Source organism: Neophocaena asiaeorientalis, unplaced genomic scaffold (assembly GCF_003031525.2).
Source record: "Neophocaena asiaeorientalis asiaeorientalis breed wild unplaced genomic scaffold, Neophocaena_asiaeorientalis_V1.1 scaffold479, whole genome shotgun sequence".
Taxonomy (NCBI): domain Eukaryota; kingdom Metazoa; phylum Chordata; class Mammalia; order Artiodactyla; family Phocoenidae; genus Neophocaena; species Neophocaena asiaeorientalis.
The window spans coordinates 758,350-830,438 of NW_020173774.1; positions in this window are offsets into that span (position 1 = coordinate 758,350).

Genomic DNA, 72,089 nt, shown 5'->3' on the forward strand with positions numbered 1-72,089 from the left:
TTGGTAGTTTGACAGGTATTGCATTGAATCTGTAGATTTCTTTGGGTAGTATAGTCATTTGCACAATGTTGATTCTTCTAATCCAAGAACATGGTATAACACTCCATCTGTTTGCATCATCTTCAATTTCTTTCATCAGTGTCTTATGGTTTTCTGAGTACAGGTCTTTTACCTCCTTAGGTAGGTTTATTCCTAGGTATTTTTTTATTCTATATGTTGCAATGGTAAACGGGAGTGTTTCCTTAATTTCTCTTTCAGATTTTTCATCATTAGTGTACAGGAATACAAGAGCTTTCTGTGCGTTAATTTTATATCCTGCTACTTTACCAAATTCATTGATTAGCTCTATTAGTTTTCTGTAGCATCTTTAGGTTTCTCTATGTATAGTATCATGTCATATGTAAACAGTGACAGTTTTACTTCTTTTCTGATTTGGATTCCTTTTATTTCTTCTCTCATTGCTGTGGCTAAAACTTCCAAAACTATGTTGAGTAATAGTGGTGAGAGTGAACAACCTTGTCTTGTTCCTGATCTTAGAGGAAATGGTTTCAGTTTTTCACCACTGAGGATGAAGCTGGCTGTAGGTTTGTCATATACAGCCTTTATTATGTTGAGGTAAGTTCCCACTATGCCGACATTCTGGTGGGTTTTTTTCATAAATGTGTGTTGAATATTGTCGAAAGTTTTTTCTGCATCTATTGAGATGATCATATAGTTTTTATCCTTCAGTTTGTTAATATGGTGTATCACACTGATTGATTTGCTTATATTGAAGAATCCTTTCATTTCTATGATAAACCCCATTTGATCATGGTCTATAATCCTTTTATTGTGCTGTTGGATTCTGTTTGCTAGTCTTTTGTTGAGGATTTTTGCATCTATGTTCATCAGTCATATTGGCCTGTAGTTTTCTTTTTCTGTGACATCTTTGTCTGGTTTTGGTATCAGGGTGATGGTGGCCTCGTAGAATGAGATTGTGAGTGTTCCTTCCTCTGTTATATTTTGGAAAAGTTTGAGAAGGGTAGGTGTTAGCTCTTCTCTAAATATTTGATAGAATTCGCCTGTGAAGCCATCTGGTCCTGAGCTTTTGTTTGTTGGAAAATTTTTAATCACAGTCTCAATTTCAGTGCTTGTGATTGGTCTGTTTGTATTTTCTATTTCTTCCTGTTTCAGTCTCGGAAAGTTGTGCTTTTCTACGAATGTGTCTATTTCTTCCAGGGTGTCCATTTTATTGGCAAATAGTTGCTTGTAGTAATCTCTCATGATCCTTTGTATTTCTGCAGTGTCAGTTATTACTTCTCCTTTTTCATTCCTAATTCTGTTGCTTTGAGTCTTCTCCCTTTTTTTCTTGATGAGTCTGGATAATGGTTTATCAATTTTTTTTATTTTCTCACAGAACCAGCTTATAGTTTTATTGATCTTTGCTATTGTTTCCTTCATTTCCTTTTCATTTATTTCTGATCTGATTTTTATGCTTTTTTCCTTATGCTAGCTTTGGGGGGTATTTTTCTTCTTCTTTCTCTAATTGTTTTAGGTGTAAGGTTAGGTTGTTTACTTGAGATTTTTCTTGTTTTCTGAGGTAGGATTGTAATGCTATAAACTTCCCTCTTTGAACTGCTTTTGCTGCAGTCCATAGGTTTTGGGTTGTTGTGTTTTCATTGTCATTTGTTTCTATGTATTTTTTTATTTCCTCATTGATTTCTACACTGATCTCTTGGTTATTTAGTAGTACATTGTTTAGCCTCCATCTGTTTGTATTTTTTACAGTTTTTTTCCTGTAATGGACATCTAGTCTCATAGCACTGTGGTTGGGAAAGATACTTGAACGATTTCAATTTTCTTAAATTTACCAAGGCTTGATTTGTGACCTGAGATATGATCTATCCTGGAGAATGTTCCATGAGCACTTGAGAAGAATGTGTATTCTGTTGTTTTTGGATGGAATGTCCTATAAATATCAATTAAGTCCATCTTGTTTAATGTGTTATTTAAAGCTTGTGTTTCCTTGTTTATTTCACTTTGCATGATCTGCCCATTGGTGAAAGTGGGGTGCTAAGTCGCCTACTATTATTTTGTTATTGTCGATTTCCCCTTTTATGGTTGTCAGCATTTGCCTTATGTACTGAGGTGCTCCATGTTGGATGCATAAATATTCACAATTGTTATATCTTCTTATTGGATTGATCCCTTGATCATTACGTAGTGTCCTTTTTTGTCTCTTGTAATAGTCTTTATTATAAAGTCTATTTTATCTGATATGAATATTGCTATGCCAGCTTTCTTTTGATTTCCCTTTGCATGGAATATCCTTTTCCATCCCCTCACTTTCAGTCTGTGTGTGTCACTAGGTCTGAAGTTGGTCTTTTGTATACAGCATATTTATGGGTCTTGTTTTTGTATCCATTCAGCCAGTCTATGTGTTTTGGTTGGAGCATTCAATCCGTTTGCATTTAAGGTAATTATTGATATGTATGTTCCTATTACCATTTTCTTAACTGTTTTAGGTTTGTTATTGTAGGTCTGTTCCTAGAGAATTTCCTTTAACATTTGTTGTAAAACTGGTTTGGTGGTGCTGAGTTCTCTTAGCTTTTGCTTGTCTATAAAGGTTTTAATTTCTCCATTGAATCTGAATAAGGTCCTTGCTGGGTAGAGTAATCTCGGTCGTAGGTTTTCCCTTTCATCACTTTAAATATGTCCTGACACTCTCTTCTGGCTTGCGGAGGTTCTGCTGAAAGATCAGCTGATAACTTTATGGGGATTCCCTTGTATGTTGTTTGTTGCTTTTCCCTTGCTGCTTTCAATATTTTTTCTTTGTATTTAAATTTTTATAGTTTGATTAATATTTGTCTTGGTGTGTTTCTCCTTGGATTTACTCTGTATGGGACTCTCTGTGCTTTCTGGACTTGATAAACTATTTCCTTTCCCATATTAGGGAAGTTTTCAACTAAAATCTCTTCAAATGTCTTCTCAATTCCTTTCTTTTTCTCTTCTTCTGGGACCCCTATAATTCGAATATTGATGCATTTAATGTTGTCCCAGAGTTCTCTGAGATTGTCCTCAATTCTTTTCATTCTTTTTTCTTTATTCTGCTCTGAAGTAGTTATTTCCACTATTTTGTCTTCCAGGTCACTTATCCATTCTTCTGCCTCATTTATTCTGCTATTGATTCCTTCCAGATAATTTTAAATTTCATTTATTGTGTTGTTTATCATTGTTTGTTTGCTCTTTAGTTCTTCTAGATCCTTGTTAAACATTTCTTGTATTTTCTCCATTCTATTTCCAAGATTTTAGATCATCTTTACTATCATTACTCTGAATTGTTTTTCAGGTAGACTGCCTATTTCCTCGTCCTTTGTTTGGTCTGGTGGGTTTTTACCTTGCTCCTTAATCTGCTGTGTATATCTCTGTCTTCTCATTTTGCTTAACTTACTGTGTTTGGGGTCTCTTTTCACAGGCTGCAGTTTGTAGTTCCCATTGTTTTTGGTGTCTGTCCCCAATGGGTAAGGTTGGTTCAGTGGGTTGTGTAGTCTTCCTGGTGGAGGGGACTGGTGCCTGTGTTCTAGTGGATGAGGCTGGATCTTGTCTTTCTAGTGGGCAGGACCATGTCCGGTGGTGTGTTTTGGTGTGTCTGTGAAGTTATTATGATTTTAGGCAGACTCTCTGCTAATGGGTGGGGTTGTATTCCTGTCTTGCTATTTGTTTGTCATGGGGTGTCCAGTACTGGAGCTTGCTGATCATTGAGTGGAGCTGGGTTTTAACACTGAGACAGAGATCTCTGGGAGAGCCCTCACTGATTGATATTACTTGTGGCCCAGAGTTCTCTGGTGGTCCCATATCCTGAACTCAGCTCTCCCACCTCAGAGGCTTAGATCTGACACCTGACAGGAGTACCAAGACCCTGTCAGCCACACAGCTTACATGTAAATGTGTTAAATTCCCCAATCCAAAGGCACAGGTGGCTGGCCTTCTGAACTCTGCTTAGTCCTCCAGCCAGGTGTTGTCCTCTGGGCCTTGTTGATATGGAGAGAAAGCTTTGGATCCAGGTCCAGCTGCATTCCCTAGCATCTAGAAGAAGCAGCTCACACCCCCATCCTCCCCTATTACTGCCACAACTCATCATGATCCTTGAGCACCCAGGGCTCCACCTCTCATGGTCCATTAGTTTGTTTTTTATGTCTGTGAGTCTATATCTGTTTTGCAAATAAGTTCATTTGTATAATTTTTTTAGATTCCACATATAAGTCATATCATATGATATTTGTCTTTGTCTGGCTTACTTTACTTTGTATGATAACTTCCAGGTCCATCCATGTTGTTGCAAATGGCATTATTTCATTCTTTTTAATGGCTGAGTAATATTCTATTGTGTGTGTGTGTTTGTGTGTGTATATATATATATATATACACACACAAACACACACACCACATCATCTTAAAATTCATACTCTTTATCACTAAGTTTTATTGGTACAAAATCCAGATTTTGGCTGGCCCCCGTTTCCCAGAATGTCTGGAGTTCAGCATGCTTGTCTGGGGTTTTGGGTGGCCAGGGCAGCACCCACGGCCAGAAGTGCACAAAGGAGTCTTCCCTGTTTTTGATCCCCTGCTTTCAACCTTTGGGACAAATCATATAAACATTTTAGCAGACTTGGTCCCTCATCAGCCAGCGTCGTGCCAGGTCTATGAGCCTTTCATTCATCATTCTCAATGAGGAATTAACTCTTTGGAATTGATTTATAGAAATAGGCAGGGGCCTCTCCAGCAGAATCTGTGCTACTCTGTCTTGATTTCTTGCCCCTTCCTGTCCCCAGAGAGCTCCTGCTGACACTGAAGATTGTCTTGACTCCTAGGAACTCACCAACTCATTGTAGATTTAAGCACGTGCCCTCTTGACTTTCAGGATTATGGTTTTTTCTTCTTCTTCTTAATCTTTTTTTTTTTTTTTGCGGTACATGGGCCTCTCACTGTTGTGGCCTCTCCCGTTGTGGAGCACAGGCTCCGGACGCGCAGGCTCAGCGGCCATGGCTCACAGGCCCAGCCGCTCCGCGGCATGTGGGATCTTCCTGGACTGGGGCACAAACCCGTGTCCCCTGCATCAGCAGGCGGACTCTCAACCAGTGTGCCACCAGGGAAGCCCCATCTTCTTCTTAATCTTTAAGGAGGCGTATATCCAAGGGGTAGGCAAAGTTTCACAAAGAGGAGATGGAGGTGGCAGAGAGAATGAACCCAGCATATGCTAAGAGCTCTATTCCACAATTTGAATGACAGTGAAGACACGTCTTGTCAAGTTACCACTTCAGTCAAACAGGCTAACCCTCACCAACGTTGATAACAGGATGATTTCACTTCAAAAAAAAAATAAGTGAGAGAAGGTGGGAAGAAACCTTGGGCTATTAACTGGGTTCCCATTTCACTGAGCTGATACAGGTTCCCATGTCTTCTCATGAACTCTTCCAAATCCTCTGCGGTTTGCAGCTGTGGGATAGAAAGGTCCAGGATGTACATGTATCCAAGCCACTCTTCTGGCTGAAATGAGACCGCTCTGGGGAGCTGCCTTGGGTGATTGGGCCACCCAAGCACTACTGTCGGAAGAGCTTTCTGTGCCCCCGGATTGGTAGGTGTAACTCAGGCAGAGTGGCAGCTGTCATGCCCTTTCAAGATGTCTGTGCTTCTACTGGAGTGGAGAAACAAAAATCAGGGGCTGAGTCAAGGTCAGACTAGGGAAAGTAAGCACATCAGCAAATTAAACAGGGGTACCCAGAACCCTGTTCTATCTGGAAATATGTCACTGGGTCCTGGGTGGAGTAACTCTTGCTCATAATGAAGTTTCTATTTTTATCATAATGATCATTACTGACTTCACCAGCCCTATCTGCCTGGTTTTTACATTTGGTCTCCTAGAAACTCTTATTTCTGGATGCTCTTAAATCTGTGTCTTACCAGTCTGGATTCTGACCCCAAATCTATTCCTGACATTAGGCTTTTGACTTGGTAACTTTGATTTCTGGTTTCTTACCTGTATGTATATTATAATAACCCTGCTCCAATCTACAGATCAGCTCTTCTAGATCCAGTGTATTTCTGGTAATTCTTGCCTTGCTAGTACTTGGGGCCGAAAATGATCATTGTAAGTCACTTGGGGAAGTGGCAGCTGTGCGATACCAACCCGCACTGAAGATGTATCATCTCTGTGAATCCAAATTCACCAGTAACTACTCCTTATGTTACAGTCATAGACATTTAGGTTTGGGAGAGACTCCAAGGGTATCTAATCTGATGTCTCCCTATTTGTTGTGCAAATTTCCTTATTATATTAATTGTTTCAAAATAATAAGAGCTACCATTAATGGACTCTGATAAACACATTATATATATTATCTCACTTAGTCCTGACATCAATTCTGTGAGGAAAAAAACTGTCATCCTCATTGTATAGTTCAGGAAACAAAGCCCATGCTCTGAACCAGTATCCCACATTGACACCCCTTCCTATTGGTCCTGAAGATTCTGCTTAGATGCCTCCAGTAGAGAGGAACTCACAACTTCTTGGGGCATCTAGCTCTCTCTTTGACAGCTCTGACCTTGAGAAAGTACCCCCTTATGTTGACCTAAAAACCCTCTTCCTATCATTTTCAACCATGCCCTAGTTTTACACCTTAGTAAGACAGAACAAGTCTAAATGCCTCCACCACATGACAGCTCTCCAAACACCACATCCCGCATGTTTCTCTTGAAATGTGCAAAATATTTCCAGATTCAACTTTTTCTCATATGACTTTTTGATGCTGTCCATTTGTTCCAATTTGCCTTCAGCTGTGGTACCCAGGATAGGGCCCTAATAATTGTATTGTAGATACTAATGATAGATTCTATTGTATTTTCTGGGTTACCACTATTTTTTTCTCTCCTGTGCTAAATTTACAGGCTCAGCAAAACATATAGAAGACAAAGTCCTTGCCCTTAAGCTAAAATGTTATTGTTTTCTTGGATGAGAGATAATAAGGAAGTATATTTAGTAAACTGTTTATTGTGTGCATCTGACTATAGACAGATGAAACATCCAGTAAGAGGGACAGGAGAAGGCAGGAGCCATCGGGGGAGTCTTTCTGGAACATCTGTGGCTTCACCTGGGTGTCAGTGGGAGCTAAATGAACAGCAGAACAGAGGGGATTCCAGGTGGTAAATGGCATGGAGAAATTGCAGGTTGTGTGTTGGAGGAAAGAGGAAGAATGGCTCTGCAGAGAGAATCTGGGAAATGAGGATAGGGAAGATCGAAAGTTTAGATGGAAATGAGGATGAAGATGGAGAAATCTTGACTATTAAGCTCCAGGATTTATACGTATGTGAATGTGGAATCAGGGCAAGAGAAGGAGGTTACTGTAAGGGCATTTCATTCAGTCCAGTCTTTCATATATCTCACTTCTGCAGCCTCAGGATTTCTCTGCAGGGCACCTATTCTAATTTCTATCACCATTCCAATCTACCCCCAGCTGGCTTCTCTGTCCCTGTCGATTTCAGTTAGAGCCTGTTCCTTTTTCTTTACCTTTGCCACTTCACCTGAAAAGCACTGTCTGCCTGCAGTCAGACTCCTCCCATCCTGCTGCCAGGATGACTGCTCTGAGATACCTGTCCGCCTCCTGCCTCTACTTCTAAGCACCTAACGAAGCACTTCCTGCTTAGTCCCTCTCATTGGCTCTCAATGGATTCACGCCTACTGCCCACTTTTCCAGTCTCATTTCCAACGAGTCTGCCTATTAACCCTATGCTCAGGAGTGCCTCAAACATTTTAATTGCTCCATCATACCGAATTCTCTCTCATTTTCCTGGCTTTGCACTCGTTGCTCATTCTCCACAGGACACCCTTCCCCCCTTATTCTCCTTGCAATAATATCCTTCAAGATCCAGCTTTGTGTGACCTTGGGAGACACCTTGGCCCACTCGAGCTGAATGAGCATCTTGGGCATTTCATGAGCCCTCAGGACACTGGGCATGAATGTGCCCTGACCACACTGGGCAAGAGGCAATGGAAGCCAGTTAGGTTGTCTCATCTTTATTGAAAAGCTGACAGAGACTCACTGCATCAACCTGGGGAACAAGGCTGGAAAAATAAGCAGGAATCCAGTGAAACTCAGGAGTTTGACTGTAGGACCACAGGAAAGGTCATGCTCTAGACACAATCTGTCCTGTGTGCAGCCACAGGGATGGACTTGACCTCCAAGTGTTTGCACCATGACACAAAGATATTTAGGAATTCCCATTCATGGGCAACTTTATTTATTTTCCTTATGATTTCTCTTTTATTTTACTTTTTTATTGGAGTAAAATTGCTTTACAATGCTGTGTTAATTTCTGCTGTACAGTGAAGTGAAGCAGCTATATGTATACATATATCCCCTCCCTCTTGGACCCCCTCTCTCCTCCCTCCATCCCACCCATCTAAGTCATCACACAACACCGAGTTGAGCTCCCTATGCTATACAGCACATTCCCACTAGCCATCTGTTTTACAAATGGTAGTGTACTTATGTCAAACCTAATCTCCCAATTCATCCCACCCTCCCCTTCCCCCGCTGTGTCCACATGTCCATTCTCTACGTCTGCCTTTCTATTCCGCATAGGCAACTTTAAATTAGGGGATTCCTATATTCTTTTACTTTCCAGACTCCTACTTTCTTAATTTAGAGCCTGCTTTGAGACAGGAGGATGAAAGAATTGACTCTCCTGAATTCTAAGGGGTAACTCCATCTCAGCTGTGAACTCTGCAAATTCAGGAAACCCATCAGACTGCTTTGGCATCCTCCTCCTCTTTCACAGAGTAGCTGAGAAGCCGTCAGAGTAAACAACAAGATGCTGCCTAATAACAAATTCCCAGCATTTTGTAGCTGATAATAATTGCTCACTTAAGTCTCCTGAAGCTCTAATTTGGAAGGTTGTAATCAATGGCAGTTTTCTTCCCGAGGTAGCGGAAGGGTGAGTGACAGACAGAAGAGCAAGTTCTCGTGTGTTGCCAATCCCAGGAGCTGAAGGAAGGAGGAGAGAGCCTTCCAGGTTGCGAATGTATGAAATGAGAAGTGGAGGAAGGCTGGGTCTAGTCTGTGCAGGGGGCCCAGGAAAAGACTCCAGGAATTTTTTTAGAGTTTGGAGTCATTAGTAGTGGAGAAGGCTACTTTCCTTCTGTATTCAGCCTCCTAATCCCTCATCTGGTTTCCCAGTCAGCTGTCTGAGGCTCTAATCAGAACAGATGCCTTTCAGGTTTATAAGGTTTAAACTTTCCCAGCACAACAGAATCCTGCCTATACCCCTTCATTTGGCCCTTGCCTGCCTACTTCGTAATTCCCCTTCATTCACTGGTCCCAGTCTCTTAGATATAGTATGTCTCTTACATTTAAATAATACCTGGTTTCCAACTTTGGATTAACTCTTGATCCATCTCTCCCCATCTCTTCAGGCCCCAGTGCCGAACTTAGCTTTGACACTCCCACGACAGCATAAATATCCTGAAGGGACCTCATCCTGCCAGGACATGAGTTCACATCTACCATCAATTGGCATCCAAGACAGCCCTTGAGTGAAACCACTCTTTTCTAGTTAGGTTGATGCCCTGGCATGTAAACTGTTCTATTTCTGGCAACCATGTACCTGTGCTTGTCTTGTACTCATCTTAGGGCATAAAACTTCAGTGTAATGTCCTGCACCCACTCAACCAGCTTAGCATTGAACCTAGGTTGGAAGTCACTAGTGAGTTTTCAAGAAAGAGGGGTCATTGCTGTATCTTCTCCCCAGGGACAGTTTCACAGTAGGCAGAGGAGGAAGTAACTTACATGGTGTGATTTGGATGGTACCATGCAGACCTACCCTATCTCCAAATAGCTCTCTCACACTTCTGTTCAGTGTCTAGAGGAAGTTGTGATTGTGGAAGAAAGGGTGTAGAATTTAGATTGAAAAGATCCACCCATCTTTGATCCCTGGCTCTGTTCTTTCTGTCTTTGTGACTTCGGATAGCTCATTAAGCTTTCTGGGCCTCATTTTATTGTAGGAAGCAAATAAAAATAAGTTGGACTCTTTTTGAAAATCCTAAAGCTCTGTGCACATATTAATTATTATTGTTCTTCATTAATTCAGCCTTGGAAGACTTTTTACCTTTCAGAACCACATTTTAATTTCAAATATCCAAGGGAAGGGTAACATTTTATGTATATTAGTTATTACCTTATAGCTTAGAAACTGAAAATAAGTATCAGGGAATGACTTAGAGGGAAATTCTTAGAAAAATTTAGAAGCTAGTGGAATGAAAAAGTGGTCGACCCTTTCCTCTGAGATTCAAATAAATCTCTGTGTCCCTTTTCTGTGTCCAATATCCAACACTAGTAACCTGAAGACATAGCGAACCACTGACTTGTATAAAATTCCTGTCTATTTATTTATCTAACAAATATCCCCTAAGAACCACTGACTTGTATAAAATTCCTGTCTATTTATTTATCTAACAAATATCCTCTAAGAACCTAATTTATGCCAGGCTTTGTGCTACTTGCTGGGAAGGCAAGGATGGACAAGTATTCCTGGTCCTTTTCCTCACAGAGCAAACAGTCCAGTAGGCAGAAACAGACAGGTAACAAGCCAGTTACGTTACAGTGTGGTTAAGTGCTGACTGTGATATGTGGACGTATAACAGAGAGCATCACTCAGAAAAGTGAAGTCTAAGAAGATTTGCTGGATGAAGGCTGCCTAAGAGTTTGTGGACAGAGCAGGCAGAGCATGGGCTAGGAAAGCAGATAAGAGTTTTCAAGATGGAGTGGATGGTGTGGCAAGAGTCTGGAGGTGATTGAAATATGATTTGTTTGAGAAATTGAAAGTAGTTCAATGCAGATGAAGCACAGAGTTCGTGGAGAGAAAGGTGGAGAGGTCAATGGAATCCATGTGAACAGGGATCTGTGTGCCAGAGTAAGAAATTTCCCCTTTAGGCAGGAAGAAAGAGGTCACAGAAAGGTTTTCTGTAGGAGACTCGCATTCACTATTGCGTGACTCATAGTGTCTTAAAATAATTCTTAATTTGACTGATCTCCCTGCCCCCCGCAACTAAGCTGTGAGCTCTATGGGAATTGGATAATGTCATACTGATCACTGTATCCCAAGTGCTTGGCATACAGTCGTCACCACATTAATGATAATAGAAATTAATGAAACTTATTGTTTCTTCCTCTTTTCCTTCTGTAACTGCTACTAGAAATAAACTGGTATGAAATTAGAAAGATGAAGTAAGAGTGCAGTGGAAACGAGGAGGTGGCTTACACTGTTACTTCTGGCTAGTTCGGCACATTCTTCTATTTTCTCTCCTCCTAGGCTTAGAGGGTGAGTACAGCCTCAGACCTCTCAAGTTGATACTTAAACAAGGGTTAGTAAGGAAGCTCCTGTCAAGCCACAAGGCCCTCAGTTAGTTCACAGCCAGCATCTCGCCATCACCCCCTCCCATGTGGATGGCACACACAGCCAGTCAGACTCAGCACCGTTTCCATCCGAGCACACACAGGCATTCACAACACATCCCTTCTCAGCAAAGCTTCCTTGGCACCTTCATCAGAGTTTACTCTTGAGATGAAATCTATTTACCATTCCAGAGATAAATGAATTCTATGAACCTTTTAAGTGAGCCATAGACAGAGAAGATATTTATTCCAGCCACTTTATTAGATAACATCCATGAACTTTTGGTATAGATAATGTTCATATTATAGCACTGTGATGAAAGATTTTAATACTAAAATAATCAAGTTTAATGTGAAGTTCTTAGGCCCTCAGAAGTAGACAGTTCATTTAAAGTAACTGTTTAAATATCATATAATATCGCTTATATTTGGAATCTAGAATAATGATACAGATGAACTTATATTTGCAAAGCAGAAATAGAGACACAGACATAGAGAACAGACATATGGATGCCGGGGGGATGGGGGGGTTGGGATGAATTGGAAGATTGGGATTGACATATATACACTACTATGTATAAAATAGATAACTAATAAGAACCTACTGTATAGCACAGGGAACTCTACTCAATGCTCTGTGGTGACCTAATGGGAAGGAAATCCCAAAAAAAGGGGATATATGTATACATGTGGTTTATTCACTTTGTTATACAGCAGAAAATACAACATTGTAAAGCCACTATACTCCAATAAAAATTAATTTAAAAAAGAGATTATATGTCAAGGTAAAATAAATTAAGTAAGTAAGTAACTGCTTCCAGGCTAAGTTCTAAATCTGCTCTTTGCTGTCTGAAAAAGTCAGTTTGGGGTCTAACTATCTATTCAGAAACCATAGTAAAACTGAAGATGAATCAAATCTAAAGTTAAATTGGCTATAACCTCTCAATTGTGCCTAGGTTATTTAATTTCTTTAAGTCTTGCTTCTGTTTATATTATTCTTATTCATTTATCTCTAAAAGAGAATACTGGTCTCATACACATTCCTATTTTGACAAAAAGCTATCGCATTAGAAAAATATCAAGCAAGTACTTGAATTTTGTGTACTTATCTCTGAGATTCTTAATGATAGATGGCAACAGATAAACCCTAAAATTGCCTTTACCATCAGGTAACAGTGACCGGGATTGCATCCACTGTCCTCAGGAAAATGTCACCAATTTTTAAAAACTTTTTATTTTATATTGGAGTATAGGTGATGAACAATGTGTTAGTTTCAGATGTACAGCAAAGTAATTCAGTTATACATATACATGTATCTATTCTTTTTCAAATTCTTTTCCCATTTAGGTTGTCACATAATATTGAACAGAGTTCCTTGTACTATACAGTAGGTCCTTGTTAAATGTGACCAATTTTTAATGAACTTGCCTTGGAACCTTCATCTCTTTCTCTTTCTAGGTCTCTTACTTTTTCTGCACTTTACTACTTTGCATTGTTTACTTCCTACATCTCTTCTTTGCCTCTCCATTTTGTCTCTAAGTTTCTTTGTGTTGTTCTATCCCTTTCTGACACTTTGCTCCGTCCCTTGATCTTCTGCCGTTACTTTATATGCCTCTCCACGTCTGTGCCTTCCCATGCCTGTCCCTCACATCCTGGCTGCCCCTCCCTCAAAGGTAGAAAGCCATTAAAGCAGCTCCCCATGCTTGCTTCATACTGTCGCATTGCTAACGCCGACTCCTTGCCGCTCTCACTAGAAATAGCTTTTGCCTTTTGTTGCCAAATCAGAATCTTCTCAGCAGTGAAAATGTGGCTTGTGAAAGCAAGTGCCTTGTAATTAAATAAATGGGTAATTTCAGTGTTTTTATTTTTATTTTTCTACCCAGGGATTTTCTTAGTAACAGGAAGAAATGGATAGCAGTACACTAATTCCTCTTGATAGAGAAGAGAAAATAAGTTAGTTTATATTTAGGTTTTATTTGGGAATTTGTGATAATTAATAAGAAGAGAAGGAAACATCTGTCCTAGAAATGGAGAATATGAGAGGGAAGGGGGCAAAAAATTGGCTGCATCAGTTAAGACTGCTGGGAGAAGATAAGGTTGGCAAAAATCCTGGCTGAGTTAATAGTTTGGAGAAGAGTTAAGGAAAATAAGAGTTGCATCAAATATATCAGAGGACAGAGTGGTCCTGAGGAGGCAGGCCATGAATAAATGAGACGGTGATGAAGTGTGACCATTATAAACTAATGGACACCTTGAGGGGAGAGAGAGCCAAGGAGAAAACGGTGAGATTCCAAATCAGGACAGAACAGCAGTCCAATGATGGCTCTCCCTGGGTGGGAAGGAAATTAGCCAGTGTATTCTGTACACTGTTTACAATCATTCTCCCAGACCTCTGAGGCAGAAGAGGGATCAGAGAGGCTGCACCCAAATGAACAGCAACAAGATGATGTGAGGCAAGCCTGCGAGTCCCAGAGCTGGAGCAAAGGCATCAGCAACCAGAGGGAGCATCTATAAACACTGAGAAGACAGAGGGATCTGCAGTGATAAACCCAGAAAGTTTATCTCATAGCAGACAAGGTCAATAGTTCTTTTTTTCCCCTCCTTTCTCCTTCCTTCCTCCCTTCCTCCCTCCCTTTCTTTCCTTCTTCCTCCCTCTCTCCCTCCCTCCATTCCATTCTTCCATCCTTCCTTTTTTCTTTCTCTCTTTCTCTTTCTTTCTCTCTTTCTTGTCCTCCCTGTTCCTTCCTTCCTTCTTTTTCTTTATTTCCTTCACTTTTCTTCTAGCTGTCTATCTGTCTCCCTCTCTCTCTGTACCTCCATCTCTCTCAATAGTGTTTCTAAAGGAAAAGGACAGATTCCCTCAGTAAATAGCATCTTTACCCCCTAAACCACAAGCTCCTCGGATGGGCAGACATTTGTCCCTGGGATTAAAGTGTTAGTCAGCTTAAAAGTAGTGAAACTTCACATGTGCTTGTCACAATTCTCACTCAAAATGCTTCCACAATAACTTTCACACTATCTCAACATCACTCTGAGATGCTTGTGTAGATATTATTTTATCTATTCTAAAGCTACACTATGTTAAGATTTGAGACAGATAATGAACATTAGATTTTTGACATTCTTTGATTGCTTAACATGTTTGTTAAACTAATTTTCTTAGGTTCCCCCATGAAGTGCTTTGGTCTCATATTTTATTCTATCATTTTCAGCATGGAAATTTAGCAAGGTATCTAAAAAGCTCATACCTAGTAAGAAGTGAGGAGTTGACTTTGTTAAATATTTATCTTTTGTACTCTTTTATTATATTTGCTTTAGAGAGTCAATGTGATGTCATGGGTAAATACTGACTTTGGAATCAGAAATTCCAAGTTCAGTTTCAAGACCCACAAATTTTACTTCCTATGTAATCTTGAACAAGTCATATAATCTCTCTGGGTCTCAGTTCTAACACTGTGAAAAGAGGATCAAGATACCTATCTTACAGGGTTTCTGCAAGGATTAATTTAGACTAATGTAAAATTCTATGTCTGGGATATAGTAAATGCTCAATAAATAGTAAGTGTCATTATTGCTGCAGTTGTGGTTATCATGTTCAATAGAGCTTTATAACATATCAAGTTCCATAACTATCAAACTTATTATCATTGAATTTTGGATGGAATTATGTGGAAATCCTTTGTATCTTTTGAAATCTCCTTTACTTGCAATTGAGAGAAGCCCAGCTAAATAACCTTTATTCATATATTCAACAAACACTTATTGAGCACTTCTCTTTGCCAGGAACTGTTTTAGATACTCAGGTTGTAGTAGTGAAAAGGCAAAGTCCCAGGTTTTATGATGCTTACATTCTAGTAGAGAGAGACAAAATAGAAAGAATGAATACCAGATTGTGATAAAATACTTAAATAACAGCATATGAAGTGTTACTGAGGAGAGATAACTTAGATCTGGGGGACAGAGAAGCCTTCTCTGAGGCATTCAAATAATGGAAAGAAACCAGTCATGCAGACCTTCTCCGTAGAGAGGAGCAAATGTAGGGACCCTGAGGCAGAGAACAAATTTGACAGTTTCAAGGAAAGAAGACTTAATTAAGAAAATGAGTTGGAGAGATGGAAAGGGGCCAGATCATAGAGTTTTGTGGATCATGATAAAAAGTTTGGGTTTTATTAGTTATTGTGGAAGTAAGTCAAGGAAATTAAGCACAGGAGTGATTTATCATTCAAATTCTAAAAAGAGTACTCAGTGTGCTGTGTAGAGATGGATAATATATTATAGGTGGTCAAGAGTAAAAGCAAGGAAACCACTTAGGAGACTTTTGTGGTGGATCAAGCTGTGTAAAAGGAGATAGAAAGAAGTAGACAGATGGAAATTTTATTTGAGATGTAAACCCAGCAGGATTTTGTGATGGGTTTGATGTTGGAAGTGCAAGATAGGGAGGAGTCAAGGGTGATGCTGAGGTTTCTGATCTGAACGATTGAAAAATGCAATTGGTGGTGCTGTTAATGGGATGGGTGGAGGAGGGGGTGGGTGTTGTTTTGGACGTGTCTGATCAAAAGGACTACCAGAAATCCGATAGGCATCATTGAATAGGCAGCTTATCTATGAATGTAGAGATCAGGGCTAGAGTTACAAATGACAATGTCAGCATAAATGGTATTCAAAGCCGTGGAGCCAGATGAGATCACCAAGGGAGTGAATGTAGTTGAAGATGAGAAGATGGTTTAAGTCTGAACCTTGGGGTTGCCAAGATTTACAAGTCAATTAAAAGAGGAAGACCCAGGAATTTATTAGTTTGATAATCAAGCCAGTTTGCAAAGAATGGGACTGGCCTAATGCCATTCTGTCTGTCTTCACCACTCTGGGTTCTCCCTCCCTCTCTTGCTCCCTCCCTCAATCTTTCAACTCCATCTGTAATCCTCATTACAGACTTTTTCTATATGAAGGAAACCTAGCCACAGACAGATCTGAATTCCATCTTCACAATGCAAGAGAAAAAGAGAAATCTTCCTCCCAACCTCATTTAAAATATCCTAAGGAAGGTCACTGATTGGCCTGGCATGGGTCACAAGCCCACCTGTTGCACAAATCCCAGGCCAGGAGAGCAGGGTAACTCAACTCAACCAGGTCCAGCCTGGTTCTGTGCTTCAGGGAGTCCTCAAAAAAGTGTAATGACTTTTTTCTTAGAAAAGAGTAGCACAGTTGTGGTTACTAATGAAATCACTGAGCTAGGCAGACTTTTCAATTTGGATCTGTTTCCTAATTATAAACTTGATGCGTCTGTCTATATCTCCAAATATAGTATGACATGATGGCCTGGGTTTTAATTCTTCTTCTTGTTTGATATCTCTAATCAAGTTTAAATAAATAAATTTGCTCTTATCTAAAGTTTGGATTGATGTACTCAAGATCTGTACTGGAAAGTAAAGTGGGTCATGAAAAAAAAAAGAAAGGGAAAGAAAACCAGAGGATCAGGAAACTTCCCCAGACACTGAACTGTCTGATTCAGAGTATGGTGTATTCACAGAGAGGTCCTGGTGAAGCTGAGCCTTCTGGTCCAGAAGGGGCATCTCACATGGTAGACCAGATGACCACTTCTATACCACCCTGCTTACTCAGGGTTTTCCCTCCTGTAATAGGCTGAGCTGTAGCCAGAGGCAAGGGCCAGCTGGCCCACGCCAGTTATTCTGGATTGGCTACCTTGCAACACACTCAGTAATTATTTTTCTAACTCTAGTCTGGGCCTGTTCCCAATTTTGTTTTGAGTCACTGTGCATGAAAAAAGCGGAAGAATTTATTTCTAAGCCCACACATTTCAGGGGACAAAGAAAAAGTGACAACCCAAATTTGCTAACCAAATAATGATGATGTGAATAGCACATCCCTTAACCGTCACTTCATTGGCTTATTTAAGATGCACATTTCAGTCCCTCTTTATAGCTACTATAAGAGAGGGCAATTTCAGGGACATCCAAAAGTTTATCCATGAAATGCAACTGATTGCAGTCTCCGACCTCTAAGAGTCCTCAGTCAACTTGTTAAGAGGGACCTCCTAAGTGACCTCTTGTATCTAACCAAAGGAAACATTAAGTTTCAGGGAATATTTCTTACCACTCTCATTTCCTATATGTCATCACCACATGATCTGGTCTGGAGAGTCCAGGTTCAAGGTTAAGAGATTTGCTCTGGGATTTGCCAAGGTCTGTGGTTTTGACCCTTTATAACCTTCATTCAGCCATGTTATCATCTCCAGCAAGATACTAGGGTTCGGAGTCCTGTCTTAACACAAGACAAAGCCTTTCCATCATAAGAGGCTGAAAAGAACAACAATAATAGGGACAATTAACTTGCCATTCCCTGTGGCTGGCTGTTCATCATAACATAATCATGTTTAGGATGAGCCTGGAGGCCATTTTTTAGTTTTATTGTTTGTTTTGGTTTTTGGTGTTCTTTCTTTTCTTTTGTTTTTAGTTAGAATATTTAGGTTGTCACTTTCAATTTATCTCTTAAAACATGTGCTCTTGGAAAGAAGTCTTCATTTTTGTCTACACTGTAAAATCAAGATGAAGAATAAGAACCAGCTCAGATTGGGGTCAGCAAGGCAATTACTGAGTGCGTTCCTATGTGGTTCTTCCTCCTTCCGTAACAAAGAGCTTGTTATTGTTGTGTCCTTGTAAGACAATGCTCTGGACCCTGGGGTGTGGCTTCCGGAACAAAGACTTCACCTGGTGAGAAGCACAGACCTTGGCAATGCCTCATCCTTTAGAGCACAGTCTCCAGACCTGATGGATTAGAACCATGGATGCCAAAGGAATTTGAAAATATGACTTCTCTTAAGAAACTCTCAAGGGGTGTTTTCTCTCTAGAATAAATCTCTACCTCCTTCCCCTTTGGAATGAGAGGCCAAGTAACACATGTCTCTCCTGGCTACTGAAGAAGTAGTGGGATTAGGTATAATCAGAACCCTCTCCTTAGGTATGAGATGAGATGAGACTCTCTCAATGCGATCCCCAGGGGTCTCTCCCATGAGCCAAATAAGAATCCTTGGGTTACTTTATGGGACCACCAGAAGTTAAAAAAAAGAGGAGGAGAGACCTGTTCTCCAAAAGCCTTACTATTGTGGTCATGAAGAGGAGAAAATATGTAGACACCAAATAGCACAACAAGGATGGGGAGAGAGAATGGTGAGAAACGTTCCATGCATGCAAGGTGGATGGGATTAAGGGAGCAAACAGGCAGTGGCACGGAAGTTTCCAGCAAATAGTTGGGTCCTACCCCGGCCGGGATTCGGATGGAACTTCAGCCTGGGCATTGGGGACTCAGAATCATATGCCCTCTGCCTAGAGGTGCCAAGAGGGACACAGGCCATCAACAGGCACCATGAAAGGCCAGGCTAGAAGGCGTTGCATTAGAATGGCTTAACCACAAGGCTGTAGAGTGAAGCCTGCCTGGGTTATATCCTTAGCTCTTTCACTCATCACCTCTGTGACCTTGGGAAAACCACTATACTTCCCTAGCCTTCTTCATCTGTACACTGAGGGTAATAAGATTGAAATGGAATTAAGACCCTGTGGAGGCCTCTTAGGTACAAATTCTTTCCACGTCCCCCATTTCTTGTCTGTAGGAAATAGGCTTCATTCAGCCTTCTTGAATTTCCCTGAGTTCCACAAGGCAGCTTCAAATAAGTGCTTATCAGGGAAGGGAGAAGATGCAGAAAGAAAGGAGAAGCAGTCAAGAAACGATAGTGCAGCTGCGGGACAGGGTCCTGGTTCCTCCTCAAGGAACATACATAACAATTTCTTTGAGTTGTTCCATAGGAACTAAGGCCCCCACCCAGGTAGAGGATGGTAACTTCAGACTGAGCACAAGATCCTGGAACACTGCCCCATTACCTCACCACCAACCAATCAGAAGAAATTCTGGACAAAGTGGAAGACTCTGACCCCTTCCAAATGATTCTCCCTTTAAAAACTTTCATGGTTAAGGATGCTCAACATCACTAATTATTAGAGAAATGCAAATCAAAACTACAATGAGGTATCACCTCACACCAGTCAGAATGGCCATCATCAAAATATCTGCAAACAATAAATGCTGGAGAGGGTATGGAGAAAAGGGAACCATCTTTCACTATTGGTGGAAATGTAAATTGATACAGCCACTATGGGGAACAGTATGGAGGCTCCTTACAAAACTAAAAATAGAGCTCCCATACGACCTAGCAATCCCACTACTGGGCATATACCCTGAGAAAACCATAATTCAAAAAGAGTCATGTACCACAATGTTCATTGCAGTTCTATTTACAATAGCCAGAACATGGAAGCAACCTAAGTGTCCATCAACAGATGAATGGATAAAGAAGGTGTGGCACATATATAAAATTGAATATTACTCAGCCATAAAATGAAACAAAATTGAGTTATTTGTTGTGAGGTGGACAGACCTAGAGACTGTCATACAGAGTGAAGTAAGTCAGAAAGAGAAAAATAAATACCATATGCTAACACATATATATGGAATCTGAAAAAGATAATGGTTCTGAAGAACCTAGGGGCAGCACAGGAATAAAGACGCAGACATAGAGAATGGACTTGAGGACACGGTGACGGGGAAGGGTAAGCTGGGACAAAGTGAAAGAGTGGCATGGACTTATATATACTACCAAATGTAAAATAGATAGCTACTGGGAAGCAGCCGCATAGCACAGGGAGATCAGCTTGGTGCTTTGTGACCACCTAGAGGGGTGGGATAGGGAGGGTGGGAGGGAGATGCAAGAGGGAGGAGATATGGGGATAAATGTATATGTATAGCTGATTCACTTTGTTATAAAGCAGAAACTAACACACTATTGTAAAGCAATTATACTCCAATAAAGATGTTAAAAAAAACAAAAAACTTTTATGGTTGAGCAGAATCTTCAGAGTTGGTTTTTGGACATGAGTCCACCTTCTCCCCAGGTTGCTGGCCTTCTGAATAAAGCAAGCTTTCCATTCTTATGGAAAGGAGCACTTGCTTCTCATGTATTGGCTTTCGAGTGGCAAGCAGCCAAACCTGAGTTTGGTAACAATAACAACCTTAGAGAATTGATGGCAGTATTAAATAAAGTATAGCACACTTAGCACAGTACTGGGCACATAGGAAATGCTCAAAAAATGATAGCCATTATTATCACAAAAATAAGTAGAAGGCAGTTTAATTGGAGAAAGAGTACAATACAAGGACCACATTATCCAGACTAAAATTGAAAGAAAATTGATTTTTAATCCCACACTGTTTGGTTTGAGCCCTTTAAATCCCTCTTGTCCAAGACCAAGATTAGTCCTAGCACCCCAGGGTAGGACTGAGTCCACAGGTGAGGATCAAGTGGCCCCAGCTGGGGATGAAGGAGGATGGCAGAGGCTGGGAACCAGGCCAAATCTGATGGTAGCTTAGCTGTCTTTGAGTAGGTAACAGGATATCACATGCAAAAGGGAGAAAATTTATTCTCTCTTTTTCTCCAAAAGCATATCTAAAGAGACAAACTATAGTTCAAAATAAGAACTTTCTAACAATTAGAATTATTTTAAATATGGGGAGGCGGCATTGGAAAGGCATGAGCTCATCTTTTCATCAAACAAAAGATGGACAGAGAGATGTTCTAACAGGAGAAACCCAGGTTAGAAGATTGAATTAGCTGACCTCCGAGGTGCTGTCAAAGGTGGAGTTGCTAAGGAACCATGCTCTGTTGGAATTATGCTGGATTTTTTTTTTTTTTGGCTGCGTTGGGTCTTCGTTGCTGCACGTGGGCTTTTCTCTAGTCATGGCGAGTGGGGGCTACTCCTTGCCGCGGTGCACAGGCTTCTCACTGCGGTGGCTTCTCCTGTTGCTGAGCATGGGGTCTAGGCGTGTGGGCTTCAGCAGTTGTGGCATGCGGGCTCAGTAGTTGTGGTGCACGGGCCCAGCCACTCCACAGCACGTGGGATCCTCCTGGACCAGGGCCCAAACCCGCGTCCCCTGCACTGGTAGGCAGACTCTCAACCACTGCGCCACCAGGGAAGCCCTATGCTGGCTTTTGAACAAGAAGCTAAGAAATTGCCAGAAAAGTTTCAGGAATTAAATCTAGTCTGGTAGGTTTTGGCACACTTGAGAGAATCGCCCTTTCCAGGGGTTCATGGAAACGGTGGCACTTCTGCAGGGCTGTTGTCTTCCCAATAACACTAAGCTGCTTTTGACCTTTGCAAAAAAATGGGGTAGTGGTGGTGCTGGGAATTGGGGGAAGGGGAGAGGTGGCAAGAGAAGGGAAAAAAAGGGGAAAAAATCGATGCACCATGAAACCCGCAATTAGTTTGTACCATGCTATTTCCATAAAGTAGACCTCACACTTGAGATCTGAAAGGTAATCATCTGAGATACCAGAGTCTGACTATAAATAGCCAAGCTCCTGGCCTTATGGCTGCACCCTGGGGAGAGGGGCCAGCAGGGAGGTCTCCTGCTGGGGGCCTGGAGGCTGGGGCCACCCTCCCTCTACTCATCCTATTAATGCCAGCTCTCTGGACTACAGAGCATCTGGATAGCTATTTATACCCATCCTCCCCCCAACTCTAATTGCTGCACACATCACAGGAAAGCCTGCTGCAGGAAGAAAAACCACACTAGACAAAGCTGCAGTATCTACCCAGTGATTAGAATCAAAAAGGTATAATCACAGGTTCCGCCCAGGACCTGCCAGGACACCTGCCCTCTGGCATCTCCTCCTTCCTCAGCTGTTTGCCTGGGTCGCTCTCCAGGTAGCTGTTCCCAGCTTCCTCCCAGCAGCTCAGCTCACCTCTCTGCCATCCCCCCAGGAGGCCTGAGGAGGGACCAGGCCAGACTGGGTTTGCAAACAGACACTCAAGAATTTCCAAACACACACCCCTTGGAACAGACTCATCATCTGGTGACATCTGCGAGCTGCAGCTCAAGCCAAGGCTCCAAGCTCTGGACTTCTTTGCATTGGCACCATGGGTTTCTCTCCTGTACATGTGCGTGTAGGCACCTGCACGTGTGTGGGTCAGGGTATGTTTGGGTGAGTGAATCCTTACGTGCACCTAGCTCAGCTCCTGGGCTCCACTCACAATGTAGCTCCCACATACAAGATGTGCAGTTATTTGTCAAATGTTATCAACATTGTGACGAATAAAACGCATTTTCAAGAACGGCTTTTTGTCATCACACAGTTTCTTGATGAGCAGACAACTCAAAGAGAAACTGCTTCAATGAGATTTCAAAGGAACCACTAGGAACCACTGCTTTACTAAACAGAAGTCCACACAAAGTCCTTATAATTGGGGCTATTTTTATGCTATGAACCTTTTAGAAACTTAATTGAAAAATGAAACTTGCAGCTTGCAAAATTAACAAGCAAAGTGTGCAGAGAGATCCTTACCTCGTTCCTGCGTCTTGCTCTATCCTGTATGTGTTCTCCGTCCCTACCCCACAACTCAGGACCGGGCACATAGTAGTATCCAGTCAATGCTTGCTGACTCAGCCCCTCCCAGGTCCCCGGGCCACATCTCTAACTTGAGATTTTCTGATTCCGGTAAACACTGAAAGTCACCCAGGTAAAATCCAAGTGGGGCTTCAGCAAGAATCACATCTTGTCTCAAGCTTCCTCTCCTTCTGAGCATTTCAATGGTCTTAATGGTTTGATGAGGGAGACAGTAGTTTCAAGGGATCTGGCTTCAATCCCCTTCATACGAATCATTCCTCTCCTGGGGGGTATACTGTGAAATGTACGGGCTTTGGAACAGAAAAATGTGCGCACGCATCTAGACATTGTCCACCATCAACAGCAGTTAACCATAGGCAAATCACTGAACCTTTGTTTACTCACCTATAAAACACACCCACTACAGGGCATAGTAACATGAGGATTCCTTCTCCTATTCTGTTTTCCCTACATTGGATGAATCTTTTTTGCACTCCAAAGTGTTTTTTGGAGAGAAATCATAGTCCTTTCCTGAAAAAAAAATTATAATGCAATTTGGTGAGTGATACATGCAGGGCCAGCTTCATGGTTTAGCAGCTTGGGTAGTCGTACAGGGCCTTGTGTTCAGAAGGGCCCCGTGTGTGGTTTAAGGCTCTGCTGTTGCTGTCTTGAAATTCTTAATAACTTCTGAGCAAGGGGCCCTTCATTTTAATCTTGACTGAGACCCCCACAACTTATGTAGCTCGTCCTGGATATATGGATACATAACAAACACACTTCAAGAACATACATGCAGTTGCCTTGTCGGTATGACCCAGGGACACACTGAAATGCAATGGAATACAATGCTTAAAGAGTTTTCCCAGAGGTGTTGAGTAGAACAGGAGGTAAGGAATGAAAGGATTCAAAAATAATCAATCCAGAAAAAAAGAAAAAAGATTATCCAAAACAACATTTCTGATGACTGATGACTGTTCCAACCTAACAAAGAAAAGGGCCTTTCTACTTTAGGTGGTCCTGGATCAAGGGTAATATTGGACTCTCTGAGCAGGCTGGGCCTCTCTATTTTCACAGGTCAAGTTTACCCTCCTGAAACTGTTGGAAATTTTGCCTTGGGGAAGCAGCCTCCATGGCTTCATTACAAATCACAAAGGTTCTTCAGTAACTCACTTTGCATTTAATTTCTCTCAAGTTATCAAGATTGATGAAATACATGCCTGCTTCTGCTCTTTTCCACCTGACATGTCCACCTCTACACCTGCCCTGCTACTCAGGCTGTTTCCATCTTAGGAATGTACCTCTTTTGTTCTTCTGTCCATATTTAAGTCCTACCTCTGCAGTTAACTGGCTGTTTGACTTTGGGAAGGTCACTCAACCTCTCTGTGCCATAGTTCCCTAATTCAGAAAATTAGGATAATAATAGAAGCTACCTCATATGGTTGTTGAGAAGCAAAGAAATTAATTCATATAAATTACTTAGAATCATGCCTATCACATAGGAAAATCTCAATAAATGTTTGTAATTCTTGTTACCAACTCTCACCCCACATAGTCCATTTAAACTATCATCAAGCCCCAAAGTTCCTACCTCTGAAACTGCTCCATGCCCGCTCCCATCATTTTATTTCAGGCCACTGTCTCCTCTCTCCTGACTTCTGCTGCAGCTTCTGAACTGAATCCCAGGCTCTAATCTTATCCTCCCCGCAAGGCCCATCATCCCTCTGGGCATGCAGTAGGTGCTCCATACGTGTTGAACGAGGCAGTGACTGAATGAATGATGAATGAAGGAGCACGGTAGAGTGATGGTTCTAAAGCACAAATCTGACTACCTAACTCTGTGCTACTTAAGCCCCTCGATGCTTGGTATAAAACCCACACTCCTTAACGGAGGCCTTCTTGATCCTTCCTCTGCTCAGGTTTTAAGCTTCTCCTCTCACTACTAATCTCTCTGTCCTCACGCCCCAGCTCCCCACCTCCGGCCTTGCCTCCTCTGGTCATTCTTCTCAGAACTGCTTTCTTCCTCTTGGGTCTTCGCTCAAGTATGGCTCCACCTCCCCGCTCCCTCATCCCTCCGCTGTTCCTGCATCTGGCCCTCCCTGCTCATCTCTGTACCTGAGCTGAGACATCACCTCCTGAATGCCCAAGGCAGCATCAAGCTTCCTGCTACACATTCCGGAGCAGGTACAGATAAACCACCACTTAACCCCATTTCCCCTCTTCCTTGTCAATCTCTTCGACTAGAATTAATACTCCTCAACAGTAAAGTTTGTGCCTTGTTCATTTGCCTATTTTCAGTACCTATCGCAGTTCCTGACAGAATAGACATTTAGTAAATGATGATGTATTTATCAAATTAATGTTGCACTGTAGTTCCTTCATTTCCATTTCTGCCCTTCCTCTGTGAGCACATCAAAGGTAGGAACCAGGGCTATTTCTTCCTTACTTTTGTACCCCCAGTGCCTAGCCCAGCCAGACCAACAGTAGCCACTCAAGGAGTATTTATTAAATAAATAAATGACTTTTCGATTTTAAAATTTGAATCTATCAATCTACAGATATTTATGATGTGCCTTTTCCAGGCAAGATATCCTATTAACATGAATTGCCAGACAAGACACAATGACAGGCCGGGGAGGGGGAAGGAAATTTTAGGCTGAGAAAACAGCCTGGAGACAGATGGGGAGCTAGACAAGAGCATGAAGAGCTCGGGGGGATGCAGTGGAGGATGCTGGACTAGAAGGGGATGCAGGGCTCTACACACCGAAGGCTCTCAGCCCAGCCTTTCAGGGTGATGCTCACCAAATAGAATCGTTAGTGAACAGTGTTGGGAAACACCGAACTACAAAACCTGACATTTCTGAGCAGCAGGCAGACAGGCGAGGGGGTTCTCAAGATCAGGCTGGGCGCCTCTGTCGCTTCCTTCAAACCCTAGCTGAAATGCAACATGGAAGGCACTTCCACCCCGTGGAGGAGCCGGGATGAGGCGATTGCTGAGCGCAGAGTTCAGAACAGCTGATAAATGCCCTCCTGTCCGAACCATTCTGCTTGGGTTTGGGGAAGAGCTTGGAGGGGAAGGGATGGGGGGAGTGCCTAGGCTAGGGAGGAGAGGGAGGGAGGGCGGCAGGAGGACAGGATGGGTTTGGTGGGGCTGCATAATTTTTGTTCTTTTTCACGTAGCACATAAGGAGGTAAGGAAGCCAAGGATTTCTGTCAATTGTGAGAGCTTCTGCGGCAACGAGTATGTCAGCTCAGGAGCCAAACTGCCATTTCTGCTTTAATTGGAGCCTCTCCGTGAAGGTTTGGGAGGGACGGGAAAGGGGGGGCGGTGGAGAGAGGGAGAGGAGAGAGAAAAGAGTCAGCAACTGAGAAAGAGATGGAGAGAGACACAGCCAAGGGAAGGAAAGAGACAGGAAGAAACCTTCTGCAGAAGGAAAACCCCACAGGCAGGCCCAATCAGTGCCCCCAAGCAGGCTGCCGGCTGTGAGGGGCCCAGAGACCACTACTCAGGATGGGGTGGCCCCTTTGCGTGGGTGCACACCCACCCCACCTCCGCACCAGGACAAGACAAGAGCCAGGGGAGGAGCCTGGAGTTTATTCATCTCTCTTCCTTCTTTAACATTTATTTAAAAGTTTAAAAAAATCCTTTTTCATTTTTCACAAGTACCCTGACTACTTGTCAAGCCCACAGTTCTTGATGCACCATGGAACGCTCAGTCCATGGAAAGCCAGGGCATTGATGTCTAATAAAGACTAATCCCCCTGCAGGCTCCTCAGCTTGAAAGGAACCCATGTAGCAGAGGGCCCAGACCCACCTGCCTCTACCCTGCCCAGGCCCTTTAACCCTGCTCCAAACGGAACAAGATTAAGTGCGGTAATAAGAGAAGGTAGCAACATGCATGAGTGTGCGTAGGTGCATGAGAGAGACAGAGACACAGACAGGGACAGAGGCAGAGCTATTACAGATTAGAGGTTATGTAAAGAATGGTGGAAAACAGCAAGGAAAAAGGAGATGATAACAAATAGGATAAAGAGCTCGAGAAAAGATTAGCGCTTGAGTATATATAACCTTTGTTTCCTGTGCCTTGTCTCTTCCTAAATGTTCACACACACATTCAAATAGTTTCAAAGAAGCTTTTAGAAATGAACAAATTCAACTCTCATTTGACAGATGAAACTGAGTCACCAATGCTCAAGGAAGGAAAGCACCTCTAGAACTTACTTGTAGGCTGGTTAGGATTTGAACTTAGATCTCTTGACTGTCTTATCTGATCTCTTGACTTATCTTATCTAGGCTCTGCCCTCAGAGCCTAGCCCGACAGCTTCTGTGGTTTGATTGGTGGGTCTGTAATAAGTATCACTCGGTGTTTACCATGCACCAAGTACTGCCTAAGTACTTTACATATGGTATCTCTTTTCATCTTGACAACAGCCAGAAAAGGCAGGTACCATTATTATCCACATTGTGAAGCTGAGGACAAGCACAGGGAGTCAAGTAAATTGTACAAGGTTGCACAGCAGGTAAGTGGTGGAGCTGGAATACAAACCCCTGCAATCTGATTCAAGGGCTTATTTTTAACCACTCTGCTAAGCCACCACTCAAAGTAAAAGGGAGGTAAACAAAGTCCATGCAATTCTTCTCAACAAAAGGCCAAGGATAGACCATTCTCTTTCTAGCACGTTAAAGCCCCGGGAGTATGACAGCAGAGGGGACATCTCATGGCTCCCCCGCCACCTCCTTGCTCATCTGCCTCTCCCTAGAGGGTAGGTCCTCACTGGTGTTCAGCTGGAAGGCTGCTCCCTGGACGCTTTCTCCACTGGCACTGTGGACAACTCAGCCTGTGTGAAGAGTATGAGTTTCCTTCATGAACACGCTGAAAAGCTTGGCTTGAGCACAACACACCCTGTGGCAGGCACTGTGGTCTCCACGGGGCACTGGGTCCTCATCAAGATGGACCCAGCTGAGACTCTTTCCTCCAGGATCTCCTAGTCTCTTAGGAGAGCTAAAATGTGTACGCAAATAACTGCACCACAAGCTAGAGAGCCGTACGTAATACCACGAGATACACTGACATAGGGGTAAGAAAATTTAGGGGAACAAGAGATGGCTTCGGGATGCAGCACCCGGGAAGTCTTCCTGGAGGAGGTAAGCATTGAGCTGGGCCTCACGGGGTCAACTCCATTTGACTATGCGAGGATGGGAAGGAGATCAAATGGCATTCCCAGTAGAAGGAATGCTCGTGCAAAGGCTCAGAATCCAAAGACGTAGAATCTCAAGGAAATTGCAGGGGGGTGGGTGGGGAACTTCCCCTGGAAGGGAGTAGCCAGCCCCACAGAACACTTTCCATTTCTTCGCAGTCAGACGACCTTTTCAGGTCCAGGGCCTGTGCGAACAGGCAGACGGAAGGCATCCTGCTCAGAGGGGTCAGCATTTAACAGAGCGTGTGCCAACGCTTCACATGCCTTTCCTCCTGTAAACTTCACAGCCACCCTGTGCAATAGGTACTATCATTATCTTCACTTTAGAGGTGAGGGGATGGAAGCCAGGAGGGTTAAGCAGCTTAGCAACGAGACACAGCTAGCGAGGGAGGGGTGAGGCTGGGACTCGCCCCTGTAGCCAGCCGGGCGGGCTGCTCTAGAGACTGCTGTGCCATCGTGCCACCTGTGTGGTCTTTGGAAACTGGTTTCCAGAGAGCAGACACTCAGGAGGGAGACTCAGCCCAGTTGTCACCTGGGAGTCAGGTTGAAGGTAAATTATAGCAATGGTTGGGAGAGGGCTGTGGGCTGCCCACTGGGTTAGGAAACCTGGGATTCAGCACCTACTGCAGGAAGCTGTGAAGTGTGTTTGTGTGTTAATAGCACTTTGTTCCTAAAGGTTTCTAGAGAGGCAGAGTGCTCAATCCAGCAAACCAAACACGCTTAAGGTGCAGGTAATCTGTAGAGCTCTAGTTACACATATATATGCATTGATCAGCAAAAAGACTATGTCCATGTCTAAACAATGTCTAACAACATCTTAGACTCTCTTGTAAATATCTAATAAAATTATAGATTCCACCGTGGGGTCCCAGTCCTTCTCTCCCGCTGTGCTCCCTCCCCTCTCTACAATCTTTTCTTCCTTCCCCTTTCTCCCTTCCTTCCCTTCCTCTGCTGCCTCCCACTTATTATCTGCTGCTAGGGAAATCACTCAAAGGTCCCGACAGCATTTAAAGGGAAACTTCAGCTTTGCAGATTTCAGACCCAAACTCCAACTCAGGGGCCCAGGGCTCCCACAGCTTCAGGATTGCTGATCATTCAAGAACATGTCCTGTTTTCTTGCCTGCATCTTATTGGCTTAGAAGGGAAGACTGGGTATTAGGGGGTGGCCAAGGCCTTAAGCTGGAGGGTAAAGTGGTCAACTTATGTTCTCCCAGGCCAGCCATTTCATGAGTCTGCCCGAGACGACAGAGATCTAGGGCAAGATGAGGCAAGGAGCTGACTCATCCCAGCTTGCGATGTTCCTATGAGGGAAAGTGCTTGTCTTGAGGCCCAGCTGCCGCAACCTGGCACCTGCAGCCTGGCGCTGCTCCCCCCTGGCTGCGCCCAGAAGCAGTGGCAGTCTCAGCGTCAGAAGCAACATGGCAGCAGCACCTGCCCCCGTATCGCTCTCCCCCTCCCCTCCCCAACCTGGGCACCTGCAGCCCTTCCGCAGTAACTCCTTTCCAGCCCAGCCAGCCCTCCACCAGGGCTGCAGTTGATGAAATCTGGGAGCTATTTTGAAATTTCCCTTTTTTAAAAAAAGTCCAAACTGATCAGTTGATAATTACATGTTGGAACATCTGCTCTGATTTGTTTTATTCTTTCTATTTTGGAAAATTGGAATACACTGAAGTTGTGCCTTCTGGAATTGCCGGCCTGGCTCTTGGAGGGTGAGCAGCCCGTCTGCTCGGCAGCACCTGGCTGGGCCCACTGCCCGGCTCGCAGGGAAAAGCGCAGCTCTCCTGCCTGAAATAGCGGGGCTGTGGCACCTCCCCGCCCAACCCCTGGCTTACAAAGGGTTACAGCACCATCTTCTCATGTGGCCCACCTGCCTCCAAGGTTGGGAGGTCCGAGAGGAGCACAGACCCTGCAGAGCCTGCAGCCAGCTTGGGGTGTGATGAGGCCAAGTCCGGCGTGGGGCACTTGGAACACCCCACCCTCTGCAATCATCAGTGACTTGGCTGGTTTCCCTCTGGAAGTGCCCAGATGCTTCTGTCTCCCAGGGAGGGAGGCAGGTCTACACTGCCCAGCACAGGCTTACTGGTACTGAGAGGTGGGAGCTTGCTAGGGTTTGCACAGGAGAGAACCCTGGCATCAAAAACCCTTCAGACTCCAAGTGGCTGCCGTTGGAGAGTGACCGATCTCTCAGAGCCTGGGAGTGACAGAGACTCAGCAGGGCTGAGGACTTGTGTCCTCTTGTCAGCTCTTCCTCCAATTAGCATTTCTAGAGTGTGTATGCAGTACTGGGGGCTTGGCGTGAGAGGAGGGGCCACCAAAGGTGAATCAGGCAAACTCTGCTCTCAGGGGCCTCAAGGTGCTGTCCCACTCCAGTCCCTTCTCCTTGCAGTAACCGTGATGACCTTAAAATCTAAAACACAGAATGATGATGTCACTCACTTACTTTTTTTCTTTTTCAGTGGTTATTTTTCTCTTCTCATAATAAATATATTTTAAAATTTTTCATTGGAGTACAGTTGATTTACATTGTTGTGTTAGTTTCAGGTGTACAGCAAAGTGAATCAGTTATACCTATACATCTATCCACTCTTTTTTTTTTTTAAGATTCTTTTCCCATATAGGCTATTATGAAGTATTGAGTAGAGTTCCCTGTACTATACAGTAGGTCCTTATTAGTTATCTATTTTATATACAGTAGTATGTATATGTCAGTCTCAATCTTCCAATTTATCCGCTCCCCCATCCCCTGGTAACCATAAGTTTGCTTTCTACGCCTGTGACTCTACTTCTGTTTTGTAAATAAGTTCATTTGTGTCACTTACTTACTTTTAACCTCTTCAAAGTCTCCCTATTGCCTTTATGGTAAAGTCCAAATTCAAGTCATTAACTTGGTGTCCAGGGCTCTTCTAGATCTGACCCCAGCTTACCTGGCTGGCCTCATCTCTCAGCCTCCATCCCATCCACTGAAGACTCCACACTCCAGTTCTCTGAACCTCCTCTGTTCCTTCCTTTCCATCTTGCCTCACACGTGTCATCCCCTTTGCCTGGATTACTCTTCTTTCCTCTTCCCTTCACCCCTTCACCTGAATAACTCCTACTTGTTTCTCAGGTCCCAGCCTACACTGTAATTTCTCCAGCAATCCTTTCCTGAACCTCCCAAACTTCTAAGAGTTTAGGTGCTCTACCTCTGTGCTCTCATGACATATTGAATTTCCCCCATGATATGCATCAGGCTTCCCTGACACTGTCTGATTCCTTCTCTACCCGCCTGCCTAGACCAAAATCCTGTTGAGGGCAGATACCATGCTTTGCTTATTGTACTATCTCAGGCAACTAGCCCAGTGCCTAACACATGGGGCACTCTATAAGTAAGTGTGGGTTGAGTTGAAAAATGAGTAAATGCATCAACAGATAAATCAATGCTCAACTTACTAAGGAGATGACATTTCCACAAATAATGTGCTATTGGAGAGGATTACGGTGTGTATCAGACAAGATAGGTTATGTCATGCTGCAATAATAAACACCCCCAACTCTCAGTAGTTTATAAAAATGAAAGGATTATTTCTTACTCCCATTATATTTCTATCATGGGTCAGCAGATATATTCTGCTCTGTGATGTCCTCACTTAAGAACTCCAGCCAAAGGGAAGCCCCATCTCTGTGCCTCTACCATTGCTGACAAGAGAAAGAGGACATAATAAACCTTTCACTGGCTCTGAAAGTTTCCACTCTGAAGTGACACAAATATTACAATAGCCAAGACATGGAAGCAACCTAAATGTCTATCGACAGATGAGTGAATAAAGAAGATTTGGTGTGTGTGTATATATATATATATATATAAACACACACACACAGACATACACACAGTGGAATATTACTGAGCCATAAAAAAGAATGCCATTGCAGCAACATGGATGGGCCTAGAGATTATCATATTAAGTGAAGTAAGTCAGACAGAGAAAGACAGATATCATATGATATCACTTATATGTGGAATCTAAAATAATGATACAAATGAACTTATTTACAAAACAGAAATCGACTTGCAGACATAGAAAACAAATTTATGGTTACTAAAAAAAAAAAAAAAGTTGACACAAATAATTTCTGCCCTTATTTGGTGGCCAAAGCAAGTCACAACAACCATACTGAACTTCAAAGGGGCCAGGGAAATACAGTCTTACCATATTTCCAGGAGGGGAACTAGAAATATTTGGTGAACAGCCTTAATGACCTTTATAGGAAATCCAAGAAGAGAAAGTCCACTTCCATATTGAAATATCTAGTAAGAGTTTAAGGACAAGGTGGCATTTGACTTGGGCCTTGAAGGATGATTTGGTTTAGGCCACTCAGTTCAGCTTGCTGGGCTTTGATACTACATGTTGGGAGAGCATCTAACTTCCTTCATTTTCAGTCTCTGCCCCTGCAGCTGGAAAATTTCCTAGGCTCTCTATCCTAAGCATTATTCAGATAGATAACACAAGGTCCCATCTCTGAGGGAGTCTGTAGTCTAGTCAAAAGATAAGTACTGGATGTGTACAGATCTTCATAAAATATGCACAAATGTGACATGCACCCAAAAAGTAGAGCAAAGGAAGAGAAATCACTTCCGTTTGGAGGCATCAAGTTGTGGTTTGTGGAGATGGGTAGGATTTCAAAAGGGGGAATTAGGATGGAAAGTGGGGAGGGACACTAGGTAGAAGAATCAACACGGACAAAACCATGGAAGTGGGCATTGGCAAAGCAAAGTAACTGGAAGAAATACACTTTAGGTTGGCCAGTGTCCTGGACACTAAGGCAACAGAGCAGTTGGAAACACTGGAAAACCTCTTGAAATTGGGAACTTTCAGAAATGGGGCAGTAAAGAATAAGTGAGCAGCCTTGTTTTCTTCTTATGAAAACTTTTTCTGAAGGTTCAGCCTAGGAGCCACCACCGAAATGAGATGAATTTTGGAAGGCCTCTGGCAGGCTGTACCTTACCTCTCAAAGATTTACAAAGTGTGCAGCCTCCTTCACCCCATCTTCCCCCATTTCACCTGCAAGTCACAGATTTGCAGTCTTGGTGGCTACATCCTCCTTTTCAATGAGCAGATACTTCTAAGGGAAGTTTGGAAACCCTGGAGACCCTGGGTTCTGAAACAAAGCCTGATCCAAGGTATTGCCCCAACCCTGGAGACGTTCCCCAGCCCCGTGGGACTCAGGGCCACCATGTGCTGGGTCTCAGGGAGGGGTAGGACCAGCGCCATCGGTCTGATCTTCCTGGGTCCACCTGCCACCACACTCAACTTTATATTTTATTCTCTAATGACTTGGTCCTTTTTCAGATCAATCCAGTCTCAAAATAATATGTCAATATGGGCATTTGTGGTGAGGGCAACCATGATGAGGAATATGGCAAAGATTATTATTAGTTTCCATTTCATTGGGTTTTATTTTGTTTTTTGTTTTTCGTTCACATTGCTGCAGTTGAGGACTTATTTCCTGCAGCCGACGTCTTCTCTCACTCACTTCACACTTTGACTCGTTTATTTTTCCTATTTCCCCAAAGACCTTTTGGCACTTTGAAAAGTGTTTTACTAGATATGATCCTGCACTCTTAACCTGTGTTTCTTCCTCTCCTCCCTTCTCATTTTTTATTAATGTCATAAAGAAAGTGTTTCCAGGCAAACGTCAGTTACTGAGTAATAAAACCCGAGGCGTAGGACAGAACGAAGCAGAGAAGTAGAGGCTGGGGAGGCACTTGGCCTTGTGGCTTTACGGGACCAGCAGGGCTTCCCTAACCCCAACCGGGAGGTCCAGTTGGCTGGGAGGCAGGACCAGACTCTGCATTCCTGCAATATTGTTGCATCCTTGTGTAAAGCCCATCACAGCCATAATGGCTGTCCACGTTGGAAGCAATGAGTGGGTTATCCGCTCCAGCTTTTCCAGATGAGAACTAAGGTTAATGACTCAGCCCAGATGAATCCGTTGGAAGCAGAACCCAGATCAGAACCCATCCCAAGCCCTCTTCTTGTTTTTCACACTTTCCTGCAATGGTCACACCCACTGCTGTGGGCCACTGTCAACAACACTCGGGACTCCAGGCCTCCCTTCTCTCATAATTCCAGACTCATAGGTGACTGTAATTAATTTCAAGACATTTCTATCCAAATGACCTTCAGACACCAGAGTTCTTATTTTACTGCCCAGACCTGGTGAATGCTATTTGGACCCACCAAGTAACAAAATAATACCATCTCAGACTTTTCATTGCTCTGTTTTCCGAAGTTTCTACATTCTACTTTGAAATCTCTCTCAGAGCCACCCTTCCATGGTGGATTCTCATCACTCTGCTGTGTTCCAGACTTCCTCACCCATCTGCTGGTCTACTAGTTTCTAGTCTCTCTGCCTCCCAACTCTATCTTCACAAAGCCATCTTACACACCTTATGGAACAGATTTTCCTACAACTCAAACCAGATCGAGTTCTTCCTATAGCTAAAAACCAAATTACTCCACAAAGGCAGATAGGGCTTGGAAGAAAGAGGCTGGGAGATGCCAAAAAAAACCTTGCTTAGCACAGGGCCTGGCTCTGGGCTCTCAAGGAGTGTTTGATAAATGAATAAATCAGTGATGAGAGTACAGAAGGGCTGCACAGAAAAATGGAAAGAACATGGACTTGTTTAGTTGCCCAGATCTAGCATTTACTGTGTGGCTTAAGGCAAACGCTGAGCCACTCTGAAATTCAGATTCTTGAAAAAAGGCAACACTTAATATTGCTTGACTTAGCTCACAAGATTGTCATGAGGGATCAAGTGAGAGAATGGCTAGAAAAGAGCTGTTATAAAGCATAAATAAATGTGCAAAAGAGAATCATATTACATCACAATGTTGGCTAGATTCAGGAAGCTCATTGCTTGGTACAACGGAAAGTGTGATCCTAGACAAGTCACTCTTCCTCTCTGGACCTGAGACTTCCCATCTCCAGAATGACAGCTGGGGACCAAAATATCTCCAATCTCTTCCTATGCTTACATCTTGGGATTTGATGTTCTGATCCAAGGCTTCATGTGTCCCCAAGGAGACTTGCTTATTAGCTGTCGCAGTCTGCTGTCAAGCTGCTGTTCTGACCCTATCTCTGGATTCAGTCTCCCTACCCAGGCTTCTGCTTTCATCTGCTAATAAAGATTGAGGCCTCAGATTTATATCTGGTCCTTTCCTTATTCTCACCACATATTATACAAGTTTTGATCAACGAAGCTAGGTGGTTCACTTTTTATTTTTTTAAATAGAAGATGGGGAAAGACATAATTAAGGAGCCAATTGGTCCTCGTTATGGGGGAAAAAAAGCCTTAATTATCCCCAAGGCCGACTCTAGTACACACTCATCAAAGGGCCCAGCAAACCTAGATCAAAGCCTGGAGCTGGGTGCTGTGGCCACCCCCTCACTTGTTTCCAAGCATTTGTGTTCAAAAGAACAAAAGCTCTGAGTCCACAGCCTGAAAACACTCTGGAATCCTCCAGCCTGATTCCCTAGGGCTCCCCCAGTCACCTCTCAGGGAACACAAAGTAAACTTCTGGGAAGATCCTCATGGGAACTGGGTTTTCTCCCTTCCCTGATAAATGTTTGGGTCTAGAGGATTTGAGAAGGAGAACGGAAATTCAAGCAGAGGTTTGCCCTGGGGATTCTGAAATTGGGGCTTTAAGCCCTAAGCAGTCAGATGAAAAAAATAAACCAAGTGCATAAATGCAAATAATTCATACTGACAAATAGCATGACAGCGTGTGACACTCCAAGCTATAGCTACTTGTGACCATTGTATTATATATGATGATGGCAGCTACCCCCTGTTCACAAATCCTCAGTGACTCCCATGGCTTTTAGAAGGAAGTCCAGACCCTTCATTCTGGCATGGGAAGGCCCTTCTCAATGTGCCCATCACAGATCTCTGCATCCTTATTTTCCATGGCCCTACATTCTAGACAAATCATTTCCTTAACGTTCTCTCCATCCTTCCCATGCCTTCAGAAATCTCTGCATTATTCACACTGGTTTTTCCTGGGAAACTATTTCCTTCTACCTTCCTCTTTTCCAACAATCAAAATCTTCCCTATCTACTGCCCTATTTGTGTATTTCTTATAGAGCTCACTCATTTATTCAGTACAATTTGTGGGGCAGGGGCAGATTCTATTATGGACAAAGTTTCATTCAAGGGCCTCAGGACACAAAGATGAGTGAGAATTTTCCCCACAGTGGAGGAGCACATATTTTAGTGCTGGGGAGAGACATGCATTCAAATAGTGACATTACAGTATGAAAAATGCTAAAGCCAGTGCTGTCTGGAAATATAACGTGAGCTACAAAGGTAATTTAAAATTCTCTAGTAGCCACATTTTAAAAAGGTAAAAAGAAGCTGGTAAAATTAATTTTAATAACAAATTTTATTTACCTCAATAAATCTAAAATATCATTTCAACTTGTGGCACTAGATACATGTCTAGTACGTAAGAGCCATGTGTGGCCAGTGGCTACTCTATTAGATGGCACAGCGGTAGGCAAAGCATATATAACTATGAAGAGACCACAGGGAAGGAAGTAAACCAGTTGGCCTAAGGGGTCATGAAATCTTCATGGGACCTTGATGAATAAATGGGGCTCATCTGGTGGAGAAAGGAAGAAGTGCTTTCAGACAATAGGAAAAACCTCCAGAAAAGCGTAGAGGAGAAAGAGTATGGTGTGTCCATAGAAGAATAAGATGGTATAGAGTAGAGGGCATGATAAGGAATACTAAAAGTGAGCTTGGAAAGGAGGCTTCATGTATCCTCCCGTGAAACACGAAAGAAAAAAGGAGCAGAGGAGATGTTTATGCAGGGGAATCCACACTGTGATTTAGGAAGATGACCTTGGCTACTGGATGGAGAATGGGCTAGGTGTAATGTAAGGATAACTCCAGGGGCCCGTTGGGATGCTGTGATAGAAACTGTGGGTGCTTACCAACACTCTGAATTGGCACTGATAGGCTACATTTCTCAGCCTCCTTTGCATTTTAGGCTTCCGGTCAGGAGGTGAGGAAAGAGAATTAGGGAAAGTCATAAGCATTCTTAACAGCTTTGGTCCAGACCTCATGGACTCTCATCCACTCATATTCCACTGGAATTGATGAGTAGTCAAGGAACCGGAGAAAAATAAATAAGGATATTTAAACTTTTAAAATCAGTGGTAAATTAAGACGAGGATGCAGAAAAGGAGTCAGGGACATTTGAAGATGGTAGGTCCACTTGATGTCAGGATGCTGATGGACCATGATGAAGAGAACCCAAACCTTCCCATCACCTGCCCACCCACACCGACAGTGACATGAGGGAGAAATACACCTGAGTAAGTGAACCTTGAGAGATGGGAGTTAGTTGTTACCGTAGCTAGTCAGTCCTGATTGAGGGGAGGTTATTGCTCCAATCTAACCCTACTATTTGTTTATGGTTATTTGACATTTACGTGCACTTGCCATATCTCCTCACTTTAACTGTGGGGTTTTAGAAGACAAGGACCTATGGACTGTGTTTGGCTTAGCCTTCTGTCTCTCCCCTCCCCAGGCACAATGCTTTACCTTTTAGATAATTGATGATTAATTCAGTAATCAATCACTTTATGAACTCAATAAATCCTCTCATGTCGAGATCAAAATATACCTTTGTGACCACTTTCACCACTTTCCCTGCCAAATCCCTGAGCCAAGCCAATGTTACCTCTTGCCTAGATTATTGCTATAGCCTCCTGATTTGTCTCCCTTCTCTGCGCTTGCTTCCCTGTGGTCTATTTTCAACACAACAGCCAGAGAGGACTGGCTAAAAGGTAAAGCAGATGTTACTCTACTTAAATTCTCAATGGCTCCTATCTTCCTGAAAGTAAAAGCCACTGTTTTCATAACCCACAATGGCCCACAGAACTGGGCTTGACCTGCCCTCCCTGTCCCATTACCTCTCTGATGTCATCTCCCACTTGTTTACTCTCCCTGATCAGACTGGGATTTTTTAAATATGCCAGGCACACTCCTACCTCAGGGCCTTAGCACTTGCTATTGCCGCTGCCTAAGATGCTCTTAGTTCAAATATCTGCATGGCTTCTCCCCCACAGGCCTCAGATCTTTCTCAAAAGTCACCTCCTTCATAAGGCTTTCCTCGGTCACATTATCTAAATTGCAACTCACTGCACACTTTTTCCCCCGTCTCTCTCTTATTTTTCTTCATACTTGTACTCACCACTCTCTAACATATTAAACATGTTGCTTAATGCACCTTGTTTCCTTCTTTCTCATCTAGTAGAATTTAATATCCAAGAGACATCGTTTTTCTTTGTTGTCATCACTACTATGTTCCCAGCGCTATGTCTGGTACAAAGCAGGCAATCAATAAATATTGGTGGAATGAACAGATGGAGACAGGCAAGCTCAAGGTACCAAGAGAGCCATAAGGAAGGGCACCGACTTGTGCACGGTGGTGGTGAGGGGGTGTTGGGCTGCACTCTGCAGGCCCGCAAGCCCTGTACTTGCTTATCCTTGATAACAAAGGAAGAGCCGGGAGTCAGCAACAGGGACATCCGTGATTTAGTGGATGGGGGATCTTATGTGTCTGAATCAAGGTCCTGGACGGACAACCCACCGTGTGTGGCTGGCGGCAGGTAGGATGTGAAGGCAGTATTCGCTCCTGGGGGAGGGGGATGTTTGCCAGTTATAGCGGGAATTGATATCAGGTTGTATCATTGGTTACCAGGGAAACAAGCAGAGGGGCACGCCCCTCACTGCCCGTTTGATGAGCTATGACGGTGAAGAGGTCCCGATCTAAAGATTAGAACAGTCACTAGCTGGGACCGGGGCAAGTATGTGGGAAGGTCAGTCGTGTGAGTAGGTGTAGGTGAAGCAGGCACTGGTTGAGCAGGGCATGTACAGAGAGCATTTCTGTTGGGGAGGAGGGATGTGCACCCATCTTGGGTGACCTGACCATGCTGGGTGGGGGTAGGGGACATAGGGAAGGCTCGTTAGCAGAGGAGACACCCAAATGAGACTTAAAAGAATAGTTCAGATTGGCTAGGAGAAGAGTAGGTGGGAGGGAGGGCAAGACAAGCAAAGACTTTTAGGAAAAAAAAAACAAGATGCATGAAACTGCACGCGGTTAGGTTTGCTGGTGTGAAAGGTGCGAGGCTGGAGGATGAGAGATGAGGCTGGAGAGGTAGGCAGGGGAGAGATCACAGATAGCTTTAGCCCAGCAGTCCAGGTAAGGGGCTTGGCTTGGTCCCAATCTGCTTTCCCAGTAGGTCATTCCTGTGATTGTGCAGAGAACAAATGTGGGGAAACAGAGGAGAGCCAAGAACAGTAGTTAAGGAGGTTGCTATGGTGGGTCAGCCGTGAGATGACTAGGGCCCACAACAGGGTGGGTGTGGTGCAGTTGGGGAGGAGATAAAAGTAATATTGGCAAGATTCAGCAATTGACTTGCTTGGGAGAAGTTTGCCTCTCTGACCCTCCCTTCTGGTTTAGATGCTGGTTTATGTACTGGTCCTGCTGAGTGAGATTATAAACACAGGTGTAGGAATGGGTTTGTGCAGAAAGGTTATGACATGGAAGAGTCACGTGAAGACATCCAGGATGTGTTGGAACATATATAGTTGGAACACTGGCAATCTTGGCTAGAGAAATAGATTTGGGATTCAGTAGCAGAAAGATTATAGAGGTGCCCATGTGAGTCAGGTGCGGAGATAGTCACACAAGGCATCCTATGACAGCTTACATGGTGAGTGGGGAAGAGATTGGAACAAGCGTTTAGAGGGATTGACATCACCTTGGGGACCCAGTGTTGAATGTGATGCCCAAAGGGAAAAAGGAAGATGGAGGTTACGTCAGGAAAGCAAAACTAGCAGAAAGGTCCAAATCCAAATAAGTTAGCAATCTGGTGCAAAAACTGAGTCAATGAGAGGGGTTCAAGTTTAGGACCAAGAGCAGCATATAGGGTGAAGCCCTAGAAAGGATACGGTGGCCTAAGAGAACAGCCCAGGGGCAGAGCCATAAGAAACATTGATTTTCATACTCTTCAGTCATGGAACCCCTTCTTACAATTTCATCTCATGGAATACTAATCGTGAAAACAGATACAGGTAGGGCTGCTCTGATGGAAGTTGTTTTGGGCTGGAACCAAAGAGCTGGCTCCTGGCTTTCCTCCCCTCCTCTGAGTGCCCCCAGAACACGGAAAGATGGAAAACTGCTTGTGTGGTGTGAAAACATTGGACTTCATGCAGTTCCTGGAACACAAACTGCATATGCATTTGGAAGTCTTGGGATTGCCAGATTCAGCTCCACCTCAGTCTACTTGGTTACGTGGACAAGCTGCTTTCTCTCCTTTCTGGGCGGAAGAGGTCCGGGGGTGGGACAAGGTGATGGCCCCAGCCCCTTTCTGCACTAATATTGCCCGGGAATGCAGAGGGCATAGAAACTGCTCAAGACAGGTCAGCCAGTCCTGCTGGGCCTCGCTCTCTCCCTGGTGCCATTTATCCCTCAGCCCACCCTGCTCTCAAAGCTTTAGAAAATGCTTTCCACTTGTAAAGCACTGCCCTTAACACTTTATTACTCTAACAATAGCATTTTCACCAGCCCAGTCATATTTTCGTCTTCCTGGCCCAATGACTATATTTTCCAAGAAAACAAGCTCCTTCAAAATGTGCTGCTCTCTGACAAGCAGGGGAGTGCCACATTGTCTGTGGTGGGTGCTGGCATTTAGGAGGAAACCATTTTCTTTCATCTGCCCAAGTACTTCTTTCCCCAACACTTGTAAAGTTGATTGCTGCCAATTTCCAGCTGGAGAAACACAGCCATTAAGAGGGGGAGTCATTAGTAACTAGAAAATACTTAGAACATTTAAAATGGGGGCTTTGCTTTGCCTTTTTTTCCTGCTCCAGGTGGTATATTTTTTTAATGTTTTCAGAGTTCTGCTAGCATTTCTGTTGGAGAGGAGGGATGTGCAATGTGTTTATATGTGAGTGTGTGTGTGTATTTAATACGCACATATATATAATGTATTATAAATATTTAGGTAAATATATTTAAAATGTTTAGATAATATATGTATAAGGCACACGTGTATATAATATATGTACTACACAAAGTATATATGTACTTAATATATGCATACATGTATAGGACGCATTTATAATGTACGTGAAGCTTTTATAAATGGGGAGACAGAATGAAGGAATAGGAGAGAGAGAGGAAGAGAGAGACCTCCCTTTGAGCTCATTCCTCTTCATTGCTGTCCAGACATGAAAGGAAGCAGGGCAGGCAAACACTAAGCTCCCGTCCTGGCCTCTGTGTCGATTCTCCATATCGTATGCGCCAGGCACTGTCACTTTTACCTCTTGCATCTCAGGCATGGGAGAAGGGGAGAAAAAGAAATAAAATAAAGCACTTCCTCCAAAGAGTGTAGCCATGGGAATCGCAGGACTAAGAACAAATAATGATTTCCTCCTCCGCTTTTTAAGTAAATATTGCTGCACAACGAGCTATTGGGCAGGACAGGTGCAAAATAATAGATTCTTTTCTGGTCTCCCCAGCCCCCATGGGGCCACTGTTAACTGCATCAGGTACTCAATTTTCTTTTGTTATTCAAAAATGTGTTTGTGAATTCCTGGGGGGTGGGGGAGGAAGGGGCCAGTCCTGTTCTAGCATCACCAAGAGGACTGCTTGATTTGTATTTTTGCTTTATTAATGGAAAGCTATCTGTGGGCCCCAGGATTTGTCTACCCGGGAGGCTTTTAATGCCTCTGTCCAATGCAATGGGGCTTGGGAGAAAGAAACCACTCTCATCAGCAGAGCACATGCTGCAGGGGGAGGCAGCACATCCAGTGGAAACAGCTCCAGCTGGCATAGAGGAACCTGGGGTTCCATCGGGATGCTGGGTAGACCCTGGACCTCCCCAGGCCTCAGTTTCCTCTTCCATGAAAAGAGAAGGGTAATGCACATCTTATCGATTTCAGAGGGCTAACGGTGAGGTTATTTTAAACTCATGATAGCCTTGAAATATCACAGTGCCTCAAGAGAGTAAAAAAGCACAGTAATAAGAAAAATGTGAGGGGTTATTCTTAATAATGTTTTTATTCAATCAAGTATAATTAATCCTTTCTCATTCCCTATTCTGAAAGCAGTTCATCACTTCAGGTAAAGCCAGACACAATCACAGCAGCATCTGGCTGGAGAGCACCTGAGCGTTCATCTCATTCAGCTGCTCACTCCCAGACTGGGGAACACCGTGATGGATTCGGGTCTCCAGCTCATGTATCCCATGCAAGCATCTCTCATCACCAAAGGAAAAATGTCTAGAGAGAAAACCTGGAGCCTCAAGCAAATAATTCTGAAAATATTTCATGATCCTTGTTAATTGCAGATTATATAGATTGCCTCCAACTTGCCCACCCCTTGTCCTCCTCCAAAAGCAGAGGTCTTTGTATCATCCGAGGTGGGAAATACAAAGGTGCTTTCACATCCTGTGTCTGGCCTCCTTGCCTCCACCTTTCATGTCAAAGCTGCAGCGACAGTCCTCAGGGAGGCAAATAAGGTAGATCTTTTGCAAATGGGACTTGCCTTCAAGTTTAAAAGATTTGGGGAGTTGGATATGAATGCACGGTTATCCATATCTTTTCTTACCCTCTGGATCAATTAGGTGAAAGTTTGAGGGGCTGGAGAAGTCTTTCCTAGGTCTGAACTGAATGGTCTCTGATACACCTATGGGAGCATTGTCCTCAGCTCTCCAGGCCAGCCTCCCTCACACTGCCTTCAGCCCGCACTCTACCAGCAGCTGGACTGTTGCAGTGGAAGAGCTGCCGTGATGAGATGGGCCACAAGCCTTGGAGACCAAGGCCTGCCAGGGAGCCAGGCTAGGGACACACAGTGTGCCCAGCAGCTGAGGCCCACCTGGTCCTTCCATGATCTTCCCCCTTGGTCAGTGCTTCCTTTCTCCTCAGAAGAATTCCCAGGGAAAGAGATCCTAAACTATGTAGTAAGCCAAGTTCACATTTCTCATTTGGTACACTTTGCTCAGTTTCTTCTTCTCCTTTCCTCTTTATCTCTCCCCTTCCTACCTTCTCTGTGAATAACATATTAATTCATTAGCATTCATTGAAACTCTGCCCAACTTAGTCGAATAAATTAGCAGAAACTATGGCTTTTAGTTCAGAGGCCAGGGACATTTTGATAAGACAAAAATAGGTTCAGGGACATGTGGGGCTCAGGCCCCATGCATGCTGTGGTCAAGAGCTCTGATTACCTGGAGCAGCAGGACAGAGGGTACAGATGGGACAGGAAGGCCCAGTGCCTAAGACATCTGTCCATCTTGTGAGAGACGCAGAAAGCAGTCAGGTGAAGGTCAATGTTGTCTACTTATGTTTAAGTAGATCTGACTTTTCTACTAGCCTGGAGCTGTTGGAATTCAGTATAGACAGACATTAACAGAACCCACTTCGGTGTCAGAGAGCTGGATTTTAGTTGTGATTCTGTAATGTTCTAGCTTAAGTGACTTTGAGTTTATTATTCAATCAACAAGCCATAGTTACTTAATCTGAGAAATGGAGGTAATGATAATACCTACCTGGTATGATTATTCTGATGATACAATGAAGAGAAACTTGAAAAGAACTGGTACGTTAGTGGTTAGCAAATGTTTGGTACTGTCTTAGTCATTTCAGGCTATTATAATGGAATACCATAGACTAGGTGGCTTAAAATAATAATTTATTTCTTACAATTCTGGAGGCCAGTAAGTTCGAAATCAGGGTGCTAGCATGGTGAGGTTCTGGTGAGGACCCTCTTCCTGGTTTGCAGATGGCTGTCTTCTTGCTGTGTCATCACAGCAAGGGACCAGAGAGGGAGGAAGCAAGCTCTCTCGTGTGTCTTCTTTTAAGGGCACTAATTCCATTCATGAGGGTTTCACATTCATGACTTAATTTGCCCCCAAAGGCCCTAGTTCCAAATAGGATCACATTGAGGTTAGGTTTCAACATAAGGATTTTAGGGAGACACAGACATTCAGCCTATAGCAGGTACTGTTATTATCTATCTCCTCTCCCTCCCCAACGAAAACCCTCTGCCTTTGGACATACTGTTGAAAATATACTTTAGAATGGTCTCCTCTATCCAGACTGCTCTTCTTACCTCAGTTCTTGATATCAGCTGCACCTCTCACAAATATTTTTAAAAGATGCCTTTAGCATCAAGAAAAAGTTAAACATCCCCTTAGAAATGTGGGCAAAAGTCACAAACAGCTAATTTACAAAAGAAAAAACACGTGTTCAATAAATAAAAAAGAAAACCCACTTCAGCCTTGAGAGTAATAAAAATGCAAATAAAAACAATTAAATTATACTCCTTATCTTCCAAAATGAAAAGGATTTAAAATATGATGACATGAGTGTTGTCAAGGATGTGGAGGGGCAAGACACTCATATGCTGTGGATGGGAGAATAAAACAATAGAACCTTTCTGAGAGCAATGTAACAATATAAAGCAATAGTCCACCCTTTGTATTAAATAGACTTATTAAAGGAGCAGACAGAAAAACCTGGAAATAGACTCAAATGCACATAAGAATTTAGTGTATTATGAAGGTGACATTTCAAATTAATGGAGTAAAGATGGATTATAAATGAGTCTGGTTGGGACAACTGGGTAGCCATCTGATAAAATATTAAGGTAGAATCCTACCTCACCTCTTATGCCAAAATAAATTCCAGGTGGATCAAAGACAAAATGCAAAAAAGGAATCCATAAAAGTACTGTGAGAAAACATGAGAGCAATCATTTATAACCTCAGAGTGACTAATGCCTTTCTACTAAGTTGTCTCAAAAGTTGTTTCCATAAATATAGGATTTATTACATCCTAGAAGATAAGAAAAATATTCTGAAATACAACCCACATTTGTGACAACTGTGACTAATATCTCTGTAAGCAGATTCATATGCTAACTTTGATTTGCAAATAAAGAAGTTTCAGTGAGCTACTTGGAATCCATGGTGTGTTTTGAAATGCTGCCTACATAGAAGCCTGGCCATAACATGGGCAGATTATGATCTAGTGGTACAAAATCTGGATGAGACACTAAATGCAAAAAAGCATTTACTTTGCCCCTTTCCTAGATTTTCTTGCTCTGAATATTTTGGGGAAAGAGAAACATTAAAATTTTTGTTTTCTCAATATTTTCCACAGCTTCTTATCTGAAACCATTGGATTTTACATTTTTTTGGAAGGCTAATATTGTGAATATATTGAATACTATTAAACACCACCAGTAGAGTATGCGTCAGCATTCTAGAATTGAATACATTATTATTTCTGCAGCAAACAGATGACTATTCATACTAAGTGAGATAGATAAAACCTCACATTAGTCCAGGTCAAGTTTTACCACCAAATGAACTTTTGCATTGAATTTATAAAAAACTCTTCTTGTTTTCAGAGTGTTGTGGATAAGACATTGAGGGCCAGTATATAAAGAGTGTCTACAAATCAATAAAGAAAAAACAACAACCCATTAGAAGTAAACAAAAAGTTTATAGGAAAGGAAATACAAATGGATCTTAGATGAATGAAAAGGTTATCAACCTCATTCTTAATAAGAGAAATGCAAAATAAATAAGATACAATTTTTCATGTAACCTATGTCAATATATGAAAGTTTGATAAGACATTGATGTTGAGAGTATAAGGAAACATATTCTCTTATATTTTGCTAGTAAGCACACGTATTAGAATAATTTCTAAAGAGAGCTATTTAACAAGATCAATAAAAATTAACTTAAATATGCAATTCCCCATCTTGGAATTTATTCTAGTGCAAATAATAGGACACTGATTAAATGCATTATGATATAATATATATATAACGTACAGTAGAATATTATACAATAGTTAAGAAGAATATGATAAATCTTTATGTACTGATATAAAACAATACCCTATGTATACTGTTAAGTAAAAAAGCCCAAGATGCAGTAAATTGGGCTTATTAAAGTACAATTTGGGGGAAGGGAAAGGAAAATTTGAAAAAATTGCCATTTTTATAGGTAACAGTGATTATCTCTGGGTAGGAAATTGGGTGACTGGGATACAGAAATATGAGAGATACTTTTCAGCACATACTTTTTTTTTGCCTCCTTTGCATTTTAACCCAAGTGCCATTGCTGCATAAATATTAAAAGATAATTTATTCTCATCATGATTTAGATGAACAATGTAAACACCCAACAATAGTTATTAGTTCAGTAAATGATGATAACTCTATGATGGATTATTATGCAACCATCAGAAATCAATCTATAGAAGAATGTTTATCAGCATGGAAAATGGTAATGTTACACTGATACATTTTTAAAGTAGACTAGAAAATAGAATCTTGCCATATTTGTAAAAATTAAAAAGCAAACATGATATATAACCTACAAGCAAAGGTACTTAGGAAGGAAAATATCAGAAGAATTAATACAAAAATATTCTTTTCACAATTATTTACTGAATTCTTACTGAAAATGAGAAATTCTTCAGGATGTTAGGTATAGAGGGGTGAACAAAAATTGTGGTTGTTCTGGCATGCATGGAGCATAGTCTAGCGGAGGATATGCAAAGTGAAGAAAAAAAGTACATTTATATGAGAAAGAGTAATAAGAATTACTCTAGTAATAAGAATTACTCTAGATTGGGTGTTCAAGGAAAGCTTCATTGAAGAAGTGACAGTCTGAGATCTGAATGATGATAAGGATCCAATCAGGTGGAAAGAGATTGGTAAACATTCCAGGCAGATGGAGCAGAATGTGCAAAGATGAGGAAAAACTATGATGTGTCTATGGAAATGAGAGAAGACCAGTGAATCAGAGCAAGGGAGAAAGGGAGAGAACAGCACAAGAGGAGATAGGAAAGGAGGGTGCCACAGATCACATGGAGTCTTCCAGCTATATTAAAGGATTAAAACTTTATTATAAATGCAATGTTTTTGAGAGTTCAGTTGTCATTATAACTGCCTCCTTTTGAAGTTAATTTTCCTCTGACTGCTTTTAAGATCTTCTCACCATCTTTGGTGTTCTAAAATTCAGTATGATGTATCTAAGAGTAGATTTCTCTTTGTTTACATTGTTTGGATTCATAGGAACTCTTGAACCTGTCTCTAAACAGTTCTGGAAAATTCTCAGCCATTATATCTTCAAACATTATTTTTGCCTAATTTTGTCCCTCCTTTCCATCTAGAACTTGAATTAAACAAATCTCAGATCTCATTCAATCCTCTTAATCTCTTTTATATTTTCATTTCTTGTTCTCTCGGTGCTTCTCTCTTGGTAATATCTGTCTGAGTTATCTTCTAGCTCACAAATTCTTTTTTATTACCACCTCTGCCGTTAAACCAATCGAGTCTCTATTATTGTATTTTTCATTTCTAGAAGTTCTACTTTTTTATAGTTTTTTGTTCAGTGAGGATATTTTAAAGTTTATCGCTTTTCCTGAATAAATGAAAATAGTAAATTATAAGGTGTTTCTCTTAATTCAGTCTAAATTTTTCGTGGGTCTGTTTTTGCTCTCTGTTTTTTATGCTGATTCTCCCACATGATGCTTTTTTCAGTCTGTCTTGGTATTTTCTATTGTGTGCTATTCATTGCCTTTGGAAAATTATTTCTGGGACTTTTTTTTTTTTTTTTTGTGGTACGCGGGCCTCTCACTGTTGTGGCCTCTCCCGTTGCAGAGCACAGGCTCTGGATGCGCAGGCTCAGCGGCCATGGCTCATGGGCCCAGCCGCTCCATGGCATGTGGAATCTTCCCGGACTGGGGCACGAAATGGTGTGCCCTGCATCGGCAGGCGGACTCTCAACCACTGCGCCACCAGGGAAGCCCTCTGGGACGTTTTTTAAGCCTAGGATAATTTTCTACAAAGACAATTTATATTTTTGTTTTGTTTTATCTTGGTTTTGCCTATGCCTATCCTTAGAGTTTGACCACAGCAAACCAAATTCACAGCTGTGTATGTGCCTTTCGGTTCATGTGAACTTAGTTCACACATTTATTAGAAGACCATTTTGTGCTTGAGACTTCTAGAGGATAGGTTATTTCCTCTCCAGTATGCTCAAGGCTAAGGAAATCTTTGGTGTCCCAGGTTTATGGTGGGAGGGATCCTATTACATGCCCACTTTAGGAGGGCTCGGGAATTTGACTATTTTCTCCATTGACCCACGAGGTTGTAATCAGTTTATCCAGTTCAGAAAATGGTATCAGGGCAAAAATGTCCTACTTGACTCTCTGGGTTCCTAATTTCACGTTGATTTTAATGTAGTAATTTCTTACCATAGGGTCAGTCTTTTGATGCTTTTAAGAATCTTGAAAAAAAAATTATTCATCATTTTTAGTTGTTTTTAATATTAGAGTTGTCCAAACAACGTAGCCTCCTTATTCTCAGAAACAGAAGTCTATTCTAAGTGCATTTGGAAACCACTGAAGCTACTGTGCATAAGAACTTGATCCAATTTACACTTAAAAAAATAATGGTACAACATGGAGTAGAAGAGACAGGAGTGAAATCAGTAGAGCTGATAAAAGACGATTGAGTAATCTGCACAAGAATGTGTTTTGGGCTAATTGTGGCAGTAAAGAGGGAGAGAAATAGAGAGGTTGAAGTATATTTTGTAGGTTAGAACAGAAAGGACTTGGGGATAATTAGTTATTGGGGGAGGAGGAGAAGGAATCATCCAACATGACTCCCAGTTTCTGCCTTAAACAACCATGTGGATGGTGGGAGCATTGAAGAGGTGGGTGCTATGACAGAAGAGCAGTGCAAGTTTGGTCCAGGGGTCTTGTTTGTGTGTGTGGGTGTAACTATGAGTTCAGTTATAAGCTTGTAATGTTTGAGATTTATATGAGACATCTAAGTATCATCATTAATAATGATTATTTCTGGGTGGTGGAATTGGGAGGAATTTTTCTTTTTTCCCACATTTTCACTATTAAACAAGTATTGTTTTTAAGGAAAGTGCTATTTTACAATAAAAGCAGTCCCTGTATACCACAAAAACTATAATTCATTTTGAAACCTTGAAACTGGTTACCTCCATATTAATTAGTATCCCTCTCTGTTTTTACTTCTCTATGTTGTGTGTATATATGTCCACTGAATTGTAAATATTTTAGTGTCAGAGGCTTCTTATTTATTTCTCATCACCTCTCCCTCTCATATTGCTGTGGACATAGTAGATGCTTACTAAGTGCTGAGTAAATGAAAGCATTTACACATTGAAGACACTCAATAATTATTTTTTCATTGAATCTTTGAATAGACTGTCTGTAAGTCTGTTGCAATCACAAACCATCATGTTTTTTCCATTCAGACCACCTGTATCAGACAGAGCTTACCTTCTTCGTGTTAACTCACAGAAGACTAAGTGGATGCTGAACTTCTGAGACTCACTTCCATCCCTTCCATTTGAGCCCTAGATGGGCTCCCTTCCACCAAAGGTAGCAGCAAGCTGAGCACTGAGAAAACACCTAATGGCCCAGGCACCGAACTTAATTCATTCACCAGCCTACAGGATTTGTGACAACACAGATGGTGTGAGAAACCGCCCATTGCTAAGGACCCCCCAAAATGCCATGGGCCTGCCTTCCACCATAATGAGCTTCCCTTCTCTCCCACCAGAGCAGACTGTGTAATGATGACATTACACTCAGTGAATGCTACAAGAGAATAGGGGTTGGTTTCCACTTGTTTTATTGTCTCAACTAGTGCATAAGTCTAAACTTTCTTAGGGATCCCCAGAGTGTAAAGTCTAAGACAGAGAAATCTCTCAGGAGCCAATAAGCCCTTCACTAGTCAATTTTGTGCACACTGGTATCATTCTCAGGGCCAGATCATAAGAAGGCCGTAGAGCATGGACAGGTATTTAAAAGTCAAATTCTCTCAGACTCTCTATGGGATAGTAAGCAAAATGTACAATGCAAACCAGTAAATGACGAAGATGCCCTGCTTTCCAGAATTCTCTTCACTTCTTCTCCCACCCCGAGTGCTTTCCCCTCAAGCTCTGAACCCACCAGTGTAAAGATCAGGAGATTTTTCAATGTCCCTGCAAAGAGATGCTCCGTGCCCATCCTGCTCCAATGCTCTTGCTTTGGCAGCTTCCCAGAGGGCCAGTGCCAAGATCGCAGGCTATCTGGGGGGGAACACCCAGCTGGCCACCCTGAGGAACATCACCACAGGGATGCAGAGCCAGGCCCAGCCAGGCAAGAGCAGCTGCTACAATGGGACTTTCGGGACTGGAGACCGGCTTGTGCTCCATGTCAGCAAGGCACCGAACAGCATCTGCAAATCGCAAAAAGCTAATGCATAATACAGAACTGCATGTTCCCGCTTTCTACCTCCTTCTTCATTGTTCTCTCAGGATATGTGAAATAGATAGCTTGTCCATGTTTTCTGCCTACAGTCATGTCCTCAAATACTCCTGTCTGTGGCATTATTTTCCCCTACCCAGGCAACTTCGGAGAGGCAGGGCAATGCAGACCTCAGTGGAGCTTAAGCATGTGGGGGGGTGGGGGAAACTGTGGCTGGTTTCCAAGTAATTGGCTTTCCTGGCCTCAGTTTCTACATTTTGAGATCCCAGAACAAAAGACACTGGAGCTAAGGGTGAGGCTGAGTAAAGAGACAAGATTCTGTTGCTGTTGGAATGCCAGGTCTGCCGTATCTTGACCTAGGCATCAGGCACCAAAACCCCAGCCCCCAGTCATTTGCTGCTCTCTCAAGAGATTCTATCCAAAGCTCCCGGAGCTCAATTGAAAGCAGCAGGCGAAAAGTCAAATACTTCATTAAAAGCAGCAAGAGACTCCATTGTAAACCCACAGTTCTTGTCTATCAAAGATCAGACACTGGGATCCAAATCGGCTCTGGTTTCAATGAGAGATCAGATACTAAAGAGGTAGCTTGTGGTGTGTATCTTTTCAATGTGCTGCAGAAAGCCCCCTCTGTTTCTCCTGTTTTTACCTTATTTTTATATCCTATAGAGACCCTCAAGAACACACACACACACACACACACACTCACACACACACACACACACACACACATTATGCTGAGAAAGGGAGAAGCAGAGAAACATTTCTAAACGTAAGCGTAGGCTTGAGTTTCAGATTTATTGAATTCCCGGAAATGCTGTCTCTTCTCCTGAGAAAGGTTAGTGTTGGAAACAACTTTAATCTGGCCAAAGAAAAGGGAAAGAGGGAGGAAAAGATACAGGGAGAGGGAGTGTTGGCAGAGGGAAGAGATGGTGAGAAAGAGAGAGGGAATTATTAATTCCAATTGATTTTCTGATAAGGTTTCATATCCTGAAGTGTGCTTCAAATCTAAGTGACATCTGCTGAGATCACCCCTCAGTGTCTGAATTCTCCTGAATGTAATTAGATCTGAGACAAGATAGAAGACTCAGTACGGTGGCCCTTAGGGAGGAAATGGTCTTTGAAAAGAATTATGTTAATCAGACTAGCCTTCTTCTTGCATCTGTTCTGCTGTTATTCCGGGTAAAATTAATAGGTCTAAGGAAGGATCTGATCATAATGACAATCTGGTCTTCACAGCAGGAGGTTTTATAAAGGAGTTGAACTGTGCCTTGTTGAGAACACTTAAAGTAATTAGTTACAGAGCTACTCACTTTCTTTCCTTTTTAATAATAATAATGGTTATTAATGTTTACAAATTAAAGAGTCTTACTCCAGATGAAAGGAGTGCTGAAACAGAGACTCAGGAGCAGAAGCTCTGTCCCTTTCTGCCTCGTGCCCAGAGTGATGACACTGTAGCCATCCTCCTTTTCCTGCTGGACTGTCCGCCCTCTCCCTCTCCCCTCCGTGCCCCCTCCCTCCTTACTCCCCAGGGAACTGCTAGGAACCAAGTTCCTAGAGCTTGCAGAGGTGGGAGCAACAAACAGAGCTCAGGAGCAGAGGCTGAAACTCCTGACCTGGATGCCCCATGTCAGGCACAGAAGAGCTTGATAAGTATTTGCTGACAGGATGGAGGAAAAGAAGGAAGGGGAAAAGGAAGAAAGAGTAGAAATAAAAAATAAAGCGAGAGAGAGAGAGAGAAATAGACAAGAAAGAGAAAGAAGAGAGAGACAAAGGAAGGAAGAAAAGAACAAAGGGTAGAAGAAAGAAAAGACTAGAAGCAAAAAAGAAAGAAAAGAGAGAGAGATAAAGAAAGGGAAGGAGAAAAAGTGCTCACATTGTCTTACTATAAGATGTAACTTCAAAGATGGGGAGGGTTGATGCAATAATTTGTGTTCAGGTTTCTTCTCTATTAGTCTATAAACCAGGAGTAGGCAAACTACAGCCACTGTAGGTGCTTAGTTCTGCCCACCACTTGTTTTTGTAAATAAAGTTTTGGGGGCCTGCATGTTTACATATTATCTATAGCTGCTTGCATACTACATCTGCAGGTTTGAGTAGCTACAGCAGAGATGATATGGCCCCCAAATCCTAAATATTGACTATATGTCCCTTATAGAAAAAGTTTGCCAACCTGTGCTATTACCTCTTGAGAGCAGGCGCACTGCTTGATTTGATGCTAAGACATGCAGAGTGGGACTGAATTTTCCAGAATAGAATTTCCCACCTGCATGATATTCAGAGACCCTTAAGCTAAGACAAGTACCTCTTAGTGGGGTAGGTGATGTAGTGGGGGGAGGGGGGAGGGATGAAGGAGGGTGAGCATCTAAATTTCTGTTTTCTCAGTCTGAGAACAGGTTCTGAGAGAATGAGATGCCGTGTGTCTGCCTCATGTCCACGGGGCTAAAAACAGCTGCAGCAGGGGCAAAGGTAGGAACTGAAGACCCACTCTGTCTCCGAACTAATTGTCACCACCTAATTTAATGTTTATATACATCAAACAAGCCAGTGTGATGCAAGGGTGAGATTTGGAAGGAGAAGACTTGGATCCAAGATTTTCCATTTACTGATTGTGTCATTGTAGTCAAATCACTTAACTTTCCTGAGCTCGTCTTCTCACTTGTAAAATGGAGATGAACATAATATAACTTCATGGTCTTGATGTATTTGATGAGTGAAGTGTGTCAAAGACCTTTGAAAACCATGTGGTTCTTAAACAATTATTATATAACAGTTATAATAGATATTATATGATTCAATAGTATGAAGGACCTGGATAAGCCAGTGTTTCTGTGTGGTGGAAGTGCTGGTGTTGGTCTCCTGAGGTCTGGCTCTAACAGGAAATCACATGTCTTAAAAGGTATTTTTGGTAAAGCTGGACTATCCAGGCAATCAAACTTTGAAACTTTGTAACACTCACCCCAAAACCCAGGGACATAAAGCAAGCATTCATTTCTTGCTTACACATCTGCTGGTCATCTGGAGCTCAGTTAATCTAGAATAGGCTCATAAGGCCTTGGCTCCAACTTGTAGGTCTGATTCAAGGTCAATGTTTCTTTCACTCTTTCTAAACCAGTGGCTTCCCAAGGCATGTTCTTTTCACAGTGATAGTCAGGAGCACATGAGCCCAAGCCTCTGCTTGCATCACATCTGTTTAATATCCCATTGGCTACAGCAAGAAACAGGAAAGCACACTCTTCTCAGCATGAGGCCAAGGCAAATCAAACACCATGCCCAATATCACTGCAGTGGGGGAGCATACTCCTCCATGGAGGCCTGTTGCAGGGAGTAGATATTTGTTGACAAATAATCTACTACTGAAGCCAAAGCATTAGCTAAGCCGGGCTAGTGTACCCGAAGCTACTGGACACAGTAGCTTGTCTAAGTGTGCTGCCATTTTGACGTTGGTGGACCATCGCTGGAATGAAATTCACTTGCTAATCTGAAGAGTTTACTCTTGACCTCACATTCCTCTTTTTCATGTCCAGATGCAGTGGACTGTCAAGTAAAGAAAACTGCACAATTTCTCCAATAACTGAAATTCATTGACCAAATTTTACAGAAAAATCTGTACTCTTTAAGAACAAATTTGGGTCATTTGGAAAATGTAGACATAATAAAGATGCAGGAGGATTGAGTATAATGGTAACAGGAAGCAAAATGAACCAGGACTAACACCAGACTCCAGCAAGAGAGAGCTGAGGTCACCTTAAATAAGAGTGGCAGTCATGGGCACAGGGTCCCAATTAATTAATTACACCTTAATTTAAAAAACTGTCTCTGTTCTTGTGTCACCCTCACTGTCCTCTAGAACTATGGGGAATGCCATGGCATCCTGGAGAAGGGTAGGGGTAAAGCCAGCTTCTCTGTGTTTCTCTGTTTTCCTGACTCTCTTTTCCTCCTCCTCCTCAAGAGGTAAGGATAAGGTTACCATAGGATCAACAGCTTCATAAATATGCAGAAGAAAGACAAATCAACCTGAAATCCAAAAAAAATAATTAAAATATAAATAGACTTGTTTGTTTCAAGGATTTGCAATGAATGCTTGACTCAGTCTGAAGATTAATCAGTGATTGGTAATTATACTTTCACACACACACACACACACACACACACACACACACACACACACACATACACATATCCAAATACAAAAAAGGATAAACCTGGTCCCCTCTAAACAACACGAATGCAAAAACTGTGTGAGTTTTCTGGTTCAAACAGAGGTGAAATCACTTGAGGCTCCTTGCTGAGTCTGGGTTCACTTCGTACCTGTTGCTGAGCCACCAGCGCAGGAAGGGACCATGGGCGGGCTTTTACTGGCATCAGTGAGCAGCCTCCTTTTCTTCCTTCTTCCTACATTTCCTCTTCTGTTTCCTCTACCTCCCTTCCTCCCTCCTTCCTCTCTCCCTTCATCTTTTCTTCCCTCTCTCTCCTATATCTCTTGCAGTTTTTCTCCCTGAAATTTGACTTTTTTCCTGCCAAAGGAGGTAAGCCATCTTTCAATCCATAGACATTTATGAGTGTTTCATCACTGTGCCAAGCTTACAATTGCCAGTAAGTTCAATGAACCCAAGCCCTGTCCCACAGGAACTCACAATCTAGAACAGTTTTTCTCAACTGTGGGTAATTTCACCCCTCCAAGACACATTTGACAATGTCTGGAGACAATTTTGATGGTCATGGCTTGGGGTGGGTGCCACTGGGATTAGTGGGTAGAGGCCAGGGATACTGCTAAACATCTTAAAATACAGAGGGAAGATCCCCAAACAGAATTATCCTGCCCTAAATGTCAATAGTGCTGAGGCTGAAAGACCCTGGTCTAGAAGGAGAAACAAAATACAAACACATTAAAAGGTGACTCACTTCCAGGCTATGTGGAGAAAGGACCCAATATGTACTATGTACTTGGGCTTGGTAAATTGCACTTCTGGCTTTTCTCTCTAGTCTCTGGGTCTTCCCAGCTCTGCAGGCTCCCAGCTTTGCTGCCACCTTTGAGAACATGGGATTCTTTTATACGTATATATATATTTATTTGTTGGCTGTCCTGAGGTCTTCGTTGCTGCGCGAGGGTTTTCTCTAGTTGTGGCGAGCAGGGGCTACTCTTCATTGCGGTGAGTGGGTTTCTCATTGTGGTGGCTTCTTTTGTTGTGGAGCACAGGCTCTAGGCGCACGGGCTTCAGTAGTTTTGGTGCATGGGCCTAGTAGTCATGGCTCACGGGCTCTAGAGCGCAGGATCAGTAGTTGTGGTGCATGGGCTTAGTTGCTCCACGTCATGTGGGATCTTCCCAGACCAGCACTTGAACCCATGTCCCATGCACTGGCAGGCGGATTCTTAACCTCTGCGCCACCAGTGAAGCCCAAGAACATGGGATTCTTGATAACAGTTGCAATCTTAGGAGGGAAATTCCTCTCTCTTAAACTACTGTTCCTTGAGCCCTCCTGGTAGCTCAGTATTTGGCCATCTGGCCATCCGCCCATGCTTCCATCCATCTACTCAGCCAGCCAGCCAGCAGTATTCATTTGGCACTACTAGAGTTGCTCAAACTCTACTAGATACATCTTATTCTCAGATTCAGACTTCTTGGGAGGGAAAAAAAATCTATGTGTGGCATTATTAATTGGAAGAAGACAAGGGCTGAGCTTTCTGTAAGAATGGTTTTAGTTAATGCCCATGGGCAGTGTACCAGTTTCCTTCTCTTGTTAATGCCTCTAGTTCCCTATCTGTTACATGGGAGTCCCACTCCCAGCCACTGTATTGCTCTGCAAGATGTACGCCTGGGTAATCAGCCTGATCTCCTGCTGGAGGGAGAAGACAGAAAGGGGAGAATGAAAGTTACAGTAGCGGTATCCTGTCTATACCCCACACTGGTTTTGTAACCTAAGACAAGTTTCTCAAACTTTTGTGCCTTAATTTCCTTATTTGTACAATAGAATAATGGCACTTTAGTAAAATGTGAGGACTGACTAAGTCAATCCATGAAAAGCACTTAGAACAGTGCTTGGCACATAGTAAGAGCTCAATAAGTATTAACTATCATTATCAATTGCTATCATTACCAAGAGAAAAGTCACTAGTTTAGGGATCATGAAAAATTCTATTGTGTCAGAGGTTGGAGGGGAGAAGTGAGACCCTATAACTCAGGAATAAGACCCCTAAGGGACACCTTTTTTACCACTATCACTTAAACCAGGGTTTCTCAATGTCAGCAATATTGATATTTAGGGCCTGAACGTTCTTTGCTGCGGGGGGCACTGTTCGGTGCAGTGCAGGAAGTTTAGCAGCATCCCTGGCCTTTATCCACTACATGCAATAGAACTTTCCCCCCAGCTGTGACAGCCAATGTCTTCAGACTTTGCCAAATGTCCCTTCGGAAGCAAAATCACCCTGGTTGAGAACCACTATCTTAAACAATAATGATTTTAAAAAATCAGTGATAGTAATAATCACGTGTGAGGAACTGTCTCCTCATCATTTGCAATGTCCCTTTTGACTGAGCATGAGGGCATCTTCCATGTGCTGCATGTAACTGTAGATGCTTCCAAAATACTTTCATTCTGCAGAATCTGAGACGTCTTTCTCCAGGAAAGTCTGACTGGTTCCTCCCAGGCAGTTTGTCTCTAGTTCAACATACTTGCCATGAGGTGGATGGATAACAAATGTTCAAAAGAATACATTCCTTTCCAAGCAGAGACAACTGAGAATCTTGAGATTAATGCATATATTTCATCCATTTATGATGTTAATGTAAACACGACTTCAGAAAGATAACAATATAAATATGTATTAATCAGTAATCACTTACATATCTCTACCTGTCTTTCAGTCACACAGTCCTTGGCTGGAAGGCTCACTCTGGCTTTTAATACTGAGTGACTTTCAGCAGGTTATTTATCTTCTCTAAGCCTCAGTTACATCTTCCATAAAATGGGGCTAATAATTGCACCTATCTTGTGAAAATTAAGTAAGAGAATGCGTGTGAAAAAATTAGTGCAATAGAAGTACAAAGGAAGAATTCAACAAATGGTAGCTATCACAGTTGCTGAAAAGAGAAAAATGATAAGTCAAAGAATTAAATAGGATTAACATGTAGGCATAGATCGGTGCCCTTCTCTCTCTATTTTCAACTAGTTTCAAGCATTATTAAACAGAATTTGGTGTTCCCAGTTGTATTCGGTTGAATACACTCTCACCAAATATATCTCCACCCAGAACCCCAGAATGTGACCTAATTTGGAAACAGGGTTTTCTTGCAGATGTAATTAGTTAGGATGTGATTATACTGGATTAGGGTGTCCTTATGAGAAGGCCATGTGAACTGAGGGAAGACCGCCATGTGAAGTTGAGGCAGAAATTTGAGTGAGGCAGCTACAAATCAAGGAACACCAAGGACTGTCAGCAATTACCAGAAGCTAGAATAGGTAAAGGAAGGATTCTTCCCTAGAGCCCTCAGAGGGAGCCTGGCTCTGCCAACACCTTGATTTTAGACTTCTAGCCTCCAGAACTGTAAGGTAATAAATTTCTCTTATTTAAAGGCATGCTGTTTGTTGTTCTTTGTTATGGCAGCCCTGGGGACTAATACACTAACTTGCTCTGTCTCTTACACTCTGCCTGGGTGGATAGTGCTGTTTATTGACTTATGTAAAAGTGTGTTTCCTTATAACTGTTTTTGCTAACTGTTTTTTTTTTCCATCAGAGCCAGCATCACTTTTAACTTTTTAGTGGTGTTAATGAGCTTAAGAATACAGTTACTCCAAACAAGACCTGGTATCACTTCCTGGGCAGAGCTGTTTTGTCCCTCACATGTCCCTCCCCATTTCACCATATTTTCTTATTTCAAACTGCCCCAAAGGATCACATTCTTCTCACCTTCCAATTGAAATCAAAGTCTGACTTGGCTACACTTGGCAATCTTTCTAATAATTCATGTCTCAATTACCTTATTCTTATCTTCATCCTGATAATGTGTCCTCTCCACCGAACTGACCACTTTACAAAGGCTCATACTTCTGGCGGAAATGGCTGTTGATGTCAATAGCTCTATAAGCAGATGTTGCCATTTCCCCACTGAACCTAAAATAAAAAGTAATTATAGAATTCTGGGTTTAGGTGGGACCATAAAGTTCATCTCTTCCAGTGTTCCCCACCCTCTGCTTCCCCACTTCAATGCATGAACTTTCTCTACACTATTCTTACAAGTAGACATCTAGTCACTGCTTTAAAACCTCCAGTGATGGGAAATCCACTGCTTCTTACAACTGTCTATCTCATCATCAGACATTTTTAGTGTTAGGAAGGTCTTTCCACTGAGTTACATACAATGTGTCTGTCATTGTAACCACTGGTCATGGTTTTGTCCTCAGAGCCCAATAAGTAATATTCATTGCTCTTCTTAGGTGCTCACATCCAATAATAGTGAGTTTCAAATTCACCATCCCATCCCCACCTCCTGAATAGCTTGTTATGTTTACTTCAGCCTAAACTACCCTTACTCTTTGAGTCATTCCATAACAAAATTTAAAGTTCCTAAACATTTTTGTCACTCTCTGTTGAACACATTCCAAGTTACATATATTCTTATGGTATGCCCCTAGAGGCATATAGAGAATCCCTGCCAATTCTAGTAGGAGCAGAGTGAGCTGAATTATACCAAACAATTTTTTAAAAGCTGAGTTTTCTAGTAGTTTCTTCATCAGTGAACAAGAACTTAACAATGGGTAAAAACACAGAAAATTCTACTGTTGGAGAAGTGAAGGAGCTAGAAAAGAATTCATTAAGATACCCAAGGAAAGTCAGAAAAGATTAATTGAGAATAAACTAGACTTTGGACAAATGTGAAAAAAGAGGCAGTGAAGGAATTATAATTTTAACTCACACCTGTGGTTGGGCCTATGTTCCAGCTACTCTTGCTGTGTAACAACCACTCCAAACTTAGTAGTTTAAAACAGAGACATTTTATTATAACAGATTCTGTGAGTCAGAAATTTGAATAGGACTAATGGGGATACCTTGTTTCTGGTCCTGCATGTCTGGGTCCTCAGCTGGGAAGACCCCAATGCTGGGATGACTGAAACACCTGTGGGCATCATCACTCACATGCCTGGTAGCTGACTTGAATGCTGGAACTGTCAACTGAAACACCAGCACATGGCCTTTGCATGCAGCTTGTGTTTCTCACAGCATGGCAGCTGAGTATCAAGAGAAGTGCCCCCAAAGTGAACTTTCCAAGAGAACCAGGACACTGCATGGCCTTTTCTGATCTAGTCTCAGAAGTCAAACATAATTTCCACTTCATATTCTTGGTTACCTCTTGATGGCAGGAATTGCAAGTCACCTTGAAAAAAAGGATGTGAGATGTGAGAATATTGTGGCAGCATCTTTGGAAATTATAATCTGTCATTGTCTGGAAAAGTAAAAATCAACGGTGTCCAATCTCAGTGTCCAACAAAGATTATTTAACTAGAACTGAAGAACTTCCTATGGAGGACATCTTCCAAGTAGGACAAAGCTGTAACTCTCTACATGTAATATTCTCAACCCTGTCCTCCATATGTGGTTTCTATCAAGAATTTTCACAATGGCGTTGCCCCTTACATTCTAAAAAGTAGAATGAATGTGATGATAGTTTATATGTTAGGCCATGCTTAGGCATCTCCACTGAAAGACCAAAGTGGTCATAAATGAAAAATTCTTACACCTTGAAGTGCAGGGAAACATAAAGGGAAATTGTTCCTGTGTTGGTTTAGCATGAGTATCAGGTTCCAGATTCTAGTCATTAGGTCTGCTAGACACAGTTCTCTTGGTAAAATAATTAGTATTCATATTTTGGTGTGATACTATGGCTATGACTAAAGAAGGCAATGAGTTCATAGCTCTATTTTTCTTCAACCTGGAGCACGTCTTACTCAGTTGTATAGTTAGGTCAACTGTACTTTGGGTACATATGTTCACAATCAAGGGTGATAATTGAGAGCCATGTACATTTATCTTTGTGCAAAGCTTGTTTTCATCCTGTGCACAACTTTGCTACTTTGGGAATAATCCACGTAAAAACAACCTTGAACTGAATACAAAGCATCATTCTAGCCCATTCTTGAATTTGGAGTAGGATCTGTGGTCTAACCAAAATAGCTCTAATGAGGAAGGACTCTGGCAAGAATTAAAAAGCAAAGTTTATGGTCCCAAGGCTGTAAACAGCAAAAATACTAATCTCCCTTTTCACATCTAGGTGGTAGCAAGAAATAATCAGCAAAAATAAGGGAATGTCCTATCAAAGGATATTTGACTTTTCTTTAATGATGTTCCATTAGAGAGCCTTGACCATCTCAATCAGGAATGACCTGATCATGGTAGTTACTGTCCAAACTATGCATTTGACAATTACCATACATTTTGTGTTCTATCATTGGTTTTCACCTCATGTGTATTTGCCTAATGATGAATTTCTCTTACATCCATAGGAAGACTCTGTTGTAGTTATGATGGTCTCTCTGCAGTTTTGTGTACTTTAGATACACAATTTAATATCCTAACTTCCCAGTGGTATTAGTTGTTTATTTTATGGGCTATTATTCATAATTGCAATTCCATGCTTTGACCATTCTTTTCTTTCCATCATGAAAGTATTCCATTTCCACTTTCCCAATACAAATGTGACTCATATCTCAAGGCAAGTTACAATGGTATTTCCCCCAAGGCCTTCCCCAAACAGCTGTATGAATATCTAACTCACATCCATCTCCTTCTTCTGTAAATTCCTTCCATCACACTTATCATCTGTCTCTCTCACTCTGACATTTTTATCACATTCTTCCTTTTCTTCTTAACTCTTCCATGTGAGTTTATGTTGATTCTTCTATTAGACGCAGAGCTCCTGAGGGGTCATAAACCAAATTTTTTAATTTCCTCCACAACCTATGTACAAAATAAGTATTTGTTAAAAATACAAATAAGCTCAGTTGTTAGGAGTGAGGAGGTTTTTGCTGATTGATCCATGCTCTTTCTCTTGCCCAGTTCGCTCTTCTGACTTATAAGAGGCTTTTGTGAAAAGGCTGGGATGATCCATCTTACACTCCATATGGAAACACAGAGGTACAAAACCCAAGAATGAATTTATCAGGAGCCCAAGGACCAGCCTCCCAAGTCACTGCCTTGCACTTGTCCCTGTTTCTGCCTGCCTTTCTCCTGAGTACACCTCCACTAGCCAATGACCCTATGCCAGGAGACCCAGTGCAAACTTCAGGGGAAGTCTTGGAAACTCTATTGCCAGGTGGACGTTTTAAGAACAGAAAACATGTGTTGGGCTGAACTAGAGAGAGGCCTTGGCTAGATCAGTCTTAACATTGCTATGTCTATGCTTAGTATCCTCTCTAATGTCCTTCCTGCTCAAGCATCTTATTGAGTATTCTTCTATCCAGGGAAGGAGTTGGAAGATTTTTCCTCCTTTCTATAAAGGGCCAGAATGTAAAAAATCTAGGCTTTGTGGGTTATATAATCTCCATCACAACCATTCATGTCTGCCGTTGTAGCATGAAAGAAGCCATAGATCAAATGAGTGTGGCTGAGTTTCAATAAAACTTTATTTATAAAACAGTTGGAGAGAGTCACCAAGACAGTAGAGCAGGAAGACACTTAGCTCACTTCCTTACAGGCATACCAAAGCTATAACTATTTGCAGAGCAACTATTAATGAGAAAGACCTAAATACTAGCAGAAAAGATTTTCTATAACTAAAGATATAAAGAAGGAACCACAATGAAACAGGTAGGAGGAATGCAGACACAGTATAACAGAGACCCATACCCCAGGGTGGACAACCCAAAAAGAGGAGGATAATTACATTTGCCCATACACCCCACATAGAGGGAACCCTTAAGGCATACAGCTCTGGTGAACAGAAGGGAGTGTGCTGCTGGGACACATAGGCCATCTCCTACAGAAGGCTACTTTTCCAAGACTGGGAAATGTAATCAACCTATGAAATACATAGAAATAAAAGCAGCAAAATCAGGTGACAGGGGAGTATGTTCTTAATGAAAGAACAAGGTGAAACTCCAGAAGATGAACTCAGTGAAGTAGAGATAAGCAATCTACCCAATAAAGAGTTCAAGGTAATCATCATAAAGATGCTTAAAGAACTAGGGAGAAGAATGGATGGACAGAGTGAGAATTTTAACACAGTTAGAGAATATAAAGAAGAACAAAACAGAGCTGAAGAATATAATAACTGAAATAAAAAATACACTAGAAGGAATCAACAGTAGATTAGATGATGCAAAGGAAAGGGTAAGTGAGACAGAGTAGTGGAAATCACTGAAGCCAAACAGAAAAAAGAAAAAAAAAAAAAGAAATGAGGACAGTTTAAGAGATCTCTGAGACCACATCAAGTGCACTAATTTCACATTATAGGGATACCAGAAGGAGAAGAAAGACAGAAAAGGGAAGAGAACATATTTGATGAAATAATAGCTGAAAACTTCCCTAACCTGTGTAGGAAAGAGAAATCCGGGTTTAGGAAGCATTGAGGAACCCAAACAAGATGAATCCAAACAGACCCACACGAAGACATATTACAAGTACAATGGCAAATTTTAAAGAGAAAATTCTAAAGGCAGCAAGAGAAAAAAGAAAAGAGTCATATACAAAAGAACCCTCATACAGCTATTAACTGATTTCTCAGCAGAAAGTTTGCAGGCAAGAAGGGAGTGGCATGACATATGCAAAGTGCTGAAAGGGAAGATCTTGCAACCTAGGATACTCTACCCGGGAAGATTATTATTTAGAATTGAAGGAGCGATAAATAACTTCTCAGACAACCAAAAACTAAAAGAATTCATCAATACTAAACCTAGCCTAAAAGAAATGTTAAAAGGTCTTCTCTAAGTGGAAAAGAAAAGGCTACAACAAGAAGTAAGAATCTGTAGGAAAGGAAAAATCCCATTAGTAAAGGCCAATATATAGTAAAGGCTGTGGTTCAAGCACTTAAATAAGCTAGTACAAAAAAATAAAAGACAAAAATTGTAAAATCAACTGTAAGTACAATAAACATTGAGGGATAAACATGAAGATGTAAACTATGACCTCAAGAGCACAAAACATGGGGGAGCAAAGTAAAAAATGTAGATCTTTTAAAATATGTTTGAACTTAAATGACTACCAGTTTAAAAATAGTAGATATAGCTCTAGGTCAGTGTATATGAATCCCATGCTAACCACAAATCAAAAACTTGCAATAGATACACAAACACCAGAGAGAAAGTAACACATGCATACCACTAAAGGAAATCTTCAAACCACAAGGGAAGAAACTAAAAGAAGTAAAGAACAGAGAAGAACTACAAAAACAACCAGAAAACAATTCACAAAATGGCAATAAGTATATTCCTATCAGCAATCACTTTAAATGTCAATGGACTATATGTTCTAATCAAATGACATAGAGTGGCTGATTGGATAAAAATATTTTTAAAAAGACCCATTTATATGCTGCTTATAAGAGACTCACTTCAGAGCTAAAGACACACAGAAACTGAAAGTGAGGACCTGGAAAAAGGCTTTACGCAAAAGGAATCAACAAGAAGGAATGTGTAGCAATACTCATATCAGACAAAATGGATTTTAAAATAAAGTCTATAGGGACTTCCCTGGTGGCACAGTGTTTGGGAATCTGCCTGCCAATGCAGGGAACATGGGTTCGAGCCCTGGTCCGGGAAGATCTCACATGCCACGGAACAACTAAGCCTGTGTGCCACAACTACTGAGCCTGCGCTCTAGAGCCCATGAGCCACAGCTACTGAATCCGTGTGCCACGATGACTGAAGCCCATGTGCCTAGAGCCCATGCTCTGCAACAAGAGAAGCCACTGTAATGAGAAGCCTGCACATCACAACAAAGAGTAGCCCCTGATCTCCACAACTAGAGAAAGCCCACACTCAGCAATGAAGACCCAATGCAGCCAAAAATAAATAAATAAATTTATTAAAAATAAAATAAAATATAAAGTCTATGACAAAAGAGAAAGAAAGGCATTACATAATGATAAAGGGATCAATACAAGAAGATTATATAATGCTCATTAATATATATGCAACTTATATGGGAAAGCTTAAGTATATAAAGTGAACATTAACAGATATAAAGGGAGAAATTGACAATAATACAATTGTAGGGGACTTTAACAGTCCATTTACATCAATGGACAAATCATGCAGACAGAAAATCAATAAGTCAACAGTGGTCTTAAATGACAAAATAGACCAATTAGACTTAAGAGATATCTACAGGACATTCCATCCAAATCAACAGACTATACATTCTTTTCAAGTGCACATGGAACATTCTCCAGGATATATCACATGCTAGGGCACAAAAGAAGCCTCAACAAATTTAAGAGGATGGAAATTATATCAAGGCATTTTTTTCCAACCATAATGGTATGAAACTAGAAATCACTTACAGGAAGAAAAATGAGGAAAGCACAAACACGTGGAGACTAAACAACATGCTGCTAAAAAACCGATGAGTCAATGAAGAAGTCAAAGAGGAAATTAGAAAATACCTTGAGACAAATGAAAATAAATACACAACATTCCAAAATCTATAGGATACAGTAAAATCAGTTCTAAGAGGGAAGTTTATATCCATAGAAGTCTACCTCATGGAACAAGAAATGTCCCAAATAAACAACCTTACCTACCATCTAAAGGCATTAGAACAAGAAGGATGAACAAACCCCAAAGTCAGCAGAAGGAGAGAAATAATAAAATCAGAGAGGAAATAAATAAAATAGAGATAAAAAACAATAGAAAAGATTAATGAAACTAAGAGCTGGTTTCTTGAAAAGATAAACAAAATTGATAAGCCTTTATCCAGGCTCATCCAGAAAAAAAGAGATGCAACCCAAATGAACAAAATAAGAAATGACAGAGGAGAAATAACAACTGATACCACAGAGATACAAAAAATTATCATACGAAAATGCTATGAACAGTTATATGCCAAAAAATTTAACAACCTAGAAGAAATGGACAAGTTTCTAGAAACATACAACCTTCCAAGACTTAATCAGGAACAAACAGACAATCTGAACAGACCAATCACTAGTAATTAAATTAATTTGTAATAAAAAAAAAAAAACTCCCAGGAAACAGAAGTCCAGGACTAGAGAGCTTCACAGGGGAATTCTACCAAACATATAAAGAAAAGATAATACTTATACTTCTCAAACTATTCCAAAAAATTGAAGGGGAAGAAACCCTCCCAAAATGATTCTATGAGGCCTCTATTACCCTAATACCAAAACCAGACAAAGACATTACAAAAAAAGAAACTTATAGGCCAATATCTCTGATGAATACAGATGTAAAAATCCTCAACAAAATATTAGCACACAGAATTCCACAATATGTAAAAAGGAACATACACCATGATCAAGTGGGATTTATGCTGCGGATGCAAGAATGGTTCAATATCCACAAATCAATCCATGTGATACACCTAATTAACAAAAGGAAGGATAAAAATCACATGATCATCTCAATAGATTCAGAAATATCCTTTGACAAATTTCAACATCCATTCATGAAAAAAACTCTCATCAAAGTGGTTATAGAGGGAGCATATCTCAGCATAATAAAAGTCATTTATGACACACCTACAGCTAACTTCATATTCAATGATGAAAAGCTAAAAAAAAAAATGATGAAAAGCTAGTGCTTTTCCTCTAAAATCAGGAACAAGACAAAAATGCCTACTCTGACCACCTGTATTTAACATAGTACTGGAATCTTAGTCACAGCAATCAGACAAGAAAGGAAACAAAAGGCATTCCGATTGAAAGGGAAGAAATAAAACTATCACTGTGTGCAGATGACATGATACGATATACAGAATACCCTAAAATCGTCACCAAAAAGCTATTAGAACTAATAAATGAATCAATAAAGTTGCAGGATACAAGATTATGATACAGAAATCTGTTGCTTTTTTATACTGGAATAATGAACTAACAAAGAAAATTCAAGAAAACAATTTGATTTACGAGTGCATCAAAGAACAAAATACCTAGGAATAAACTTAACCAAAGAGGTGAAAGCCTGTACTCTGAAAACTATAAGATATTGATGAAGATAATTGAAGAGGCTACAACTAAATGAAATGATATCCCATATTCATGGATTGGAAGAATTAATATTGTCAAAATGTCCATACCACCCAAAGCAACCTACTGATTTAATCAATCCCTATCAAACTACCCATGTCATTTTTCACAGAACTAGAACAAATAATTCTAAAATTTTTACAGAACCACAAAAGACCCCGAATAACCAAAGCAATCTTGGGAAAAAAGAACAAAGGGAGCGGTATCATGCTCTATGACTTCAGACTATACCAAAAAGCTACAGCAATCTGAGCAGTACGGTTCTGGCACACAAACAGACATATAGATCAATCGAAAGAATAGAGAATCCAGAAAAAAACTCATGCACATATTGTTAATCTATTACAAAAGAGGCAGGAATATACAATGGAGAAAAGGCAGTCTCCTCAATAAGTGGTGTTGGGGAAACTGGACAGCTACATGTAAAAGAATGAAATTAGAACATTTTCTCACACCATATATAAAAATAATCTCAAAATGGATTAAAGGCCTAAATGTAAGACTGAAAACCATAAAGCTAGAAGAAAGCATGGGCAGAACACTCTTTGACATAAATCATAGAATGTTTTTTTTTTTGAATCAGTCTCCTAAAGGCAAAGGAAACAAAATCAAAAATTAAAAAATGAAAAAAAAATTTTAAAATGAGACAATTAAACTTAAAAGATTTTTCACAGCAATGGAACCATTGATAAAACAACAAGACAGCCTACTGGATGGGAGAAAATGTTTGCCAATGATATGACTGATAAGGGTTTAATATCCAAAATATACAAACAGCTTATACAACTCAATATCAAAAAAACAAAAACTCAATTAAAAAATGAGCAGAAGACCTGAATAGACATTTGTACAAAGAAGACATACAGATGGCTAGCAGGCACATGAAAAGATGCTCAACATCACTAATCATCAGAGATATGCAGATCAAAACCATAATGAGGTATCACCTCACACCTGTCAGAGTGGTTAACATCAAAAAGACAAGAAATAACAAGCACTGAAGAGGATGTGGAGAAAAGGGAACCCCCATGCACTGTTGGTAGAAATGTAAAGTAGTTCATTTGCTAAGGAAAACAGTTTGGAGATATCTCAAAAAAATTAAAAATAGAACTACCATATGATCCAGCAATTCCACTACTGGATACTTATCTAAAGAAAATGAAAACACGAATTTGAAAGATATATGCACCCCTATGTTCATTGCAGCATTATTTACAGTAGCCAAGAAATATAAGCAACCAAACTGCCCAACAATAGATGAATTAATAAAGAAGCCATATATATATAGGTGTATTAGCCATATAAAAAATAAAAGAAGGAAATCTTGCCATTTGCAACAACATGAAGGAACCTAGAAGGTATTACGCTAAGTGAAATATCTTAGAGCAAGACAAATACTGTATGTTATCACTTATATGTGTTATCACTTATATGTGGAATCTAAAAAACAGAACAAATGAACAAACATAACAAAACAGAAACAGAACTATAGACACAGAGAACAAAGAGGTGGTTACTAGAGGGGACCTGGGTGGAGAGAGGAAAGAAATAGGTGAGGGAGATTAAGAGATACAAACTTCTAGTTGCAGAATAAATGAGTCATGGACATGAAATATACAATGTGGGGAATATAGTCAATAATTATGTAATATCTTTGTATGGTGAATATTGTAACTAGACTTATGGCGATCATTTTGAAATGTATAAAAATATCGAATCACTATGTTGTATAACAGGAACTAACATGGCGTTGTAGGTTAATTATATTTAAAAAACAAACAAACTCATAGAAAAAGAGGTCAGATTTGTGGTTACCAGAGGTGGGAAGTGGGGGGAGGGGAAATTGTATGAAAGCAGTCAAAAGGCATAAACTCCCAGTTATAAGATAAATAAATACTAGCAATGTAAAGTACAACATGATAGATATAATTAACACTGCCGTACATTATATATGAAGGTTGTTAAGAGGGTAAATCCTAAGGGTTCTCATCAAAAGGAAAAATTTTTTCTTTATATCTTTAATTTTGTATCTATATGAGATGATGGATGTTAACATATCATGATGTATGTCAAATCATTATGCAATACGCCTTAACTTTATACAATGCTGTGTGTCAATTATATCTCAGTAAAACTGGAAAAAAAACCCCAAAACAACAAATATAAACAAACCAACAAAAACAGATGGAGGACTGAATTGGGCCTGAAGCCCATAATTTGTTGACCACTGATCTAGAGGAATCTCTACGTTTCTCAGCCTTATTCCATTTCTGTGGCCACACTTTGGCTCCTGCAGCCCAACTCATTTGGGAATCACAGCTTTCCCTTTCTGTCTCCTTTCCTGCTACATCTCTATTTTGAGTCTCTCTATTTTTCCCATGAAAACTTCATCAATTTCTCCAACTTATACAACTCAAGTGAGTTTTCTGTAGCCCTGGGGCATTTATAGTTAGTACCCTAGAGTTTAGAATATAGTTGTTTCATGAATATTAATTTTCTCTTCCAAAGAATATTGTAGGTCCTTGAGGGAAGAAAACAAGTCCTATATTATTATATGTTTCCTACACCTTCCCTGTTACAGCTTGGTACATATTAGGTGTTTAACAAATATTTGCTAGTTGATTTATTGACATATGTCTACAAGAGTGTATTTGTTCCTTACTCTGTGTGGTAGTCTGCATAATGGCTCCCCAAGATGTCCCTGTCCCAATCCTTGGAACATGTGGATGTTACCCTACATCATGATATAGACTTTACCATGTGACTAAGTTAAGAATCTTCAGATGGGGAGATTACCTTGGATTATCTAGGTTGGTCCCATGTAATAACAAGGGTACTTATAAAAGTGAAGCAGGAGGAGAAAGCAGAAGCAAGAAGAACTACAATTCTGCAGCCTGTGGAATAGAAACCATGTTCACAGAAAGAGAGATAAAATGAAAATGCAGAGGAGGATGTACCAGATGAAGGAACAAGACAAAACCCCAGAAAAACAACTAAATGAAGTGAAGATAGGCAAGCTTCCAGAAAAAGAATTCAGAAAAAAGATAGTGAAGATGATCCAGGACCTCGGAAAAAGAATGGAGGCAAATATAGAGAAGATGCAAGAGATGTTCAACAAAGACCGAGAAGAATTAAAGAACACCTAGAAGGATTAAAGAATAAACAAACAGAGATGAACAATACAATAACTGAAATGAAAAATACAATAGAAGGAATCAGTAGCAGAATAAATGAGGCAGAAAAACGGATAAGTGACCTGGAAGACAGAATTGTGGAATTCACTGCTGCAGAACAGAATAAAGATAAAAGAATGAAAAGAAACGAAAACAGCCTAAGAGACCTCCAGGACAACATTAAACACACCAACATTCACATTAAAGGGGTCCCAGAAGGAGGAGAGAGAGAAAAGATGTGGGAAAATATTTCAAGAGATTATAGTCAGAAATTTCCATAACATGGGAAAGGAAATAGCCACCCAAGTCCAGGAAGCACAGAGAGTCCCAGGCAGGATAAATCCAAGGAGAAACATACTGAGACATAGTAATCAAATTGACAAAAATTAAAGACAAAGAAAAATTATTAAAAGCAACAAGGGAAAAATGACAAATAACATACAAGGAAACTCCCATAAGATAAACAGCTGATTTCTCAGCAGAAACTCTACAAGGCAGAAGGGAGTGGCATGATATATTTAAAGTGCTGAAAGGGAAGAACCTACAAACAAGATTACTCTACCTGGCAAGGATCTCATTCAGATTCGATGGAGAAATCAAAAGCTTTACAGACAAGCAAAAGCTAAGAGAATTCAGCACCACCAAACAAGCTTTGCAACAAATGTTAAAAAAACTTCTCTAAGTGGGAAACACAAGAGAAGAAAAGGACCTACAAAAACTAACCCAAAACAATTAAGAAAATGGTAATAGGAACATACATATCGATAATTACCTTAAATGTGAATGGACTAAATGCTCCAACCAAAAGACACAGGCTCACTGAATGGATACAAAAACAAGACTCATATATGTGTTGTTTGTAAGAGACCCACTTCAGACCTAAGGACACAATACAGACTGAAATTGTGGGGATGGGAGCTTCCCTGGTGGCGCAATGGTTGAGAGTCCACCTGCCAATGCAGGGGACACAGGTTTGTGCCCCAGTCCGGGAAGATCCCACATGCCGCAGAGTGGCTGGGCCCGTGAGCCATGGCCACTGAGCCTGCGGATCTGGAGCCTGTGCTCTGCAATGGGAGAGGCCACAACAGTGAGAGGCCCACGTACCACAAAAAAATAAAATAAAATAAAGAAAGTGAAGGGATGGAAAAAGATATTCCATGCAAATGGAAATCAAAAGAAAGCTGGAGTAGCAACATTCATATCAGATAAAATAAACTTTAAAATAAAGAATGCTACAAGAGACAATGAAGGACACTACATAATGATCAAGAGATCAATCCAAGAAGAAGATATAACAATTATAAATGTATATCCACCCAACATAGGAGTACCTCAATACATAAGGCAGATGCTAACAGCTATAAAAGAGGAAATCGACAGTAACACAATAACAGTGGGGGATTTTAACACCTCACTTACACCAATGGACAGATCATCCATACAGAAAATTAATAAGGAAACACAGGCTTTAGATGACACAATAGACCAGATAGATTTAATTGATATTTATAGGACATTCCATCCAAAAACAGATTACACTTTCTTCTCAAGTGCACATGGAACATTCTCCAGGATACATCACATCTTGGGTCACAAATCAAGCCTCAGTAAATTTAAGAAAATTGAAATTGTATCAAGCATCTTTTCGGACCACAATGTTATGAGATTAGAAATAAATTACAGGGGAAAAAAGGTAAAAAACACAAACACATGGGGACTAAATAATACACTACTAAATAACCAAAAGATCACTGAAGAAATCCAAGAGGAAATCAAAAAATATCTAGAGACAAAGGACAATGAAAACATGACTGCAAAACCTATGGGATGCAGCAAAAGCAGTTATAAGAGGGAAGTTTATAGTAATACAATCCTACTTCAAGAAAAATCTCAAATAAATAATCTAACCTTACACCTAAAGGAACTAGAGAAAGAAGAACAAACAAAGCCCAAAGTTAGTAGAATGAAAGAAATCATAAAGATCAGAGCAGAAATAAATGAAATAGAAACAAAGAAAACAATAGCAAATATAAATAAAATTAAAAACTGGTTCTTTGAGAAGACAAACAAATTGATAAACCTTTAGCCAGACTCATCAAGAAAAAGAGGGAGAGGACTCAAATCAATAAAATTAGTAATGAAAGAGAAGAAGTTACCATGGACACCGCAGAAATACAAAGCATCATAAAAGACTACTACAAGAAACTCTATGCCAATAAAATGGACAACCTGGAAGAAATGGACAAATTCTTAGAAAGGTATAACCTTCCAAGAC